General features: G+C 44.9%; 1 protein-coding gene across 5 annotated transcripts; it reads left to right on the plus strand.

Annotated features, from left to right (window-relative positions):
- Positions 1 to 19269: 19269 nt before the first annotated feature.
- Positions 19270 to 56565, plus strand: LOC146209818 (sulfotransferase ssu-1-like). 5 transcript variants are annotated; one of them, XM_084604194.1, is made up of 6 exons: positions 19270 to 19627; positions 24987 to 25739; positions 40804 to 40996; positions 47687 to 47836; positions 53492 to 53807; positions 55669 to 56565. In XM_084604194.1, exons 2-6 carry the CDS (start codon positions 25025 to 25027, stop codon positions 55966 to 55968), a joined length of 1674 nt encoding a protein of 557 aa, XP_084460320.1. In that variant the 5' UTR covers positions 19270 to 19627; positions 24987 to 25024; the 3' UTR covers positions 55969 to 56565. The 5 variants fall into 5 exon arrangements, with proteins under 5 accessions (XP_084460320.1, XP_084460352.1, XP_084460345.1 ...); XM_084604226.1 differs by lacking the exons at positions 19270 to 19627; positions 24987 to 25739 and adding an exon at positions 39492 to 39563; XM_084604219.1 differs by lacking the exons at positions 19270 to 19627; positions 24987 to 25739 and adding an exon at positions 39554 to 39567.
- The last annotated feature ends 15524 nt before the right edge of the window (positions 56566 to 72089 follow it).

The raw sequence follows: 72089 nt of genomic DNA on the forward strand, positions 1-72089 counted from the left end.
TATATGTATTATAATAATATATGTTTTCACCACCACCACCACCGGCTGCACCAGAGCCTTCAACCGCTCTCACATACGGGGAACTAATACAATACTTCAAATTAGGAAGAAAATGATATGCAGAATCACACAAAGGTCTCAGCAGACAGGAGGCAGTAGCCTGGAAGAAAATACAAGCTAGGACTTCCCCAGACCTAAAAAAGTACCACAAGACTGTCCCAAAACATTATAAAATTGCACAAGCACTGCATGCGGTGAAGTCTCAGACATTCTGCATATGATATGGAACTACAAACATTAATTAGGGAAATATAAAGCTCGAGCACTCTGCCAAGCGGAGTGGTAGGCAGAGCTGGCCCACATGGGTCTCTCTGAGCAGCGCAGCCTGGCTCACCAGGACCCGGGTGGCAGCCCAAGCTAATGGTATCCTGGACTAAGGAAATACGTACCTCACGCATTGCCGCTAACCAATTAAAGTTTACTCTCTCTCTCTCGAACGCTGCAAGATACACTATACGGATTCCGCGTGATATCACGTCATTCCGCTTGTCAGTCGTCCTGATGACGTCATAAAAAAATAAAAAATTACAATGGACTTTAGCGACTAAAGTAGTGAAAGGCGAAAGCCTGAGATATCTCGTCCTGCCTCCCTGCAATCTGCAATCCCACACTTGAACGCGCGCCAAGGAACGCCATGCGGCAGCAGCCGCAAACGCGGGATACACTTTGTCAATGACAGTATGAGCCATTAAAGGCTTTCGCTTTCTCGTAGGGTAGTGGTTGCTTTCTCGACTTGTTTCTTAAGCCTCTCCGTCCATTTGTCTGTGTTTTGGATTTCATCTCCTGATTCGCTGTTTTCCCCGACTTGCCTAAACTTGTCCCAATCGGTTATTTTGGGCTTTTTGAAGCGACGCGTTTTGACGCCCTTGCTGTGGGTGAGAGCCAGAACAAAGTGGTCGCTGCCGAAATTTTGAGCTGTGTTTTTGCAGATCGCGTCTCTCGTGTGTTTCCCAAGGTTAAGGTCCGGGGTGGTGTCAGCGCAGACACTGTTTTCCATACTGGACGGACAGCTAGCGTCTGTCAGCAGGGTGAGACCGAGCTCGTGTATGTCCTCCCACAGTTGCCTACCCTCGGGGTCGAGTCTTTTGTAGCCCCATTCTGATGGGCGGCATTGAAGTCTCCTACTATTATAAGAAAATTGTTTCCTGCCACTTTGATCGCTTTGCGGACGAGGGCGCGGAAACCTACTTTTCTTTGCTGCGGGGTGCTGTACAAGTTTAAGATGAACAGACTACGCTCTTCCTTGCTACCAGTTATAATTTCTATTAATACAGCTTCGATGCTACGCAATTTGACCTCGTGCTCGACTGCCACTATGTTCCTACTAGTGTGGAGATTCGAGATTGTTCACCCCGGTCACTGCGGAACGCGTGATATCCCGATAATTTGGATAGACCTTTTCCTGTTTCCTGGAGGGCTATAGCTAAAGTTTTTTCTTCGCTCTGCTCTAAGTGCTGTTGCAAGAGCGCTCGCTTCCACTGCCACACCAGAGAGTCTTCATTTTTACGGCGCCTGTCCATTTTGCTGCCTTTTGGTCACCGTCTTTTCTAATTTTGTTAGCCTCTCCGCGAAGGCGTTCTGCATCGCGGTGAATTACGTCTGCATTTGATTTACCGCAATCATTAATTCGGTGAGGAGGGTCTCGATTCTTTCAAATCTCACTTCATATTTAGCGTCCAGTCTCCTTTCTAATGCCAGCAGTGGCTCAGTCTCGTCCCCTTTACGTTTTTGCGGGGGTAGCCTGATTGCTTCCGTAATCATTTTCTCCTCCTCATTATCCCTCGGCTCAGGCGCGTGACTACGATCTTTGTAGGTGGGGCAGGGAGCGTCTGTTTCTGTACCAGTTTTTGGAGTACCAGTTGGCTCCTCGGTAAAGGAAGAGGGGACACTTTTCCATTATTAAGTTTTCAATCTCCATGGAGCGTGCTGAGCATGGTCTTGCGCCCTCGATTCTCTTTTTCTTGGTTTCCTACTCTCTCATCTGCCTCTTTAAAACCTGGGAACTGCTAACCGTGAAGCTATACCTTTTTTGTTTATTTCCGCTCTGACTGCATCTGCGTGCAGGTGGGCCCCACGATGTCTTTGGGTCCCGTTTAAAGCTCCCGGAGCTGCTGGCCGTGGAGGAGTCGGCCAAGGTCCTCGAACTGGAGGGCCTTCTTCCAGAGCTGGATCGGTCCATGGTACCGGAGCTTGAGCGGCGTCGCCTAGACTTGGCGGTGGTTCCTTCCTCCAGCCTTGGGAAGTCCCCCTCTTTGGCTGTGAATGGTGGCAGTCCTTGCTGTTTGATCGCGATCTCCTCCTTAGTAGCCGGTGGTCAAAAAGTGCCGCGGGTGCGGGATGTAAAACCCGAAAGAAGGAAATTCTCATTGTTTACCGTGAGTATGATGTAGCAGAAGTCCGCCATTGACAGATCGCTGTTTGTTTCCTATAAACCAATTATAGAACACCGGAGGACATTAATGTGTTCTAAAAGGGGTGCGCGATGTACTATCACGACCATTCTTACACCGTGTTCATGACTAGTCATTTCACCAGCCGATTCACGCACATACGAAGCTGACACCACCGGGTGTCCCATCCAGGCGTCTGCGCAGCGCCTTATTTGGCGTTTCCTTGAACGCCGCAACACACAGTCTACAGAAGCAGACGCAGCACAGCAGGCATCAGCGGGGTTTCAAATTGGTTTACAGGAAAGAAAAGGTGCAGTACCTTGCACAATTCTGCGCGGACACATGCACCAAACCGCAAGGAAGCAGAGGGAGTGAAGAGTGCCGGATCCTGGCCCTACGGGGCTGGGATAGTAGGCCAACGCCACTTGCGTCTGGGGCTTGCCTGCCACCGAATGTTTATCTGTTGTAGGTCGTCATTGCACCCGCCACCGCTTAGGTGGTGAACGACGGCTGTTGCGGTGCGCGTCTTTCTCTCCCTCTTCTTTTTCGGCTCTATTTTCTCTCTTCTGTCCGCACGAGGCAGCGTAGATGGCTCAGCTACAGAGCCAGTAGCAGGCCCGTGCATTTTCTTTTCCTTCTTCCTATAGCCACAACAACAAAGAACCAGAAGGAAAAAGAAGAATGTAGGACTGAAAGAAGAAAGAGAGAAATAAGTGCCGGTAGTCAAAGTTTTAAGATGTATAGACACGTACATTTTCTGTCTTGGTATATTGCATTAATCAATCCACGATGGTCTCAAACGGTGACACTGTGACCCAAAAAAGCCCCAGCACACGACAGTCTCCCCTGATGGGGCTGGTACAGGTGGGTCACCGCCGCTTGCGGCGAGGGCTAGCCTGGCACCGAATTTTTATCTGCTCTAGGCCGTCATTGCACACGCCACCGCTGGTGGTGGACGACTGCTGTTGTTGCGGCGCGCGTCTTTCTTTCCCTCTTCCTTTTCATTCTTATCTATTTTCTCTTCTGTCTGCTCGAGGCAGCGGAGGTTGTTGTTGTCCAAATAACTTATGGCACATACCCACAGAGGGGGATCGGCCAAGAATTGGGTAGCAAAGAATTTTTTTTTTAATATACTTGCATAAAAAAAATGATTTGAGGGTTAGAGCAAAGGAAACAAAACGGGAAATAAGTGAAATATAAAATGAAAAGTGGTAACACTCGCGGGAGATTGACAGTACAATTTTAGAACAAGTGATGTTTAAATATTTAGCAAGGCAAACGATTTGAGTCCAGTAAAAAATTTTGCATGGCGGTAAACACAGACCTGTGACTGTGCCCAAGGATTGTGGCGCCAAATGATAACAATGTCGGGCTGCTTAAACTAAGGCCAAGCTGTTGCAATGGCTTTTCCATCAACTGCTTTCTCAGCTTAGTAAAGCGGCGGCAAAACAATAAAAAGTGATCTAATGTTTCTTGTTCACCGCAAATTGTGCAGACGGGAGACAGTGTCAAACCAGACCTGTAAAGATAGAAATTTAAAGGTGGGATACGGCATCGCAGCCTTGTTAGTGAAATCTCAAGTTGCCGTGAAGGACATAATTTTCTATTCCAAGAATAATTTAGATGCAGGTAGTCATCAGATCTTAAAAGGTGTCCATTTTTCATATTTAATAGGACGTTTCTTCGAAACCTCGCTGCGGTGATGTACGCGGTCGCCGGAAGGATAGATAATACGGGGCCATTAAGAGACTCTTTTGCCAAATTGTCAGCATATTCATTTAAAGTCACATTGCTGTGGCCTGGAACCCATACCATATGTACAATTTTCAAATGTCTAGGGATCAGGGAGACAAAGGTTTTTACTATTGCAGAATCCACCGACGAAGAGAGAGATGAACACAAGGATAGAGAGTCGGAAATTACTGCCACTTTAGAAAAAGAGGAGTCTAATTTTCGTAAAGCGAGTACCACCGCCAGAAACTCTGCCTCAAAAATTGGGGTGAAGTCCGGAAGCCGGACAGAAAAAGACCAGTCTAAATGTGGACAATATATACCCACACCCGCCTTTTCATTACTTTGAGATGCGTCAGTAGCTACAACTAAACTAGCAGAAAGACTTCTTAAATGGTCTTCTAATAATCCGTTTAGAATAACGGATGATAAGTTTTTAGCATTATTCGGGAATATGTCATCAAAGACAATTTTAATAGATGAACCGATGGTTTGTATGGGTAGAATACTAGGAAGGGAAACATTTAAAGGGTCCAGCAAACTTTTGACCATAACAACCTGCGGGGTGTGAAATTTAGACCAATGGACACCGAAAAAGTAGGTCGGTTGACAGCAAAAAATAGACATAGATCGGTGAAACTCTGATTCATATATCCTTAAGTACGTCTGAACGGTTAGAATTTGTAATCTATATATCAAGGGTGGAATCCGGGCTTCAAGGTAGAGCACATTGTTGGCAACAAATTTTGGAAGTCCCAGACACAACCTAAGGGCTTCTCGCTCCAACAGAACTAGCGGTCGAATTTTATAAGTTGCTGATCCAGAAAACAAGACTGAACCAAACTCTAAAATTGGACGCACATACATAATATAAATCATTAAAAGGACATCTCTCCGCATTCCAGACCTGGGACGACTAATTCGGCGCAACATGCCCACGGCCCGAGCCCCTTTCGTAGCAATATGGTTAATGTGGGGCTGCCATGAAAGATTATCATCATAAGTGACCCCTAAATACTTTAATGATTTAACCTGTGGTATTATTTGCTGCTGATACATTACAGACAGACTTACAGAATCTTTTATGTTAAATACAAGGACTGCGCTTTTGTTGACATTTAATGTGAGACGCAAGCCACACAACCAATTCTCAATAGAGTTTAGGTACGTTTGCAAGTGGAGATAAAGGGATTGAATATCCGATGCAGTTGCAAAAAACGCAATATCATCCGCATATACGTAAGTGCGAACGTCATAATTAACTGGTATTGAGCTGAGTAGTATGTTGAAAAGGACTGGTGAAAGGACTGCTCCTTGCGGCACTCCCCTGGCTTGCTTATATGTGCCAGAATGGACGCCATTTAGTGCACAGTAAAACTCTCGGTTTTGGAGGAATTCAGATATCCAGGCTACTAAATAATGTGGAAACTGAAGAGATTTCAATTTTTGCAATAGAATGCTATGCTCAACGCTATCATAGGCATTGGCTATATCTAGCGTTATCAAGGCAGCGTACATTTTTTGGCGTCGCGCTAAAAGAATTCGACTTTCGAGATCAGCATGCGCATTCCAGATGGAACACTTTTTACGGAAACCAATTTGGCAAGGGCTGAGGATATTTTCTTTATTCATGAATTCCGAAACACGTATAAGTATGACTCTTTCAATTAATTTTACAATGTTTGATGTTAATGCAATTGGTCTAATATTATCAATGGACAAGGCACCGCCTTTATTCTTAAGTAAAGGAATTATTTTGGCAAGTTTCCATTCTGGGTGTATCCAAGCATGTTTGATGGAATAATTTACTAGCTCTAATAACGTCCGAGGTGACTCGTCAAAAAGAATTTTTAACATTTTTGAAGTTACTTTATCAGGACCGGGAGCAGCGGCTGGTAATCTCATAACTATAGGAGAAAGCTCAGAAACGGAAATTTGGGGATCATAATTAACTGGTTCCATTGGCATTACAGGTATCGAGCCCGAAGGAAGTGCAGACGAGAAACGCTTCTCCAGTCCTTTGGCAATTGTTTCAATTGTGTCTATTGCTTCATGTGGAGTCAAAATAAAGGAATGTAGATTTTGTGCTTGCGGAATCTTTTTCCGCGAGCGTAAAAAACCAAAAAGAGCAGTTCGATTGCCAGATTTAGAGAGGAAATAAAAATGCTTAGCATCATACTCGTCCTTCGCTTTTGCAACTGTACGTTTAAAAGTAGCTGCAATGAACTTGTAATCCTGCCAGTTTTTCGGGCACTGGTTGTGGAGAAGCTTTTTCCATGCCGCCTTTCTACGTCTGTAATCTCGGGAACAATCAGCATTCCACCAAGCAGCTGAAGTATTCCCCTTTGAGCTCCGTACCAAGATCTCAGACTTCTTACGGCAATCCTCAATCACCGAGCATAAGCGTTTTGATTTTTCTTCTTCATCCGTGTTAGTCAATGACTCAAGATTAGAGCGTAACGTTGACTGAAAGTTATTATAGTTGATAAATGACTTCAACTGAGAAGTCGCTGGAGTTACAGGGTGATTAACCTCAAACGCAATCGGTATGTGGTCACTAGAGGTGCCACAATCAAGTGTCGACCAATTATTAACGAAGAGACTGGGAGAGGTAAAAGTTAAATCTAACACAGATTGACTGTGTTTTCTTATAAATGTGGCCGAACCCGAATTTCTGCAGGAAAAGTTATTATTTGTTATCCAATCCCAAAGACGCTTGCCACAACTATCTGTCTTGTAGCCCCATGACACATGATGCGAATTAAAATCACCAGCCAGAAGAACTGAGTTTCGACAATTAACTAATAGCAGATCTAGAGGTTTTGTATCTTGTACACCGCTAGGGAAATAAGCATTCACTAAGGAAAACGGACAGTGCCCTGGAATTTCAAAGTCTAGGGCCAATAACTCACAATCTATAGAAGATAACTGGAAAGAAATCTTAGCCCTGTGACAGAATTTTGTACAGACAAATATAATTAAACCTCCTCCTTTTGATTGGCGATCTTGTCGGAATGAATGATAATTTTGTAAATAGAAATGCTTTTCGGCTGTTAGCCAAGTTTCTTGCAAAATAATTATGTGTGGATTATATTGAGAAGAAATGTAAACTAAATCTGTTGAAGCTGTTAGAATTGAACGACAGTTCCACTGGATAACTCTTAGTGCCCCTATGATTGTGAAATCTTGGCAGCCGCAACTGCCTGCCCCAAAATATTATCATTTGGCTTTAATGTATGCTGATGTTTCTTTGATTTTGGTTGGGACCGCGGAGAAGAATGATTGGATATGGGAGACCCACACCGTTTTAGAATTCTCACATCTGATTCTACCATCTCTGCGTCATCAATGTTTTCATCGTCATCTGGGAGAGCAGCCTTGTTAGGCGAAGCAACAGTAGTGCTTCCAAGCAGTTGAGAGCTTTCAGAGGGCATATTTGCTATGAAAGGGGCTGTTCCTGATTGCAGGGCTTGCGTTAGCTGAACTGCCAGAACGTTAGAAAAACACTCTGTGACAGTAGCAACTATTCGGTCGACCATTTTATTCATTGATGCTTCCACTGCAGTCATTATCGCCTTTGAGATTGATGCATCCAGAGGCACACCTGATCGGGCTGACACACCTGCATAACCGTGTAATCGGTCCTTAACTGCTATTACAGCGTCACGACGCGAACAGCGTTTTCTATCTATTACCTCTAAAATTTGCAGCTCCTGTTTTCGAGATGGACACTCCAAGGAGTTTGCAGCGTGGGCTCCACCGCAAAGGCAGCATTTGTCGTGTTGTTGTGAACATGATGACGAATGATGACCATCGCCACATTTGGAACACCGCACGGAGGACTTACAACCACGAGCACTGTGACCATATCGCCAGCAATTAGTGCACTGCAGTGGCTTAGAATCAAGAGGATCCACACGGAAGGTCAATGGCCATGCTTTTATCTCTGACGGGCATGAAGTTCCCGCAAATGTGGCAATCACCGACTCTGTTGGTACCCGCGTATTATTAACCTCCCGGCTGCAACGGTACACCGCTACCACACCAGCCGCCGAAAGAAGGTCGAGGGTCTCAGCTGGAGTTAAAGAAAAGTCTACTCCTCGGACTAATCCCTTTGTGCATGCAAGATGAGTAGGGATAAAGCTGCTCACCTGAAGTGATCCAAATGAATTGCATTTAAGCAGATCCTTCACGCAATTGAGGTCTGGAGATCGGCACAGTATCCCGCCACGCCCAAACTGCCTCACTTCTGTGATCGAGTCATACAGGGTAGAGGCTGCCTGGAGAGCAGCTCGAACAGTCCCAGGGTTATTCATTTTAATAAATCCGCCATCCTTGGGCACCAGCGCCACAGGAATGTTTGGAACGCCAGATCGTTGGAACGTTTCCAGAGGTAGATCGTGAGGAGTAATGAAAGCCGACCAGGGGGAGCGCCCCTGGCCGGGAGACTGCGTAGACATCACTTTACAGTTTCAATCTCTCTGCGAGCGTTATCAACACGGTGAAAAGCGCAAATGCGCAGGGGAAAACAGAAAAAAGAGGACTAGCCGCCCAATACTTAGCCGATTCACGCCTTCTGCTCGTAGCGGTGCCCTAATACTAAGTCTCTTTGCCAGCGAGAAGCTCTTCTTCTTCTGCTTCTTCTCCAATAGCCAATAGCAGGCCCGTGCATTTTCTTTTCCTCCTTTCTACAGCCACAACAACAACTGTTTCTGTTTCTCTGTTTCTCTGAATCTTTCCTCGCTAATAATAATAACACTCGATTCTCTGAACAAAATAATATGCTACTACCAAAAGTAAACACAAATTACGGAAAACAAACTACTTTTTTCTCCGCCATAAAACTTGGAATTCATTACCGCTAGCAGTTAAATCCGCCCGTTCGCAACCCACTTTCTACACTCTACTAAAAAACATCTCTTATCAAACAATTCAGCTTCATACCTTACCCAAGGTTACCTTAATCGCATTTTCTGTTCCCCACTCCGACACCAAACGGTCAAGGTGTTTGTCATTGTGAACATTCTTATCTGTCTCCGCTTCCGTTCATATTATCCTTGCATCCATCCATTGCCCATTCCATGTCTGATATTTTTTTGTATTTTTCATAATGTTCTTGCGCTTTGGCTGATGTATGCCTTTGATTGCTTTTTTTTCTTTTTCTTTTTTCTTGTTTGAAAAATTACGCCCGCTTACTACTGTGTAACTTATTAATTGCGGAAATTTTAATAGGTTTCAATTTGATTATATCTTTTTCTAGATCCTCTGCCACACTTGTGCATTTATACTCATGTATTCCTGATGGGAGGTCCCCCAGACAGTCTTACTTCGTGACCTCCTACTGTACAAACGTTTTTATGCACTTATAATTGACTTGTATTTCGTTTTAATAAACCTTCAAACCTTCAAACAACAGCCCCAGCACAGCTCAAGTAATTCTCAGGACAATTATCAGGACCAGTTGTAGGACTATAGTGCCTTGAATAGTAGGACTCAAAAGCGTCCGGCCCGGTGAGATGTCATGTGTCGTCACAGGTCTTTGCAGCCGTAGCCCTACAGGAAACTGGCAAAGGAGTAATTAAATTATCAGGATATCAAGCGTTTGCTAGTGTTCGGGGAGAAAAATCCCCGGTCACTACATTCGTCAAAATGAACGTAGCGGTGATCGAACATGAAATTAGTTCTCGTGACATTGAGGCGGTTTGCGTTGAAATCATCACGGGCAGGAAGAAAGAGCCCAGTATTTTCGTCCTAAACATATATAGCTCTCCTCAGCAGCGCAAAGTTAGGTTCAAGACATTATTTCGCAAAGCAACGAAGGCAGCCGGAGCTAACCCCCTACTAATTGTAGGAGAATGCAACGCCTGCCACCAAGATTGGGATATAATAGGCAAGATCCGAAGGGCAGGCAGTTATGGGAAGATTTTCACGAATTAAACCTCACCGTGAAGACAGACTCTGGCTGCACGACCAGGGTGGGAAACAGTGTGAGCAAAGACACAACCCCAGACTTAACATTCACCAAAAATATAGAGGAGCTTAGGTGGAAGAACACAGAGCTCAACTTTGGAAGCGATCATTACGTCCTCGAAATAACGCTTAAACGGGGAGTCAAAGAAAGACGAGAAAAGATCATCAGCGCAATCGAATGGGAGAAATTCATACAAATTAGGGAATCTGCAAACATGGACGAAAATATTGAAAATATCGACGATTGGGCAGAAACCCTCCTGCACCACGTTAAATCCGCTACCATTACCCTAGAGGGGAACGATGCACCGAAAACAGTCGACAGGAAACTCCTACACATGTGGGAAGCAAACAAAGGTATGGAAAGACGCCTCCGGTGTCAGAGATGGAACCGAAACCTAAGGCGAAAAATAGCCAGGCACAATAAGGAAATTGAGCATTATGCAATTAAACTCTGCCAGCAAAACTGGTGTAACAGGTGCGATGAAATGGAGGGCAACATGAGCCTTTCAAAGACGTGGAGCCTGCTACGATATCTTCTTGATCCCGACAGTTCGAAAACACAGTAAAACACCACAATAGCAAAGGCAAGATACGCGTTCGAGGGGACTGACGCGAAACTAATAACTAAACTCGTAGACACATATGTCGGCTATACAACATCCCTCCCTCTTAGGCAATACGCGGGCCCACCGAACGAGGCCCTCGACGCGCCCACCTCGGAAGGGGAAGTAAGAGCCGAAATCCTGAGCTTAAAAACGCGATCAGCTCCCGGCCCCAATGGAATAACAAATAAAATGCTACGAAACCTAGACGACGCTTCCATAACGGCACTCACGAACTACATGCAAGAAGTATGGAGTAGCGGTCGTCTTCCCCAGCAGTGGAAAACTGCAAAGGGTGTGCTAATTCCAAAACCTGGCAAGCCCCCGAAATTGGAAAACCTCAGACCTATTTCTCTAACCTCATGCATTGGAAAGCTTATAGAACGAGTAATCCAAACAAGGCTAACTAATTGCATGGAGAAAAACGACCGGTGGCCGCACGAGATGGTCGGGTTCCGACCGGGCCTGTGCACACAGGATGTAATGCTCCGATTACAACATGACATAATTGACTCGAAATCCAGAGACGCGAAGGTAATTCTAGCACTAGATCTAACAAAAGCATTTGACAACGTAAAACACCAGGCAATTTTCGCGGGACTACAGGAATTAGGAGTCGGCGAGAGGACATATAATTACGTATTGGACTTCCTGACAAACAGGACGTTAAAACTAAAGTTTCAGGACATAGAATCCCCCACTGTCCACCTGGGAAGTAAAGGAACTCCGCAAGGCTCGGTGCTTTCCCCCTTCCTTTTTAAAGTGGTGATGAGAGGCCTTCCTGCCGCTCTTAAAGTCATAAAAGACCTGAAGTTCAGTATTTACGCGGACGACGTTAATCTCTCGATGAACAATGGCAGCGATGGCAGTATAGAGGAACGCCTACAGGCGGCGGCGGACACCATTGTGTCCTACGCGGCCGAAAGGGGTTTTTCGTGATCTCCGCAAAAATCCGAACTTTTCATATATAATCCAAAATCAATGAGGTGCAAGGGCGACTTTAACGTTGAAATTAAGGTCGACGGCAAAACCGTACCAAGGTCCAGCAAATCAGAATCCTCGGACTTTTTATTCAGGAGGACGGGTATAATGACGGAACGATAAAAAAACTCACTACCTACGCGACGCAAGTAACAGGGATATTTAGGAGGATTGCATTCAAAGGCAGAGGCCTCAAAGAGAGAAGCCTCTTGAGACTGATGCAGGCGTACATAATAAGTCGAATATGCTATGCCACACCGTTCCTCAACATCAGGACCAATGAAAAAGATAAGATAGGCGCACTCATCAGGCGTTGCGTCAAGAGGGCGCTGGGTCTACCCATCTCCTCTTCTACGGTACGCCTAATAGAAATGGGAGTGCATAATAGCTGGACGAAACTTGCTGAAGCGGTGAGAATCGCCTAACATGAAATATTAAGTAGGTCGAGCACGGGTCGAGCCATCTTAGAATGGGTGGGTCGAAAAATAGATAGGGGCACAGCCGACAAGGTTGCCCTACCACCACAATGTCGCGAGAACATCATTTTCCGTCCTCTTCCCCGCAACATGCACCCAGAATACCACAAGGAGAGACGGGAGAAGAGAGCAGAAGCACTGGTTAAAAGTGCAAAAGAATTCAGAGTAAAAGAAGTTGCCTACGTAGAAGCTGCAAGCGGCCGATCAGGGGCGGCAGTCGCCGCGGTAGTCGAGGGTAGCGGCGCACCAGTCGTCTCCGCCACCATCCGAAGCAGAAACATAGACACGGCTGGAGGTCGCAATAGCGCTCGCTTGCGTCGGAACGAAGGCTAGATTGATCTTTAGCGACAGTAAAACTGCTCTCTGGAATATCGGAAAAGGCAGGGTCTCGCAAGAAGCCGCCCGAATTCTAAAAGCTGCAACTAAAATCGATCACAAAATCACCCTAATTTGGGTCCCAGCACACACGTCCGTCCCCGGCAACGAGGCGGCCCATGATTTAGCCCGAGATCTCTACTTCCGGGCAAACGCGGAGCCGCCCGACTTCCAGGCGATGGACGAACGTTTGCAAACTTATAAAGAAATAATCGAAAATTATAGATTAGGAAGACGTCTGATGCCGCCACCGGATCCTAGCTTAAATAATAAAGAGGCATAGCTTGGCGGCGATTACAAGTCGTAAATTTCCCGAACCCTGCCTGGTTGTTTCACACCCAGATAGATGAGAGAAAAAACGATAAATGTAAAGCCTGCGAAGCGAGGGGGACCCTCGACCATATACTTTGGGAATGCCTTAAGTGTCCGGGCGCTAGGGACAACATTAAAAGTAGAGAAGCCTGGGTAACCCTGCTGCGAAGCGACGTCCCCGCTGACCAGCAGAAAGCCGTCCGCATGGCGGCTGAGGCCGCGAATAACCAATGTATATTCGCCAGTCCTTAGTCGCGGAGGTTCCAGCCCCCGTTTCTCAGGCCTGCGTGCCAGGAGCGGGGAGTAGGGGGCCTCCTAAATCGGTGGAAATTAAAGTTTTAATCAATCAATCTTTGCTAACTTACAAGTGACGGTTGTTTGATGACGTCATGTTGTTTACCCATGAAGTTTTCGTCACAGTGATGTCGTTGACGATGGGTTTAAAAAAATTGGCTAGGGTTTAGCGGTGGTTACACCGGGTTGAATTACGTTAGCAATACTTAGGTCTCTCGTTTCACATGGGACGGTTATGTCAGAATCAGCCTGCCAGAACCATGGCATTCACGTTACCCTTATAGACCACTAAGACATGTTCATACGGCTTGGTTAAAGCTGTATTCGGCTCAGCTGTGGCTCAAGATCAAACGTGGCTCTTCCCGGGACTGCGGGACGGGCTGAAACCTGGCGCAGTATTGCTAGCGCAATAAAACGCAGTACTTGCCAGGGTTATTTTTAAAATCAAATTAAAATATATTCGCGGCAGCGTGCGAGTTTAGGATTGCTTAGGGAACATCTCTGCATAACCAGGAAAGCAATCATATTTGTGCTGACGCTTCGAAAGTAGGACTTCTGTAAATTGAGAATCACTTTGAGGAACCCACTACTAATAATAGCCGTATGGAAGACCTTGTGTGGGCCATTCATTTAGCGCTACAGGACTACTTCAGTTTAATATTAAACCAATAATGTTGGAGTTTGCACCTGCCGAGTTGCAACAAAAGACAGCCCATTCGAGTGGAGCCGAACTCAGAAATACCTTCCTGGAAATGAGTATACAGAGCGTCGCAGCTACTGCCGCGCATCCAGTCATAATGCGAGCTGAACTGCAATACAATCTTGCGCTGTGAACTGCATGTCGTTCTCTACATTAAGTGTAATCTATGCTCTAAAGCTTCCGCCTTCATAATCTGTTAACTATATCGAAATCATACAATATCCTTTAATTCTGTCGGCCCTTTGTGAGGCGGATGCTGACCTTCAGTTACAGGAAACATTCAGTGGCCACTAAGCCAGTGTTCCTCATTTATTTCATCGTGATCATAAAAGACTGCCCAAGAACTCTTATTTTGTTCCCATGTAAAGAAAACTTATAAAATACAAAAGAAACCACTTGACTTGCGCATTCGAGCACCGTGTCGTTCATATCATCAAGCGTAGTTTGAGCGAACAATATCAGCTGCGGTTGGGACAGGAGGGGCCAGAGCCAGCGGTAGATCGATATCATCACGTAGTTCTAAAAACTAGGAATGCTGCAAACGAAGACGCCTTTGCGGAAAAAAAAATTCATGGGCAGACGTTTGCCGACAGATAACTGTACGACTCCGACTGAGGCAGGGGCACCAGCCAGCGTCCTAGAAGGTTGGTGAAATATATAATAGTCGCCGCTGTAGGAACGATTCATTTTACTGCCGGGAGCTAAACATTGAGGTCATAGGAGATTACGACCTCGGCGCACCTGGCGGTACCAAGTGAAAAAGTTGCGTACGGCCGCGCTGAGCGTAAACTAGGAAACAAAACAAATATTCGCTCCAATACTCCCACTTCAAAGCAGCATCGCCCCAATTTTGTGCAGTATAAGAAAGGTGGCCAATGCCAAATACGTAGAATGAAAAAAAAAAAAACTGCCAGTGACCTAACGTTGTTATCCAAGTGAAAGCAGTGTTAAACATAGATAGACTGTAAGCAGATCAGTTAAGGGGAAATGAGGGTGCTGGTTGTAATACATGAAGGAAAGAAGCCAACAGTCGGCGAGGCCAAGGAAAGCGTTGGGGATGGTACTTTATGTTTTTTTTTAATGTTTACTTGGGTAATCACAGAGATTAGTAATGTAATCTGTTTAGGGGAAAGATAATTAAACACAAAGTAGAAGAAAAAACAATGTGCCGATGGTGGGGACCGAACCCACGACCTCCGAATAACGCGTCCGGTGCTCTTCCAACTGAGCTACATCGGCCGCTGTCCCCCCTGCTACTTTCTTGGGTATTTATGTTGTCTGTATACGAACCTTGAGAGTTCACCAGCGCCACCCTTCAGCTTCAGCCAAGGTGGTGGACGTGGAACGTCCTTTGTTACCGCCAGCGTCACGTGGAACGTGATCAACAGCGAGGGCGAAAGCTGTGCTAGAACCCTCTTACGCTACCTATGGCTTCAAGACTGCCAGAACCGAGACCCCCGTAAGCTACAAGCAGATCAATTAAGGGGAAATGAGGGTGGTGGTTGTAATACATGAGGGAAAGAAGCCAACAGTCGGCGAGGCCAAGGAAAGCGTTGGGGATGGTACTTTATGTTTTTTATGTTTTTCTTCTACTTTGTGTTTAATTATCTTTCCCCTAAACAGATTACATTACTAATCTCTGTGATTATCCAAGTAAACATTAAAAAAAAAAAACATAAAGTACCATCCCCAACGCTTTCCTTGGCCTCGCCGACTGTTGGCTTCTTTCCTTCATAGATAGACTGTGTTCAACGTTCCTCGCTTTGCTCCTTTATTGCTATGAAGACGAACTGATGCTCAGTGAGGAGGTTGGGTGCCGCCTGGGTACACATTGCGAGACGCCAGGGACCCCTTATTGAAGACCAAATCCATTGCTTTCCCCCCTGTGCCGTTTCCCACTCTCCTCCATGGCGCGGCTGCCTAGTAAGCGCGAACTTTCTGGTTTATATTCCTCTGCTCGACTGGACAGGGCGGACAGGGGCAGGAAACTTCCATGGATGCCCATTGTCCCCAATTAAGACGCTAGAGCCGATGCCTTTCATGGCGGCCAGAGGAAAGCCTATCGAAGCGTTGTAAAACAACTTCATCTTCGAGCGTTGTTCGAGAGATAGAGAGTAGAACTTTTTATGCAGACCAGCGGATGAGGGAGCTCCAGCCCTACGTCGCTTGGGATGGATGTCGGCCGCCACGCCTCAGACGCAGGCCGGCAGACATTGTTGGCTGGAGGCGTAACAGGCCAGCGGGACGGCGCTATAGCTGGTGCCCAGGGTCCGGGCAGGGCTGCAAGGTCTCCCAGAGCGGCGGCGTCAAATTTAGGCGCCTCCCGAAGAAGAAAGGGAGTGCCCAAAATGGTGTTTTCGAGGGTTCCTCTCGACTCACAGCTTTTACACAATTCGGATGTTTCCCCCGTGAGAATATGGGTGAACAGGAGCGGGTGTGGGAATGCCAGTCTGCAGTCGACGCCAGGCGACGGCCTGCTTGCAATTAAGGTTAGCGCTGGCGCAGCCGCCACTTGCCTACTCCGTCAATAGAGCTGTAGAATTTCGTTTTACGACGCTACGTTCCCCGCTCGAAACATCATCTCCGTACCGATGGTGCGGTGTAGAGGCTTCGAGGCAGGGTATGGGCTGATTCGTTTGCGGGAACGCCAGTGTTCGCCAGCGGCCACATCAGCGGTATAGTTCGCGAGATTGGAGATAGATTGGTGTAGTATTCTATTCTGCTGGGGACCAATCAACCCACGTTTGTAATTTTGTAAGGCACTATTGCAGTCGCAGACCATGAAAAGTGCCTTCGTCTGTGGCGCAGGCTAGAGCCACAGCCACTTCCTCAGCTATCTCCGGAGATCTAGTTTTTCAGGGCGACCGCGGTGAACGGTCTGCCCGACCTGCTCGTTACCACTGCAACCATAAAAGTGCTTATGCCTCCAGCAGCATCGACGAAGATTACTTCCTCCGGCGGCAAGCGGCTAAATTCTCTATTTAGCATTTCATCTTCTTCTCGATGCTCCTTATTTTGTTCGGGATGCGCGTTTTCTTGGCAATAGGAGTATCATCCGTGCCTTATCGCGTTACAGTCTTGTCTATTTCAAATTTGGGCTGAGCGCCTCCGCAAGCCTCAGTACCTAGTTTTTCTAGTATGCATCTGCCTGCGGAGGTTATGAGGAGCCGCTTTACCTGCGAGGTACACACCACTTCCGCCATCTCATGCCATGTGTCATGTATGCGCACCTGCAGGAGGCGCGTGGTGAAGGCACCGGTGCGGACAAAAGTAAACTGAGCACGTTATTTCCTTCAAACATTTTCATGCACTGCATAATTGAAACTGGCAGACATAATTGAAACTGCATAATTGAAACCGTTAGTAGACGCCAGTGCCCTTTCACATGAACAAATATTGTTTATTGTTATCTCCGATGTCGGAGAGATGATCTTAAGCTCAAGAGGAAAGCGTGCTCCGTTTAATGTCCGCAACTGTACATATAGGGCTGCTTTAACACTTGTGCGAATGAGGTCATCAATTTCTCTAATTCTGCTGTTTTCAGGCGCTAGCACGGAGTAGAATAGCTGATTCGACTAATGATAAAAACCTGGGTCATGCGCAGAAGATTAGTTTTCTTAAGTGAGCTGTCTTTGCTGTAAGCGAAGAAGTCGCACAGTAACGAGGCATACACGTTTGTACAGGTGTGTTGTACGGGGCGTCAAAAATACATTACTATACTTTTGCCTCAAATGTAATGTGAGCGAAAGGTTTGAATTGACGAGTAAACCAGCGAAGAGCGTTTCATGCCAAAGCATTATAGGTTATGCGGCAACAAAATTCGTCATCGTACTCACTAACGTCACTACTACGTGATAAGGCGCGGTGAGTTTAGACTTCACATAACCGTTACAGTGAAATAAAATTGAATAAAATGACATACGACGCTAATAGTGGGCACAGTATCCATGAAATGATATGTCTTTTTGAAAGATTGTCAATTCATGGAGTATAAACATGATATTTTGGAGGCATTTTCGGATTGGTTTGGCTTTGGGGTTTAGCATCCCATGGATATTAGGCTATATGAAACACGCCGTGATGGAGGGCTCCGGAAATTTCAACAACTTGATGTTCTTTAACGTGCGCTGACATCTCATAGCACACGGGCGCCTTACTTTTCTGCCTCCATCTAAAAGTGGCCACCGATACATCTTTCTTCTTGTTAACGCTGCGCAAGACCACGTCGTTTAGGACAAAATTTTTAATTGACTTTTTCTCAACAGTTTCTGTTCCAGAAGCCAGGGATGGCTGCGACGTCAAGTCTAGGTCGTGTGAAGGACGTCAAAACACTGATATAATTGGCGTTTATTCACACCTGATTCTTATTGTACAGACAGGCTGGCTTTAGCACTGTAGTGAATTAAAACTACCGAGGATTGTTTATAGAGCTGATATTAATTCTTCGCCTGTCATAGACGAATTTGATGAGACGATCATCACTCGACTGTTCAAAGCGAAACAGATGGGACAATAACTCTATTATATATTACGAGGTGCTCGCCTATGGGGCTGAAACGTGGAGGCTAACCAAGGGGATTCTACTTAAGTTGAGGACAACGCAGAGGGCTATGGAACGAAAAATGGTAGGGGTAACATTAAGAGATAGGAAGCGTGCAGAGTGGGTCAGAGAAATAACTCAAGTTACTAACATTCTAGTGGGAATCAAGAAGAAGAAATGGGCATGGGCAGGACATGTAGTGCGAAGAGAGAATAACAGATGGTCGCTTGAGGTAACAAACTGGATTCGAAGGGAAGGAAAGCGTAGCAGGGGGCGGCAGAAAATTAGGTGGGCGGATGAGGTTAAGAAGTTCACAGGGGTCAAGTGGATGCAGCTAGCACAGAACCGAGTTAATTGGAGAAATATGGGAGAGGCCTTCACCCTCCCCCGTTCCACGCTGTGTTAGGTGTACAGTAGTATCTTACGCATAATTGCAAAGGATAAGGGAGGAACCTAACAATGAGAGGTGTATGTTCCTTTGAAGCAACATTTCGCGCTACAGGCGGCATTTGAAATTACTGTCATCTAGATGCGAGACAGAAGTGCTGACAAATGTGCCACGCAACTCGGAACAAGCAGTATCATGTTATGCCATGTTCTGTGAATTGCGCAACATATCGCAGATACTGTCTCATCCGAAGTAGGTAGGTAGTATTAAGTACTATCAGTACCTCGCGTAGGCTATACGAACTCAGAATCGCTCAAATTGCTTCTTTCATAGCATTGCTAGTCCGGCCAGATCATTTTGAGACATCAGTTTCACTGCCAACGGCTATTTTTGACACTTTGTTTTCATTCTATATACGCTCTTCGAAGCCATGAATAATCACCTTTGGTACGACAGAAGAAGGCTGATTAGCCCATGCTGAAGATATTCCGATGTTGCAGGTGTGCACGAGCAGCATTCCCGAGCTAAGCACCTTCGGTGGTCCGCTTGACCTTGCCTTGTCGCTTCATTATCAAGCCGCCCCCGAGGTCACGCGCCGCGTACCGCGCCCGAACTGCAGAACGGGCCGATCATGCGCACTAGTGATGATATTCGCTCAACTGGCCCGTACCCACACTATTTAGCTGCGGAAGAACGGTGTGCATCGGTGTGTTGTTCGCTGTGCGATATCGCTGCGAGATTCTTTCGAGCAAACGACGGAAGAGGAAAGCCGTGACAGAGACACCTTTATTGGAAACCACGTCTGGTGAGTACTATAGTCTCTCCCGTTGTCTTATTTTACCTATACGAAATGCCATTTCAAATATCACCTGTGCGAGTACGTTCAGCGGCTGGAAAATTGGCGTACCAGCGGGAGCTGACTGTCAGCTGGTGGACGGAATCTTATCTTTCGCGAGCTCGATATTTCGGGAACTGGATTGAAACATATATTGCAGGTTATGAAAGTTTTATTGAGCTCTAAATGTCTCGACATAGGCGTGCTAGGCCTAAATGTATTTTGTATCTGATTATCTGAACGCAGTGTGACGCCGAAAATTCGGGCCGAAGTTCACCGCAATGCACTTTAACCCCGCTATTGCCTGCGACTGTGGACAGCACTGAATGGTGCCGGCCTATGACAATAAAGAGCAGGCGAATGGGCTGAAACCTGCGGAAGCACTAAAATTCGTACTCTGCTGAAATCTGGGCCATTTTCTGAGGACATGCGCTCGGCCATGATATCCGTTGCCTATACAAGCATGCAGCCGTGCCCAAGTTGTTGGGGTGCACGAGTAGGGTGCCCCAACACGTGCAGACCCCGTCTGAGGGGCAGTGTTTCATCGAAATGAAACACAAAGCACCCGTTTTTAAGTCTGACGATTCAAAACTAAAACAACGAAGAGACTATCCGAGGGCGGGGCACGTTAAACAATCCTAGATGGTCGAAATTAATCTGGAGCCCTATGCTACGACGCCCAACACAAGTGACTTGGATTTCTCACCCTGAACATTGTACACAATACCTTAGATGATCAGTAAACCATGCTCATAATCAATGACGCTTTGCAAACTTCTATCCATAGCGTGCTTTCTTCATCTACAAAAAGCATACTTCATTGGTTCAGTTGTATTCATATGTGCTCGTATCGGCCTTCGTGTTCTCTGGTGCGTTCAGGGCAGAACGAGAGAAATATGCCTACGCAGCATGAAAGATGCACTGAAATAGGGCAAAATCGCAAGCCGAGCCAACGTTTCAAGTGAAATGTGGATTTAATGGTTAGTTGGAACGTCTAGCGCTGGCAGTACTTTGGGCACAGCAGGATCGAATTACCAGCCGCAGGGCACAGCTTCAGCGCGAGCGAGATGGGCGCCGGAGACAAGCGATGGTGATGGTGATGCCGCAGCGTTTTCTGTTCTTTGTCTTCTTTACATTTCCCCCGCGTGAAGAAGTCGCCATCCTGGCGACTCAGGGAGAAGAGACGACCAGAGGGTTGTAATATGGCTTGAGGCGGCTAACGTGGACAACCTCGCGGCCGCGACGGCGGTGGTCGGAAGAAGGGGTGACTGGCTCGATGACGTAGTTCACAGGGGATGTGCGTTCCAAGACGCGATAAGGTCCGTGGTATTTGGTGTCTAGTTTGTTGGTGGCAGGAACGCATAGCCAAACGAAGCTGTCGGCCAGGAACGTGGGAGCAGGGGTATCGGTATCATGCTGATCTTTGCGATAGCCTTGAGTGTTGGAGATAAACGTGCGAGCTAGCTGACGGCATTCCTCGGCCTTCTGTGCAATATCTGACAAAGCACTGTACTCAGAGGCATCTGGATGGTATGACAAAATTGTGTCCAGAGTACAAGATGGTTCACGGCCATATAAGAGAAAGAAGGGCGAAAACCCAGTTGTTGCTTGGGTGGCAGTGTTGTACGCGAACGTTACGAATGGCAGTACCTGGTCCCAGTTGGAGCTTCCCGATTCAGATGTAACATACATTGCGAGCATGTCCCCAAGCGTACGGTTGAAGCGCTCCGTGAGGCCGTTTGTTTGTGGGTGGTACGCAGTTGTAGCCCGATGTATAGATTTACAAGACGACAGGAGCTCTTGGACTGCTTCGGAAAGAAACACACGACCTCTATCACTCAGTAGCTCGCGAGGGGCGCCGTGTTGAAGAATGAAGTGGTGCAGAAGAAAATGGGCTACCTCTCGGGCTGTCGCCGCGGGAAGTGCAGCAGTCTCGGCGTAACGGGTCAGGTGGTCGACGGTGACGATGACCCATCGATTACCAGCGGCACTGCATGATAGCGGACCATAAAGGTCAATTCCCACGCGATCAAACGGGCGAGCTGGACACGGTAAAGGCTGGAGAGGGCCAGCAGGGTGGCGAGAAATCTTGCGTTGTTGACAGGCGGTACATTGACTACCCCGCAACAGAACATTGACTACCCCAATAACGGAGCCGACTTCATTGCACCTGCCTCCGCCCGTCACCTGCACAGGTGCGCTTCGTCAACGGGACCCGGCTACCTTCAGTGGAAGTAGCGATGACGACGTAGACGATTGGCTGACCACTTACTAACGGGTCAGCCGTCACAATAACTGGGACGACAACCGTAAGCTCAACAATGTCATCTTTTACTTGAGCGACGTCGCTAATCTGTGGTTTCGAAACCACGAGTCGGACTTTGCCACCTGGGCGAATTTCAAGACGAAATTTTCTGATGTCTTTGGCTGCCCCGCCGTCCGAAAACTCCGCGCGGAACAGCGTCTTCGATCGCGACTACAGCTGCCCGGTGAAACGTTCACCAGTTATATTGAGGACGTTGTTGATTTGTGTCGCCGCGTTGACCCGACCATGACCGAGGCCGTTAAGATAAATCATGTCCTCACAGGAATTGATGCCGGCGCTTTCAACATGCTTATCGCCAAAGGCCCCAATACGGTCAAGGAAATCTACCTCTGTCAAAGCTACGACGAACTCCGCAAGGAGCGTGCTTTGATTCGCCAGCCTCATGCATCACTCGCTGGATCAGCCGCGGAGAGGGAGTCATCTAGCCTCTCTGAAGACATCACGGCTTTTGTACGTCAAGAGGTCGCGCGACAACTGTCCCTACAGCCATATGTTAAGGAGTCGTCAACAACTGGCCTTGTTCCGGAGCTTTGCCATGCAATCCAGCAGCATGTATCTGAAGTCCTCCCTAATCCTGTTCCTAAATCAGCTCCGGTCGCACCCTCAATGCTGTTACTCACGCCCACAGTTTCACCGTCCGGCGTTGCGCCACTGAGCTACGCTCCAGCATTCGCGCCGGCTCCTCCTCAAGTATTGCGTCGCACGTATGCCGAAGTCACTTCACGTCCACCGCCTGAGCAAGCATATGCCTATGCTTCGCCCCCCATGCGGTCCTCACCAACAGCTTTTGCTCCCCCCTTGCGTCAGACACCATCTCCATGGCGCACTGCAGACAACAGGCCAATTTGCTACCACTGCGGCATCCCTGGGCACACTAAACGCTACTGCAGGCGCCGAATAAATATGGCGTTTGCTGCGCGGCCTGCGCCACCTTATTTGGCCGCCCAGTTCCCAGTCCCATCGGGTCCTCCAAAAGCACCCCCTGATCCTCCGGACTTCCTCCCTCGTCGTTCGCCATCACCACGTCGCCGCTCCAATTCGCCAATGCGCCGACGACCCGTTACCCAGCACCTCCACCAAGTGAAATGTGGATTTAATGGTTGGTTGGAACGTCTAGCGCTGGCAGTACTTTGGGAACAGCAGGATCGAATTACCAGCCGCAGGGCACAGCTTTAGCGCGAGCGAGATGGGCGCCGGAGACAAGCGATGGTGATGGCGATGCCGCAGCGTTTTCTGTTCTTTGTCTTCTTTACACAAGCAGTTAATTTGTCTTTCTCTGGGGAGCGCGATCATCACTGGCGGGGGTCTAAATACGCTTGTCCTTGCAAAGAAGAAAATCCAGGATGGAGGAGGGAGGAAGATGTGGGGAGAGAAATAGGACAATGAGGGAATGAATGCTCTTTCGGTATGTGTTTCTAAGCTGGGAGCCGGCGATCGCATAGCCTGAAAAAAAAAAAAAAACGGCAGCTGCAGTAAAAACTACACTGTGGGTGGATGATGAGTGAGCACCTAAAGCAGGGTCGATGCTGACATGCCTTTCTTGTAATGGGACAGGCATTCCAAAGAGTCCTGATAAAGAACACAGCTGTTGAGGAATAGTTCTGTAACATTTTCTGCGAGAAGGTTAGAAGGACAAAGGAACAGAATAACAGATGAAGAAAACGACACCTGCCACGCCCATTACCCGAAGAAAATGGTCGAGGCCCGGGCTCTCGACCACAGAAACGCGGACAGGAATACGTCAAAGCAGTTGTAACCGTGACGCCCGTTCCATTTCTTTCGTGCTATTTGAACCCGTGTGTAGCTAACAAGAATTGCGATATGAGAAAATACGTCGGAACGCATGAAATAGCGTGAAGGTTTTTTTTTCACTGAATCACAATCACTTTTCACAAAATTCACAAAATCAGCAGTTTGAGTGTGTTGGTAATACATGATATCAATGTCAAAGCACGCACATAAATTTTTCCTGTTTTTTCTTCCCTATGTGTTGATGTGCGCGTTACTTCGATGTCAGCAAGGTGAAGTTGATAAGCTGCTCAGCTATTTGACGTCAGATTATTTAGAAGCAATAGCTACACGGCGCTCTTTCTGAAAAGCTTTGCGTCTTAGGAAGAGCACTTTCGGCTTTGAAAAAATCCAGGCCCGGATAAAGACTTGTCGAAACGTTGGCTTGACTAGCGAACTGGGGCTCCCCCCTCTACCTTTTTTTAATGCTCTTTTATAAACCCAACAAAAATGTTCAATCCGGGAAATCACCTGCCTTGGTAGAAAGTCACTTCACATTATTTTTGATAGATCACCATTATTGCCAGCAAGGCGTGCTTCTTCGTCAAAAGAACATTGAAATGTACTACGCGCGCAGTGAATACGTTTAACGCCTTCGAAAAGTCTCTCGGATTTCGCTAGCTGCAAGAGGCTGACACTCCGTGCGTTCGACTGTCCCGCGTGTATTTAAAATCTGGAACTCTGCTCGTGATCCATGCTGCAAGGCACCTCCCTGCTGGGGTAAGGAAGACCTCAGCTGCGACTAAAAAGCTTTCTGGCAGGTATTCCTGAACCGTACCTCTTTAGGACTTCGAGACTATTTCAGTTCCTCGTCACTAATGACCTCAACATTAATAAAAAAAATTGCAAGAAAATGAAAACACCAAAATTTCTCCCCCATAGGTAAAGGAAAATTACATTTGAACTGCTGGAAGTGTAGCTACTAATCCATACGACCGGACAGAAGTGTCAGCTCACCATCAGGTACAGAACCTTTTAACGGGCTGTTGGTATCACTATTCGCATACATCAGTAAAGAAGGCCGAGAGTTCAAACATACTTAGACCCAATTTGTAGTAATATTCCTGGCGAAACAACTTGCTGCGTCTATTTTGTGAGCTAAATGCCATAAAATAGTGAATCGTTTGCGGTGCCATTGGCACTAGCGGCAGAGAGGAAGTTATGTACAATAGCCTAGAGTGTGATTGTAATTGCTTCCTGAAATTTTTATTGCAGCAACGTCTTTTGTTTCTTGACCTTCATGAAGAGATGCAATGGCCGAAGACTTGGATACCACACATTACAGCTATTACATCGACGAGGACGACAGCATCACGATCAACGAAGAAAAGCTTCTGGCATCGGACCTGCTCTTCGTTCGGCGTTATCGCACAAGTCTTAGTGTTAGCTCAGCGACAGCGTCAACGTCGGAAGATAACAGCTCAAACTGCTCAGCTGGCAGTTCGTTATTTGGTCCTTTAGCCACGTCCACACCGTACCCATCACGTAGTGAAATGAAAATGTGTGCGAACACATACCAGGATACCATGCAGCACTCGCCGTTTCTCCCTGTAACCCGCGAACCAAAGGCGTGCGGTTATTTTGGCTCCCAGCACTGCAGTCGCATGTCTGAACATATACAAGAACGGAAAAAGAGGCAACTACAGTTCATACCTAGCAAGACTGCAGATAACTCTGAGCCAGGGCACACATCTGATATCGTTCAGCATTGTGATTATGGAGAGGAGTCATCGCATTGTTCGTCGCCTTGTTCACTACGTTTCCCGAATCTGGAAAAATCTGATGACGACTTCGTGGAGAACACTTGCAGCGAAACGTTGTGGTGCAGCGTGAGTGATCCTTCCTGGCCGTCCAGCGCTCAGGAGAGCTATCACACCGCAGAATTGACCATGACTACCAGCTGCAGTGATACCATGTTGGAAACATCGACCCCAATCAAGGTGTCTTTTGGCTGTCACTCGAGAGCAAGTAAGCCACAGTAACTAAACTGCCTTTCGTATTGGTGCTTAAAGGGATACAGTCTAAAGTCGTGTCAAAGAGTGCTTTTGGTACTATGTGTTTGTGATGTTCAAACAAAAACGTGGCATTGATGTATTTAATCTGTCTTTGGCCAGTTAATATTTTTGAGCAGCATTGCGGCAGTTGGAACGTCGTTCTTATGTGCAACAATACTCTGGCTCGTGTTTTAGAAGTCCTTCACTTACAGAGCACACGGTAAATATCTTAGTTTATTCATTTACAAATTTTACCCCTTTACCGAACACTATTAGTGAACATGAGCATTCATTATTACTAATTACGCCATTTTTAGCAAGCGTGTTCAGTGGTTATCACAACTAAATATTGTAACAAATACATGTATTTGACTAAGGGCTGGTCGTCGTGGCAGCCTGGCATTAGCAGTTAGTATCGTATCCCAGCGCGTACGCATGGATATCCCTTCGCTGGTGGATTTGATAATAAATGATGTTTATCACATTTTTCACTGAGCATATTGTTCTCTACACTGTTTCGCCACTGCTCACACTTATTCCGCAATAGTGCAATTAGCTTGCTGCGCCGAAAAGGGGCGACTGAGATCAGACCCTGAGAAGAAGTCAATAAAGGCTTCAAAGAAGGGAGCAGGATTTCAGCCCTCGCCGGCCCGGACAAGTACGTTTCGCTAGCCTCTGCTTCATAACCTCACTGCGATAGCGAAACGTCCTGCGTTTTAATCAGCGATTCTCTCGGCCTGTGCTCTGGATATTGCATTCATCAACGTCCAGCGTTCTGTCTTGCAGGCTGCCAACCCCTAAAGGGCAGCTTATACGCTGTACTTTTGTAGTTATGCTCTTTACCTTCAACGCCGCAAATAGCGGTTGTCTGTACCTAATAAAGCCTATGTGTAGTTCTCCATATATACCCGTACGCACATGAATGTGAGTGTGCGCGATCGTACGCTATAGTAGACATGCAGCTGTCCATATAGAATGCACTCTTGTGAAGCAGCAGCTATCACCATAAAAATTAGCCGAGGCATTCGCTAATTGTTTTATAGCAAGAACTCCAATAACTTTACTAGGCGTTTCAAAGCAGGCTCACAATGTGCCATCAACGCTGCCGGCTTCGACCACCTGGACTGATAACAAAGCGTGTGGTACGTTGTTGTTGTTGTTGCTGTAGGAAGAAGGAAAAGAGGTGGCTCTGTAGCTGAGCCACCTCCGCTGCCTCGTGCGGACAGAAGAGAAAGAAAAGGAAGAGGGAAAGAAAGACGCGCGCCGCAGCAACAGCCGTCGTCCACCACCGAAGCGGTGGCGGGTGCAATGACGACCTACAACAGATAAAAATTCGGTGGCAGGCTAGCCGCCGCCGCAAGCGGCGGTGACCTACCTGCCCCAGCCCCCTCAGGAGAAAACTATTGACTCTGCTCCGCACTCTTGAGAGAAACCCTTTGAGAACCGGGCTGCAGATTAAGTGAGAAGAGGCGCCGTCGCAGTGGTGAGTTGGTGATCTGAGAGACTGCATCGTGCATCGTGCTGCGGCACATGCACACACCAACAGATACGTCGGCCGAATTCTTGGCACTCTGTATCTGACCTCACTCTAGCGTTTTTTCGTATGTGGATTATTGCGATTCCTCGTGCAAAGACTGTAGCCTCCTAATTTGTCGTGCAAGTACATGGATAGTCGTGCCGGATTCTCTACACCACGAAACGCCAGTCACAACTTCAGACATACGCCAGTTCAAAAAAAAAAAAAGTTGCAAAACTTTCTGTTGTAATATCAGCAAAACTGCGCTGCTTTTGACAGTGAACTGGTCGTTATGTCTGAACATTCGATAGCGGGAACATATTTTATTTATAACCCTGAGAACCGTAAGTTAAAGGTGCGAAAACACACACGGACTTAAGAAAGGTAGCGGGACGGAGCGCTACTCAAAAACTGCTTTATTAAAGGAAAAACACACTAATATACTCTAGCCGTCATACACACAAGAAACAGCGTCATTATTTGAGGTTGATAACGTACCGCGCGGGTGAAGTAGTTATCGGTCTTGTACTGAGATATCGCCGTATCACTGACACACGTGCTTGCTTTCTTTTCAATAAAAGTGCCTCATGTACCTTCCTAGCTGTTGTGTCTTTACTCTTGGCAGAATCCGCCGCCAGAAAACCATAGCTCACAAAAGCGCGACGAACAATAAAGACCTTATATGTTTCGGTACATTTGACCCTTCTTTATTCCGTTCAATGTTTCTTTCGTGCTCCCTGATTGGCTAAATAACACAATGCCCAGTTTGTCGAACATTTTAACGGCCAACATATATCTACCTTGAATCACGATGGTATACCCTGTGTGTACGATGACTACATATTAGTGTGTTTTTCCGTCAATAAAGCAGTTGTGAGAGGCGCTCCGTTCGGTTATTTTCCCTGTATCCGCGTGTGTTTTTGCGCCTACAGCTTACGATGAACTGTCACCAACTAGCCCAACAAGACGTTCTTTCTAACCCAGAGAAGTACAACAAAATTATGAGTTACAGAAAAATACTCGATTAAAGACTAAACAGCTAAAAAACAGTGCAACTGCAACCCCGCCGGGGTGGCGCAGTGGTTACAGCGCTCAACTACTGTTGCCAAGGACGCGGGATCGAATCCCGGCCTCGGCGGCCACTTTTCAATGGAGGTGAAAAGCAAGGCGCCCGTTTGCTGTACGATGTCAGTGTACTTTAAAGAACCCCAGGTGGTCGAAATTTCCGGAGTCCACTACGGCGCCTCTCATAGCCTGAGTCGCTTTGGGACGTTATTGTTGTTGTGTGGCTGTAGGAAGAAGGAAAAGAAAAGGCGCGGGCCTGCTAGTGGCTCTGTAGCTGAGCCACCTCCGTTTTTTTATGATTGATTTATAGGAAGGGAAAGGCGCGGTAATTATCTCACTTGTTTTCTGTGGACACCTCAACCGCGCCGTAAGGGAAGGGAGAAAGGTGGGTGTGAAAGTGGAAAGAGAGAAAGAGGAGCCGTAGTGGAAGGCTACGGAGTAATTTCGACCACCTGGGGATCTTTAACGTGCGCTGACATCGAACTGCACACGGACGCCTCTTCGTTTCGCCTCCATCGAAACGCAGCCGCCGAGGTCGGGTTCGAACCCGGGTACTCCGGCACAGTAGTCGGGCGTCTTACCACTGCACCACCCGGCGGGGGAGCCACCTCCGCTGCCTCTAGCTGATAGAAGAGAATATGAAAAGAAAAGGGAAAGGGAAAGAAAGACAAGCGCCACAACTGTTGGTGTGTGCATGACCTCTTGACCTCGTCCTTCGTCACTGGTCGAACGGCTGACTTCTCTACCGCCAATCTTATTACGGTCTTGACTACTTTGGCTGCTGTAAAGACCTGTATAGAACTCCTCGGCTACTTTAACTATCTCATCCATATTCGAGATGACATTGCCCGCCTTGTCCTTTATCGCATACATCCGGTTTTTGCCTATGCCCAACCTCTTCTTTACCGCTTTAAGGCTTCCCTCGCTCTTTACAGCATGCTCAATTTTCTCCATGTTATACTTCCTTATATCGGCCACCTTGCGCTTATTGATTAGCTTTGATATCTCGGCCAATTCTGTGTGGTCTGTTGGATTGGAAGCTTTCATGCTCTGGCGTTTCTTGATGAAATCTTTCGTCTCTTTAGACAGCTTACCGGTATCCTCTCTAACTATCCTACCGCCTACTTCTACAGCGCACTCAGTAATGCTATCTCTGAAATTATTGTTCTAGCTTCTATGGTAATGTCGCCATCCTCGGTTAGAACTGAATATCTATTCTGTAGCGAGATCCTGAACTTGTCTGCCCTCCCCCTCACCGCTAATTTGTTGATCGGTTTCTTTCTTACTAATCTGTTGCTTTCCTTCTTCAGATTTAGGCTTATTCGGGACCTTACCATCCTGTGGTCACTGCATCGCACTTTCCCGATTACCTCTACATCTTGCATAATGGGGGGGGGGGGGGGGGGGGTTGAGCACAGTATGAAGTCAACTTCATTTTCAGTCTCCCCATTAGGTCTTTTCCATGTCCATTTCCGGTTCTTCCGTTTGCTGAAGAAGGTATTCATGATTCTAAAGTTACTGCGCTCTGATAATTCAACTAGTAACTCCCCCTGCTATTCCTAAAATCAATTCCATAGTCACCTACTGGCTGGTCTCCTGTCTGCTTTTTTCCTACCTTAGCATTGAAATCGCTCATTAGTACAGTATACGGCGTCTTTACTTTTCACATTGCCGATTCTACGTCGTCGTAGAAGCTTTCAACTGCCTGGTCATCATAACTACATGTGGGTGCATAGGCCTGTACAACCTTCAGTTTATAGCGCATATTAAACCTAATTACGGTGCCTGCCACGCTCTCATTTATGCTATGGAATTCATCTATATTGCCCGCTCTACTTATTGACAAGGAAACCTACTCCTAGTTCTCGTTCAGAAGAGCGGGTTGGCGGGCTAGTTGGTTCTGCGCTCGTGAACTGTTGTATGTGTTACTTCCTGTACCCTGTCTAAGTTGTTGCGCATTTCTCTTATATACTAGTTCTCGTCTCTCCTGTAAGCCTCGATAACACAGTACATGCCCATCCTTCAGTACAGTATATGCCTCATTCGGCCTCCTAACCTCACTAAGCCCTATGACATCCCATTTCACACCCTCTAGTTCCTGTAACAGCACTGCTAAACTAGCTTCACTGCTAGGGTCCTAGCGTTAAACGTTGCCAGGGTCAGTTTCTAATGGCGGCCTGTCCAGCGGATCCAGAAGTTCTTAGCACACTTGCTGCGTCACAGGTCTGACCGCCGCCGTGGTCAGTTGTTCCGTAACCGCTGGTGACTGAGGGCCAGAGTTTTATGGAACTATTCATGACAGGGTGCGGCCATTTACTGCACCAGGGGGGCCAACTCCTGTTCTGGGGAGGAAGTGCGTTTCCGGAGGTGTTCACCGGCATAAGGTCGCACCCCAAACCTGTTTATGCAATTCCATCGACACGCGGATTTTTTTTTATCCGGTGGAGAATTGCGTGGCACCGGGATTTGAACCCCGGTCCTCTTGCATGCGAGGCGGATCTTCTACCGCTACGCCGCCGCAGCACCTTCTGCACAACCGCTGGTCCTCATAGCTGGTGGCAAATGAGTGGCGTCATATCATTGACGTCAGCCTAATTGAATGACAACTGTTTTTTTAGTCTATTTCTATATTTGTTCTGTGGAGGAAGCGCCAAATAGAAGGCGCCGCACGGACACAGGGATAGAACGGCAGTCGGGATCAGCTTCGTATATGCGCGAATTTTCTGGAGACGTCACCACTAGTCATGATGTCATGACCGGATGTGACGTCACGGTCGATGACGTCACCATGTGACGGCTATGGAGGTCTCGAAACGTCTAACCATTACTATTGCTTAGTGATAGTTCACCTTGACTTGCAGTTCCTGAGTACTAGTTGATGTCTGAATAGTGTAAGTTAAACACCCCTTAACTAGTAAGTGATGGTTAGTGATAGTTACGATGCCCTCCAAATGCATGGGTTCCTATTTGCATCTGCAATTCCGGCAGAGCTTGGCGACGGGGCTGCGCAGCTGGCCTTCGCTGTGACGTCACTCGGTCGCAGCATACCGCATACGGCATACGGCATACGCGAAGCTCGGATCTGGCCCTCGTAGGGAAGCTTTTCGCTTCAATATTCTGGTGTCCTTTTGGCACAATTCTGCAGTTTATTGCTGGTGTAGAAAGGACACGAATCGTTCGGCTGATATAGCGGAAATTGTCCGCGATACAGCGGATGCCTTGTGCCAAAGAAACACGCGCCCTTTGTGGCTCCAGCTTTAACCACCGACTGCTTTCGCCGGAAATGCGAGCGCAGCCATGCAAGGTCGGCGAGTCACTACTCGACGTAGCGGGCAGCTGCTCTCTGCGGCATCTACCAGCGCGTAGCCGGCGGCTCTGCTTTGTTTCTGTACTGGATTTCTCCTCTCGCGTGGAGCTAATTCGCTTAGCTGCCTCCGCGGCCTTCTGGGTTCGAATGACAATTTCACTCGGGCTGTGCAACGGCAACTCACTATGCGCAACAATTAATTATTTCATTATTGATTTATAAATACTGCAGTCCCACACCAGACTTAGAAGGGGAGGGGAAAGATTATGATGCATAGTTTTATAGGTGACAAGGAGGCTATATAATAAGTACACAAAGTTCAATACAAAGCAGCAAACTGAGTTAAAATGAATCATGGCAAACAGAAACAATGTACTGCTTATAGAAACGGCCGCAGACCGAGGAGTGAGAAAAATTATTTCCAAGCAATTATTTCGATTTAAATAACGAGCTATTGTTAGGGCGGATCTTTGCATTGTCCTGTAGAAAAAGTAATGTATAATGCCTGATTTATAATTACCTTTGACTACAATAAGCTAAATTTCCTGTTTCTTTCAGTTAGGGCGGAAAGTTTAACCTTTTCTTAACGTGATGTCATTTACGTGCGCCCAAAGCTGTTAGAAATAAAACGCACTGCCATGTACGGGAAAATTCAATCTTATATGTTTTTGTAAGATTGGCTACCAGAAAATAGAGGCGCATTCTATGGTTGGGTTATCATGGTTTTATAATCAAGCAATCGAACAACGGCTGTTGACAGTGTTAGGTGTTAGTGACAAGGCCGTAGGCAGGAAAGAGGGGACAGACGTCATAGCACTGACATCAACTCTTAATTGGGCTTATTTGCTCCAGCAAAACAATTGAGCGACGAGGCGGCGGTGATAGCAGCAATATGTCGTTGGTCGTCGAACAAGGAATACCCGTCGCACCCTTCAACGCTTAATTTAAAAGCGGCGAAAAACTATCTATATAAAACAGCAAATAGTGTCTGGCATGACCTGGAACATTGTAGAAACACACGCGAGGGGCCGAAATCTTCTATATACATCTCGGCGCATCTTGCGCGACAAAGAAAATGATAAAATGTGCGTCTCGCGACAATGAGCAAAAACAAATAATATTTTGAATTGAGTATGTATGCACATTCATTTCCAATCTAAAAGCTACCTTATTTTTCCGGCCAATGAGAAGGGAGTCTTGAAGCATACCAAGATCCCATCTGTGTACATAGTCACAAGAAAGCATTCGGGTGCTAGGAGACTTAGCTAGTAACCCTGATGACAATAAGGTAGCCTAGTTTTACCACTTTGTGTTTTACGGCCAGGAGTTAACCGAAGTGCGCCTGTTTCAGCACAAATCGTATGAAAACACCTTTACTGTGCTCAAGAGCGACCGTGACCAACACGTGAAGCTTTACGTCATTAATGCTGCACTCCACTTACAAAGCCGTCACTGGAACCTCTGTGCTGCTGCGTAGATTAGGTAGGCGTCTATTTCTATGTGTATGTTGAGGTAACAGGGTTTGCTACATCCGATATGCCGGCCTCAGGTCGGGGGTTCCTGCTTTCACTTACTTGATCATTGCTTATGAATCCAGTGGTTTTCCTGGAGCGCCGAGCAGCAAATGTCTTTCGACGCGTTACGACGCCGGCTCCAGTCCCCCCCGATCATGACACATTTCGACGACGATGCCGACACGGAGCTACACACGGATGCGAGCAAGGCGCCTTGGTGCCGTTATAGTTCAGCACCAAGACGGGGTCGGCAAAGTAATTGCCTACGGCAGCCGTGAGCTTTCCCGTGCTAAGTAGAACTATTCAATCACCGAAAAAGAATGTTTGTCGGTAGTATGGGCCGCTGCCATGTTCCGCCCGTACCTTTATGGCCAACTGTTTCGAGTGATCACTGACCATCAGTCGTTGTGTTGGCTGAAAAACTTAAGGAACCCGTGCGGTCGCTTAGCATGTTGGGCATTGCGCCTGCAGGAGTTGGATTTCGACGTTATTTATGAGTCCGGCCGAATGCACACCGATGCTCATAGCCTATCCCGCGCTCCTATCTACCCTCCTCCGTCAGACGCCACCGACGACGATAGCTCCCTCGGAGCAGTCACTACGTCCGACCTCGTTTCCAGACAGCGTACCGATGCCGAGCTGCGACTGATCATCGACCAACTTGAAGGTGGGCACCCTACAATACCCCTCCGCAACGGGGTGCTTTATAAGAATTCTACATTGAGTGCAAAAACATACCTTCTATTCATACCGGCTGATCTAAGGCACGAAATCCTCCTGGCCTGCCAAGACGAACCAACTTCCGGTCATCTTGGCTTAATACGCACCCTGAACCGAGTCCGGCTGAACTATTACTGGCCACATCTTACTCCGAGCGTTACACATTGCGTACAGACTTGTCTACAATGCCAGCGGCAAAAACAACCCGCGCTGAAGCCATCCGGCATGTTCCAATCTATTAAGCCACCCCTCACACCATTCGAGCAAGTGGACATGGACCTTTTTGGCCCATTTCCTTTATTCTTGGAAGGACACAAGTGGATCGTAGTCGCCACAGACTACCTGAAACACTACGCTGAAACGAAGGCCCTTGCCCGAGGTACTGCTGGCAAAGTTGCTCACTTCTATATGAATGACATTGTGCTTAGACACGGTGTACAGTCGAGCATCATTACTGACCGAGGCAAGGCGTTTACAGCTCGTCTACTGCCGGACACCCTATTAGCCATACCAATCATCCCACGACAACTGCTTATCACCCTCAAACAAATGGCCTAACGAAACGACTCAACAAAACGTTGGCGGACATGATTTCAATGTATGTCGACGTTGAACATAAAATGTGGGACGAGATCCTGCCGTATGTCACCTTCGCCTACAATACGGCGCTGCAGGAAACCACGCAGTTTACACCGTTGCGCCTCGTCTATGACAGGGAGGCCCGTACAATTTTGGACGCAATGCTCCCATGCGGCGATGAAGCGGTCGAACCCGATGCCGCGCATTTTGCTGAACAGGCTGAACAAGCCCGCAAACTGGCCCGCTTGGACATCAAGGAGCAGCATGCTACCGACGCTCGACACTATAACCTTCGGCACAGGCAAGTCCACTTCGAACCAGGGGACCAAGTGTGGGTGTGGACCCCCGTGCGCAACAAATGCTTGTGTGAAAAACTACTACACCGTTATTTCGGGCCCTATAAAGTCCTGCGCCGCTTAAACAGCGTTAACTACGAAGTTGTTCCAAATGAGCAATAACAAAGTCGAACGTTGAGCTAGTTGGTCACACATCCCTTGGAAGAAGGCAGCAGAGCAGGTAACAACACAAAGCATAAGAAGCACACACAAACACAAGGACAACGCTGCACTAATAACTATATTGACAAGAAACCGCACATCTTCTCCCTTCACTTCACGTCTGCAGCCAACTTCTTCCTTGTCTTTAACATCCTGCCGGTTTGCGTAGAAATTCTAATTCATTCTACAACAAGACCACTGAAGGCATACTGACACATTGGTCTCCCAAGTTAGCAAGGGAAATTTATGAATCATTTGCAATCTGTGACTTGGGAGACCAATGTGTCAGTATGCCTTCAGTGGTTTTGTTGAAGAATGAATTAGAATTTCTGCGCAAACCGGCAGGATATTAAAGACAAGGAAGAAGTTGGCTGCAGACGTGAAGTGAAGGGAGAAGACGTGCGGTTTCTTGTCAATATAGTTGTCAGTGCAGCATTGCCCTCGTGTTTGTGTGTGCTTCTTATGCATTATGCAGCAAAAACAAGCCCTACACGCTCGCACAACATACATAGTCGTGATAAATTCCAAATGTAACTTCTTTTTTCATTGTAAATGTTCTCGAAATGGTTCCTGTATACCCCTACTGCTATAGTTGACCGCAAAAATACCCATTACATTCAATAGCACACAACCTTGAAGTCATTATACTATACCTACACTCCTTGATATCGTTGAGTCACGCATAAGCAAAATGCTTAAGAGCTTATACGACTCAGTTCTAAGGTACGGAGTTACGGTAAGTTGGTCTTCCTCCGCTTGCAAATTAAATTAATGATCATTATTTTAGGAAGAAATTTTTTTAGGTGCTCCTACGCTACACAATTTCATAGAAGCTCCGTTCACAAGCATGCATGTTTAAGGAGGAATGTTTTATGCCGATAAGTCAAAATTATTATTGGTATTGTTATTACCAACTTTGGCTTCGTACAAGCAAAAAAAGAGCTTGCAGTGAAGCGGCTGACCATAACAACCTGACGCACGGCGTCTTGAAAACTTGCTGATACCGAAAGAAGAAGGCATTCTGTTGCTACGAGTGGCCCTTGATAATGCTGCTCATGAAGAAATGTGCGTTCTGTCATCGCGGATTTTACAGCGAGTTGTTATCAGCAGATCGCCTGTTTCAGCGTAATCCATAAGGAAGCTCTCTGACGGTATAAAAAGCAGTCACGACCAACACTTGGAACCGTACGCCATTAGTTTTACACCCCACTTCAACGGCCATCATTGAAGCTTTGCGCATAGCTGCACAGATATGCAAGAGCTGCCGTGCCTAGGGGCACTTTGAGGTAATTGGGTTTACAACACCCACGCTGTTGGCCTCGGTATGGGAGTTTTCACTTTCACTTCCTCACACACTGCTCTCAGCTGCAGCAATGTCTCAGCTCTTGTTGTCCGTCGTGTCATTATCTCTGTGGTTGATGTTGGCCATTGCTTTCAAGCTAAGCATCCATCATCAGCTTGTCCGCTAGCCCAACTAATAATCAAACCAGCGAAATTTGAAAAAAAAAAATCATTTCGGCGAAAGAAGTAGCGATGACTTACCTCAATTCTCAATAATAATAATACTGCTTCGACTACACCAAGCAGATGGAAGATGTCTATTTATGTAGGGCAGGAATATTTACAACAGGGGATTTTACAACAGCGTGTAACATGTTGTTTTCATAATTGTTGCGGTCAAACTCGGCAGTGAAAAGAATACATTCCGGGAAATGTGCGTCGTTGTTGTTTTCATTTAATTGTGTTTTGTGTGTACGGTATAGCGTTTTTATACGGTTATATTTTTGCTTTTCGGAAGAGCGTCCTTCTTTCTGCACTCTACTTAGACTTCTTATTTTGAAAGTTGTTTAATTTTATCCAGAGAAGCTTATTACATATCGTGTTTCATGAGTGGATTATATTTTGTTCTCTTACACTCTGATAGACCTACATATTGTCTCGACTACACACTACTCCGCTTATTCTCAGTTCCCCTCTTTTTTCCCGCGTTTTGTTCTAGGCCTACTGCAATAAATACTATCTGTGATGTGCTGAGATGGCGCCAACTTCCCCTTGTACAATACCCACAAGTATGAAGTTACTCCCATCTACCATAACGCAGACATCCGTTACAGAGGAAGACCTCCATGAAGGGAAACAAATATCAATTGAGCTCGATAGCTACTATAAAAAGAAACAAACATTTTGCTACAAGAGTACTAACAGAAATTTAGCCATTTTTTATTTTCATGTGATTACTATAATCAACTTATTGAGTATTTTTGCGGATTATTATAAGAAATTTGTTTCATTGCAAGTACACCATAGCAGGCGTGCCTTGTTGCGTGTTTATACTTTTTGTCTGTCTTATGTAAGCCAAATGTCATAACATCGTTCAAAGAGGTGGTATCAGAAATGATTTTAAAGTTTACGAAGTGACAACAGCAAGTAAATATACGCAGCGGTATTCTGAAAACATGTTTTCTGTTCTTGCCTGTTTCTGCACCTTTTAGCTAAGCTGTTACCCCTGCTTCCCAAGAAAAAACAACCATAGAAATAATGTAAGATACTCAGTTGTAATGTTCAAGTAAAACCAGTAACTTATCTCTGTCGTGTATATAGTATTTGCTCTTTACGAAAATGAAGTTGAAGACAGATTAAGATCTCGCGTGCTGACTTTCTGCAGAGTGAATTCTTACATTTAGATTTGAGAGAGTTTGCACTAGGTGAAACGACAGACCAGGAGTGTTGCCAGGGATATTGCAGACGAAAAGAACTGCATTCCGGCGCCGACTCAGCCCCTACTTCGAACCTCTTGCCGCAGTGGGTGGCAAAGCAGAGAAGACAAAGTATATGTTGTATGAAGCAAACAGCGTGATTAGGTTTCAGACCGTCATTGTAGTCATTATGTAGTTCCGACCATTGAAAACCAGATCAGATCGAATATATTTCGTACTTTTAAAAAAATTACACGGATAGACTGAGACACGCCTAAGTGCAAAACTGCGAAAACATGTCGAGTTCCATGCTTAGTTTATTAACGAGTTCTACGTTTTGTGACTTACTACTGTTGGGGAGTTTCTGTTTCATTTGGTCTAATTTAGATGAAGTCGAACTTCGGGGTTTTAGGGGCCAACGTTTGAAGGTTACCTGAGCAAATTTTAAAGTCGCCATTGAATGTCGGATACTCAAATTAGTTTAGGCGACAATTTTGGTCTAATTCGGACCAAATCAGTTTTCGGTGGTCCCATGGGGCGAAATTTTGGGGCTGCTGATATCAATTTGCAAGTACCCACAGAGTGAGCTAAGCTCTGGTTAGACGCCACTATCGGTCAAATTCGAACAAATTAAAATTTCAACGATTAAGAAAATCACCATTTTTAGAGTGTACCAGATATTCTTGGAGCTCACGAGTGAGTTGGTCGTACTGGAATCATGTTAACATCGGTTCTGGTCCAATTCTCATGAGGTCAAAGTTTTTTTGGGAAATTAGAGTACGACCCATTGAGATTTGGAGGTCACCATAAAGTGGGCCGTACTTGATTTTGATATGATACCAAATTTGTTCAACATACGTGGTTATTCCTGTGCATATGTTCCTATGACACTTCTTTGGACGCTGGCCACAGCTCCCGGCCCAAGCTTCATTCGTTCAGGTAATAATTTAACCATTCATTTCAACGTTTCACTAAAAATTCATTATTTACACTTTTTACACGCGTCCTTAATCAAGTGAAATGGTTAGTACCGGTCGAATTGATGACTGATTGTTCGTGCGAACAATGGTCTGTCTACATCATCTGATGACATGTTCTGGCCACGGAACTTATAGCCAAGAAATTATTTCGCATTAAAAACCAGTCAGTCATTTAAGCATTTCACCGACTGAGGTAGTTATACTATATACATATGTCCTTAATAAAATCTGTTATTGATTGCTGCAAGCGTCAATAACCCTCTTTTAACATCGCTGTGCCGCCGAATACTAGCAAAGGGAGGTGAGAATTTCGGTGAAAAATGCTTCCCATTATAATTAAAATGTTAACCAGTCATTAAAACGTTTAGGTGACTTAACTATTTATGTTATTTACATATGTCATTAATCCACTGTTTTAATAATAAAACAATGGAAATGATGATTGGTAGCTCGTGCGGACTGGTCCTGTCCACACTGTGATGAAACGCTCTACACACGCCACTAATGAGCTGTGAAATTGTTCGCATTAAAAACTTGCCAGTCTTTTAAAAGTTTCACAAGCTGAATTATTTACAGTATTTACACGTGTCTTTATTCAACTGCTATATTAATTACACATGCTATTGATAATTGACAGTTGGCGCGGACACACTCTGTTCACAACCTCTCTTTGTCGCAACAAGACGCGGAAAGCTGGAACCAGAATCTTGCGCATATAAGTGCCTCAGTGAAAATTACATTTACACCGAGGGCAACTACGATAAACATGGACGAAGTCCACACCAATTCATAGTAACCTCCCCCCCTCCCCCCCCCCCCCCCCCCCCCCCCCTTTCCCTTTGGAGTAATCGGCGTCACAGCAACGCTAAAATACGCGCTATCTACGCTTGTCCTGCTACTCCGACCGAGGCAGAACTCCCTGTCGTAAGTGCGTGTTATCGCTGTCTTCATTTTCCGGCCCTCCATACATGTGGAATGAATGCGCTCCTTTGACTGTTTCCCAGCTGCACTTGCCACGTGCAGCTCTTGTCTTCTCTCGCCTTCACCGCGGAGCAAAAAGCTGCGTCAACGCTTACTTTCCTTCTTCGTCTTGTCGTCCAGCCTGTACGACATAATCTGACTCCGCATCCTGGAATATCGTGCTCCACTCAAGTTAGTAGCATACTGAAAACTAGGGAGTTCCCCATACAAGATATCCGGCTTGCAGCAGAGGCGAACAGTTCGTAGTAGAGAGCAGTTGGGTGGGATCTCTTGCAATGTGGATTTTTTGTTTTGGTTTTGCAGCGGCAACTGACGCACGCTCTTCGCTTGGGAATGCACTAGCGCATACCATCTGTACGGTTCGACATGCCCTCTTCAATCATTTTATTGTAAACATTTCAGACGGGCGCTTTGAATCGGTTTCTCTCCGATTCCGACATGTTAGTTTTCGATGCTTCCGATATTTTGTGTTTACTGGTTTATTGTCAGATGTTATACAGAACGATACCAATCGAATGGCGCAAAACGTACCTAAGTTAGATTGACCAAGCAGTCGGCTTACGTTTTTCAGAGCAACTTCCGGACCCTAGTGTAAGCGGCAGAAACCCTTTCATCTGCTGCTGTCGTCTTCACACGGCTAGGTCTCGCAAACTAGGGTTTTCTCGTACTCAATGGCAATCTAAAACAGTTATGTCATGAAGAAGAATGTCATCCACCGTAAGAAAAAATTAGTTTTAATATCCGAATTTTACATATTGGTGCATTGTGAAAATGATCTGAAATTTGCAGCCGACCACAACACAAAATATTGCTTCTCCGGCTTTTGATAGCTACGCTATCTTGCTATTATACACAGGGCATGGAATACGATACAGACGGAGGTGCAGCGCTTGATTAGAGTGAGAATGCAAAGAAAATCATATTGTGAAGTTAGTGCCCAGGATAAGAACCAAATGAAGTAAAATTAAGGCAGAGGTTTATCTGTACAGCGAGCTTACGAAGCCTTGTCTGCTATTGTACTGCTGAGTACCCGTTTAAAATGTCGATCGTTTTGTGGCATATGTTGTTTTTTTTCCCACATTTCGAAATCAATTTTTTTGTGTTTCCAGTAGCTGTAAGCCTAATGTGTCCGTATCGCGCTATGAATCCAAACTTGCGATACCATGCCCGATACACTCTGCAGGTGAAGCGATGAGGCCAAAGCAAGTACCGGTGTACCACATCATTGACAGTCTGAAGTATTCCACGGGCTACACGGCCGAGAATGTGCGGCAGGCTCTCTCGTACATGCCTCGAGGCGGCGATATCGTCATGGTCTCCTACGTCAAAGTCGGCAACAACTGGCTGGAACAGATCATACAGCTCATCCTGCACAGGTAATGATATACCATGCATAGAATCTGATTTTCCGAGAAAGGCAGTGTTTTCCGATGCTGTTATATTCGTTAGTAGTGCCGGGACAAAAGCTTTTTCTTTTCGTTCGACAATCTCATCAACTGAGACATGAACTTGCCTGAAAAAATAGCACGAACAAAAGCAATGACAACAAGAAGGGTAAACACAGCGCCGAATAGCAAATGATAGTTTTCGTCTTCCCCGATCAGAAGAATAATAAAAACAATGCACGCACAAAACGAAAGAAAAAAAGGAAGAAAAAAAGTGACGTACAAAAAGAAGGAACACTAGGAAAGAAGAGAAGAAATGAGGAAAAAGGAAGAACAAACAGACAGAACGAAAAAAATTAGGAAAAAGAAAATAAGGAGATTAACAACAACCGCACTCGGTACAATCAGCAAGGATGACCAGTCGCCCAAAAGTGACTGTTTTCGAAGCAGTAAAACTGAAGCGGTACAGACACACGCATTTCCCTATATAAATATTTTTGACCATCGATAATCTCCAAAACAGAACTGCACGAAGGAAACGGGACAAGAAGGCACGAATACACACACATAAAGCGCAGTGTTCGTGCCTTCTTGTCCCGTTTCCTTCGTGCAGTTCTGTTTCGTTATAACCATGAACCCAGTAGCCCAACATCACGTCTTACTCGATAATCTCCCTCGTGATTTTGTTCTCCTTTTGTGAGATCTGAAATGTTTTATGGTAAATCGACACACACACACAATCTTTTTCTTTGCGCCTAATCACAATCCGCGCAGTCAATACAAGGGTGTCCAGGCAATACTTTTAGAATTTTATAACAATGTTCTTTTATTCTTTCTTAACGCAGCAGCGTCCTACCTTTTTCGCAACCTTTTTCCTACCTTTTTTGCAGCACTACCTTTTTCGCAAGAAACGAAGTGGTGCGGATGGCGTGTTGTACAATTCACAATTTCGCCTCTGTACTCTTTCACAGCTCGGTACAAGCTATCGAGACGATCAGACGCAGAAAACGCCCCATTGGAACCAACTTCTTTCCCAACATTTTTGCACTTCAGAATCTCGTGTAAATAGGAAATTACAGCCACAACTTAGGGTTCTTTCATCAGGTCTTGATGTTCTTCATATGCTCTTCTACAAGGCAGACTCCGCCACAGAAGTAACAAGATCGATAGGGAACCCGGTGGAAAACACCCTTTTTTTGCATGTTGTAGAAAGCTAGAATTGAATCTGCAAAAGTATGATGTTCTGAGAGAGCGTATCGAACAGGAATATATAGAGCTCCTCCATGTTTACAAGTAAACAAGGCGACCGAGGTGGCCCTGTAGTCCTCTGCGATCCCACGGTAGGCAAAATGCACGGGAACAGCCCTGTCGCCAAGCTTGTCAAGAGTGTGTTAATTGCGACGTGAGGGCTCTTTCTGGCAGAAAAAAATAACCATCTGCTCAGGAGCGTTGCATTATTCCGGCAAAAGTTGAGTCGGGTCCCCTTATAAAGCTAGAGGCAAGACGCAAAGAAAAAGAGCAAACCGCCAGCCTTTCCTACTCAAAACTTGCTCTTTCTCTCGCTTAATCGAGTCGACACGCATTCTGTCAAGCGCATGTAAACAAGAATGTGTGAGTGTTTTGGGAGCCTCAGCGGTGAGAACAAAAACGACACATGGAAGAACTTCACGTCCACGGCGTGCAGCGTCCGGTATCGCACGCCGTACAAGACGGAGAGTGGGTTTAAGGCCCACAAGCGAGGCGTTGCTGCCCACCGGGATAAATGCGCAGCGTCATTATCTATTTTCTGTTTTCGCACAAAAAATTGAGCACTGAACGCATCTAGAATTAGAAAGCTTTGGATGCTTACATCTACTTTCAGTCTAGGAAGGAAACTGTGATTTTTGTCGCACGTAAGCAGCTCGCGCAAACGAACGTGCGAAGTATTCTGTTCAAAACATCATTGCTCCTTCTGATGATTCTTCGCACCGAGCGACAAATGATTGTCGTTGTAAAGCACAAAGACCGTCGCCTTGGCACCGCACCGATTTGCTTATCCATGCGATATTTGCTGAAATCACCGCGCTGCTCGCCGTTGTATCTGCTGGGTTCTTCGGAGGCTGTCAGCGTTAACGTTCGCAAAAGACCAGCTGCAAAACCTACGAGCCAACTTCTCTTGATGCAGAAATTCATGCACGATGGCGGCAGAACCTGAGTCAGGAACAAAAATTAGGTTCAGCGCATGTATCTACTGCAGTCAATGCAGATGCAGTCCCCTTCGCGCAGTCCCTTGTGCGAGAACAGGTGTTCGGACATTCTTGACGCAGGAATGAAAGAGGAAGCACTGCCACCCTGGGGGACAAAGAAAGAAGCTTGGGGATAAAGTAATAGTGGGGCGGCAATACGCACACACAGGGTCTGCTGAGATGAATAGGCGAGGGCTGCGGCAATTACTCTGCCCTCAGGCGATGTGCCAGTAGTGCTTCTCCCGACTATTACCCCTCAGTAAGCCTATGCCGCAATTGTGCAGGAATGTCTGCTCTACATGGAAATTGACTTGTATGTTTTGCAACTGGTCTATTTAATCCCTGATATTACCTCTTTTAGCTCGCATTGCAATTATAAGTTTCAGCGCTTGCGTTCGTTCCGTACCAGCTTAGGCGACCCAGTGCAGTGCCGCCACCATGGAAGCGTTTCAATGTAGGATAAAATCAGAATGAAACAGTGTTTCATGTAATACGTAGTTAGTGTAGTGATGCTCAGAGAGGTCTGAGTAATGTGTACATATGCCGCTCGGCAATAATCAACCCTACAGCTCGCATTCACAATTAACTGCTATGAATAGTACTAAAACCACTCGGTATAAAAAGAATGCAGCTCCGGTCGAGAATATGAGCGGTTGTAGATCCTCAGTGGTGATCTTCATCACGAAATAGATTGAAATCATTCGTGGTGAACATGGCGAAGGTTAGCCATGCATGGCGAGGAGTTCAACGACGATCGCTCGAGCAGCAGCTTGCTATGAACACGTAGAATTATCCAAGTAAAAATAAAATGTGTTTGAGGAATTGTTTAGATAGGTAAGCACATCTACGCATGTTCCAACAAAGAAAAAATATACTAACCGGCTTGTCTATATATGTTTGAGCGTTCGCCCCGCGTCAAAACAGTACCAAGACCCCGTTCCGTGTCGTAATTTAGGTGGAACCTGAGTTATTCGCAACCTTTGAGCAAGCCGGCCGCTCTGGCGGAGGAAGTGTTTGCCGCATATTCGATGAGCTGCCGTCGGTATCCAGCCTTCGCGCTTCACCGCGGCGGACCGCTGTTTCCGGCTGGCTTTCGTCGGCAAGAAATTTGTGCAAGCTTACTAACCTTTCCTTCCTACGCCTTCCAAGACATGTCACGGCTACGCAACTACAAGACATGGCGCTTTATTTCTTCCGACAGCAGTAAACCACCTCTCAATCACTGTAGGCAAAAGTGATTGAAATGTTTTTCCTACCAAGCGAAAGCCACTGTCGACGACAGCGCCACCACATTTTCGTGACGTAGTATGAGTGAGGGAGCTCTATAACATCTCTTTTCACAACTTTAGAATGCAATGGACTTTTTCTTTGTTACACTGAATAGTTTATTCACACATGTGTGCTATACACCCACAGAGATCATAAGACACGGGAAGTTGTTGAAGCTTTCCATAAAGCAAAGGATCAACAGAATTGCGTCAGCAAATCGACTGTTTTCCTTTGCGATTGGAAGGTGGCGTTTCTCGGGAGTGCTTGAGGGTGTTATGCGCATATCTGGGCGGGTTATTAACTGTTGTGTTTTAATGGTTTCTGTGCTTTTTATTTCTTTGCTTTCCCCTTTTACATGGCGGGTTTAGAGAATGAACGTCGAGTTGCGAGTCAGCGCTCGTCCTGTGTCCCTTCCCTCTCTTGTCACTTGTTGTTCGAGCTGTTAACATCCTGAATGTCAGGATTTCTTTCTTTTTCTCTTTCTTTCTTTTTGCTAATTTTATTTCGTTTTGGTCATGTGTTTATGATAATGTTTCAGATTGAGAAAAGAAAACTGTCGGTGGGTAGTCAGCGCTGTGTTTGTCGCTCTCCTTGCCTAGTGCGTCCTTGTTTGTGTTGTTCTTCAAAACATGTTTCATCAACAAGCCCGCAGATATGTTCTGATAAGAAATGAAACTTGTCAGTTGTGCTTCTTTCCAATTAAAAAAATAGGGTGCACTCTAAGCATGTTTAAACTTGCGGCGTTTATTGTTTTCAGGTGTTATAATACCATTCACGAATAGCAAACGCTTTGGGGGATTTGTTTTCCTAATATTGCATCTCTTCCTCGTTTAAGGCTTCACATGCACTTCACACATGGGATAAGGACTTTCCTAAGAGTAAGTCAGTATTTTAATGTAATTAAAGTAGTGTCTGGTTTTCTCTCAGCCACAGCCATTTAATTCTTGGACTTTGCCACACTCATTTTGCATGATTTTACTTCAGCGCTTCCAGCACTGGACACCTCGCATCATCACTTGAAGTCGTTTAGGTGCTCATATAATCAACGTGTAAATGTAATTTATTATTTCCATGCTAAGTGCCATGTGTTGTTGTATTCGCTTTCCTAGGCATTCACGACTGAAGTATTGTAAAGTAAACGCATTCTTCACTGATGTCTAATCCTAACCGCTACGGGGTATGTAAATATTTATGTGTTAATTCACCCCTTGGTGCGACCGGATCTTGTTCTTTCCTCTTGGTGTTTTTTTTTAAGTACGCACATGGCGCCACACGAAGGATGCTTGTGAAAGTGATGTGCTGCGACAGCCGAGGTGCAAGCGTTCTGTGCCAGAATTTTCAATTGAAACGTCTGTCGACACGGAGTCATTTCACGTTACCTCGTGCTCTATACGGTAGGACTAGATGTTTGGCGTAACAGTCACACGAACGCCGCTATGTTGTACTTACGAGCTTATTATTGAAATAGATTGAGTGCAAGGTGTTTTGTTCATTTGCATGACTGCTGAGGAAGGGGTAAACTATAGCTCTTTTTAAGGATAAATTGTCGGTCTCAACGCGAATGCTTCAACTTTTCAGTCTATACGCCCATTCAGAGATTGCAATAATGCGCATACATGATGTTAAAAGCCCGATTAGTAGAAAACATGATTTGCTTCCTCCGCCAGAGGTTATCTAATGCGCACGGAATCCTAAAGAACATTTCCGCATTTCTCCTGTATGAGAATTGCTACCTACGTATCTTGGATCGGACCCGCACTCTTGTAATTTGTAGCAGAATGTCTGTAATCGCTATACGCGCGATGTTCAGGACTGTAAAGACTCGAATGTAACTACTGCATTTTAATAGCTTTTTCAGTGGACATTTAGCTGTGAAATTCGATAATTGCTAGCGAAAACACCATTGACTATCCTTCTGCGCACCAAAAAAAAAAAAAAAAAAACAGCGTACCACACGACCCACAAAACAGGAGGGAGGACTTAAATGTCATAACTTGTTATAAACGCACGCACGCGCGCACACATACGCACTTACACGCATGCACGCACCCACACATGCACGCACACACAAACAAAACGCCGCTTAGGTGAGCTCACCACTCCGTAAGTGACTGACCACTCTTGCGAATCGCCTCTGCGTCTACGCGGCCGGCGCATGTACTAGGAGGCGCCTAACTTTGGACGGCGAAACATGTGACAGCATAATTCTCGGTATACTGTCGGAAAGCTACTAATGCAGATTTAACAGTTAGGCGTCATCTGTTTCCACGTGATATGGTATTCTTGTGCTGTTCAAAGATTATAAAGAGGGGCTATGTCATTAAATTTGCGTAAGTGATGCCGAAAGTTTCCGCTTTTGGCAAGGCAATGAAATCAATGCCCGAAAGCACCCGCAATCACTATTGCTGATACCGAGCTTCAGTTTCATGTTTGAACTTAGTACCAGCGTGAATAGAAGATGACACACAAGAGATACACGGTACAATTTCGGCGATTGTCCCGCTTATCTCATCTTCGTCGTCTTCTATTTACGCTGGCGCCAAGTTTAATCATGAATAATTCAATCGCCCAACTTTCTGCTCTACTTCGAGCTGGAGTTATGGCAACCTTTCCTTATCTCCGAATGCTGTTCCCTAACTCACAGACTCTCCCACCTCACTAAATTGCCCCGGTATCTGCTATCTGAAGCACCTAAACTGGGGCGGCGGAAATAAAAGGATAGTGAGGAAGAGGTAGAGGAAATCAAAAAGGTGAGCGATAGAGAGAAAGAAAAGGGTAGGTAAAAATAAAAGAAATATGTACACTAAGATACAGTATACAGTAGATTGCTTGAGGCCCATCCGCAAATGTCTTAGGTCACTGAGCACTCGGCACATCGGGCGAGCCTCCGGGATAGCTCAGCGTCCATGCAATTGTTCACTAAATTCTGGAAAAAAATATTTTTAAGCTCTTTTTACCTTCTTCTAACATTATTTTTTGTTGGAGGTAGCGCTCACACCTGGTGTACTTAATTCCGACAACAATCGTTTCGACAGCACTGCAAGGAACTATTAATCGTCTTGATTCCTCAGCCTATTGAGAAGCTTTTGCAGGGCCAAAGATGTGTGTAAAGCTTCGTTACGGCAGCGTAGTGTCAAGTGTAGACACTTGACACTGCAACGAATTGTGTCTGTGGTGGTTAACGCAGAGGAGAGAGTGCCATGGGCACGGCCGATTACCACATGCGCACGCCGTACCCGGAGATGATTGGTACCACCTACCTCGAGCGAATGCCGCCGCCGCGATTTATGAAGACGCACTTCGACTACTCCAGGCAACCCATCAACCCGAAAGCGAGGTGAGTGATCTAAGGGCACACCTATAAAGACGTTGAAGTACACACTGAAATCAGGAAGCTACATAAGCGCTCTTTTTACACACATCACCACGATATGTCTCTGATTTTTTGACCCAATCATCGCTCTGTATACCTTCACACGTGCTCAGTTTTCCGAAGTATTTATTTAGATTTCTCAATACTGAAAACCACATACGGCCACTGCGAAAAGAGCACAGATCCAAATTAAAAAGGAACCAGAACACCAGAAATATATATATGCATATAGTTGTAATCACCAATCCATGGTTTGCATTGGTTTGGTTTTTAGGTTTGACGTCCTAAAGGGTATAGTATCAATCAATCAATCAATCAATCAATCAATCAATCAATCATTTAATCAATCAATCAATCAATCAATAAATCAAAGTATCTTTATTTCGCAACTTTACAAGGCGAAGAAGGTGGCCGGAGAAAAAGCTGCGTCCTTGCATTATAAACAAAAGAAATATAAAAATTAAAATGCTCATAACACACTTTTCATAAAAATTATTAAAATTAAAAGTTAGCTCCTACAATATTATTGAAAGTGACAAACATTTTTATATGCTGCGCTCTACATAAGGTGCAACAGTAACGAATACTGAAATTAATAATATTGTTACGAAGCGGCAAGCCGATGAAGACAGGAGACAGAACATGACCGATGACGATGGTAGATGACGTTTAATGAATGTTCGCGGGCCTAGCGCGAGCGCTCCTGCCCGCGCCACTGCCCGCTTCTTCTTCCTTGTCGTCCGTAACATGACCCGGGGCCACCGAGCGATCGTCCCGATCGTGGACGAGGAAGTTTAGCGATGTTAATGATTTTATGGCGTGATGGGCGTGTCTGTATGTTTGAAGATGAAGAGGAAGAAGGAAGAATAGAACGGCTTGCCGGTACGATGTCTGATGCGTGTGTGATCCGCTTCCCTTGGAGCTGTCAACCATCCGTCACCAGAGTCCATGGGACCGATGGCTCCAGGTCACGTCGAGCAGCTTGGGCGGGGGTTGCGTGTTCGTGTCCATCGGTTCCTTCGGATCATTCGGGTCTTTCGGGTCCTTCGTCTCGGTTCTGATTCGTATGTCTGTTCTCCTTGTCTTCAGGTCCGGGCAGGGGGCTGGGCGGTGGTAGTTGTTCAGGTCTGGGCTTGAAGGGCTGGGGCGAAGCTGCTCGGCGATGTCCCTGGGCCCTCGGTGATGGTCCCGGCTTGAAGATGGCTTCGATGCTCCAAGGCGAGGATGGGGATGTCGTACGCCGCACCTCCAACCAAATGTTACGAAGCGGCAAGCCGATGAAGACAGGAGACAGAACATGACCGATGACGATGGTAGATGACGTTTAATGAATGTTCGTGGGCCTAGCGCGAGCGCTCCTGCCCGCGCCACTGCCCGCGCCACTGCCCGCTTCTTCTTCCTTGTCGTCCGTAGCAATATAAAACACATAAAATGCGTACAAAAATAAAAATAAGCTCAAAAATACAAGTTAAAACGACCGAAAAGAAAAATAGCGTGGCAGCGCGTGACAGGGTGTGGTAAGGCTATGGTAGACGCCGTAGTGGAGGGCTGCAGAAGTTTTGACCATCTGGGCTTCTTCAAGGGTACTGTCATCGCACAACACACTGGCAATTTTGCTTTGGCCTCCGTCGAAAACCGGCCGCCGTGACCATGATTCGATACCATTGAAAATCATTGTAGGAAATGTTCACAATTTTCAATTCTTCTAAAGTATGGACACGGATACGACAATAGCTTGCAACTGTTTTCACAATATGATAAAAGATAACAAATATAGTCTAATCATTTCGAAAATGGAGGCGGAAAGAAACAATAAAATACAATAACAGCTTTACTTGTATCAGCCAGAATTTCCCGGATATTTCTGCAGAACCGATTGGCGGTAAGTAAAAAGAAACTCTGTAGCAGCTGTTGTCTGATACTCTAAAGCTACTTAGCACTTTGCTGGCAAAAAGCATGCAGGCTCTAAATGGAAATAGCTAGAGAACGTTGTCAGGGATTGGTCATTTCGTGTGAGCAGGGATTTCCTATTACTTTCGCTTGAGACTAAATGCAGAATGTAAGCCATTAGTTCTGCGAATACCTGCCAAGGCACAACCATTTACTCAATGGGAGCAGTGTATGAGTGGAAGGTAATTGCAGTTCTAAAAAGCAATGTTTAGAAGTAAAACTACGCCGTGTTAGTGATGCAACCATTTGCTTGCATCGCTACCACGACGTAGAAGTAAATGCCATCTGTGCAGTCATATTTTGCATTTTGCCGGTGGCAGTTAGTCCTCAAGCACCCAGCCCTAGCCTCGAAAACTACACCACTACCTTTGGAAATGTCAAAAAAAGTTTCCCTTTCAATTTTATTTTTCGCCGTCCTATAAAGCTGTATCGTCGACTTGTTCAGCATTTTCTTTTGACATCGGAAATTTTCGGAGGATTAACATTTGTTTTTCAAGGTAGTTTTTTTTATCGTTTTCTTCCCCATTACATTTGAATTCATTTACAAGTCATCAAAATTCTTCTCTTTCATATCATATCAGTACTGCACCGGTACAGGTACCTGAATATATTTGCCACCCAGCTCTCCTCTTTAATTCGCCTCAAGTGTTCTTCATAGGGCACTTTACTTTTCGCCTCCCGCGCTTAGAATGTCGACTATCACATACCACCTTGTACAGCCTTATGTGGCCCCAAAGCAAGTCTGCCGATTTTCCTTGCTTTATTTCAAGCTCCGAAGTTGTGGAAGGTCCCAAGCCCAGCACAGCGTTTGCAAACGTCGAAGGTTGCATGATACCATTGCGCCGTTCCAGATTCCTCAAATAACTTCATATTTGTTATATCCTCAGAGCCCGCTATTTTTCATAACTGTTGCTTTTATTACAATTTCCTCTCTGTGATCCCGAATGCAGTATGTGTCATCGTTTATAGAAATACCAAGGTACCTGTATGCTTCAGCTTTAGGTAACTTTAAGTTTTGTAGCGTGATTGTGCCGGGCTAAGCAAAAAAACCATCACTCCTGATTTTTCGGCGCTAAATGTTAATCGCAGAACATCTGCCTCTTTTAAACAACTATCTGCCAGGTCTTGGAGGCCTTTCTGACTATCAGCTAGAAAACAATATCATCTGCATGTATCAATTCCTGTATGCAGCTAATTTTCAATTCGCACCTATTCCGCCATGAATCCGTTGAACTTTCATTCCATCTCTCTGATGTAGATCAGGAACAGAAGTAGTGATAACGGACACCCCTGCCTAAGTTCCCTTTTAACCGCAACCCTTTGTGCACCAACCAAGGCCGGCCACTTCGCAGGTACACTATTCTCCTTGAAAATCTCTTTCAATAAACTTATAGTTTCCTTGCTTATACCCTCTTTTTTCCAGAATTCGCCACATCAGAGCGTGGTTTAAGTTATCGTAAGCCCCTTTGATACCTAAAAGCGCCATTCACAGTGGTAGTCCTTCCATTGCCGCGACTTCAATGCCTGCGAACAAATTACCGTCATGTCAAGTCTTGTCTGCAGCCGTTCTGCAGTTCTGCTAGTACCTCCTCCTCCGCAGTCCACCCTTGTAATATATCTTTGATGGCCTGCATTGTTTTTCTGTACAATACCGATGTCACCGTTAACGGCTGATAAGGCTTTATGCGATCTTTTTCACCTTTTGCATTTTGTGTGGAAGGCTCATTCTGCCTTTTCACCAGCTTGCTGGGATATCTTTATTCTTCAGTACGCCACATAGATCAGAATACAGGGTAGTTTTTGTTTCTTTACCAATCACCGAAATTGGTTTCATAGGCATTTCATCCAAACCTGAAGCTGTATATAGATGCACCTTCTCCTCTCATTCACAGTCCAGATTTTCGATATCGATGTTAAAAACTTCCTCTTTTGTAATGTCACAATCTTTAAAATCAGTCACAATCTAGCTGTTCGCAAACGAATTGCTTGGCCTCTTCATTTTCCAGTACATTATCGTCCTCGTCCTTTATATGGTGGTGCGCCTCTTCTGAATTCTCGCCAACTGCCTTCAGATGGATCCAGAACTCTTTAGGTGCCTGCTTATTTTTGTAACGAGGGCAACATTGGTCAAAGTCTCGCCCTTTCGCCGCGCCTGTCCGTCAGCGTGGGAGACGGTAGCTGACAGCTGACAAGGCCGAGTACTAACTAGACGCAGGCCTTCCTGATATTACATTTGACAGGAGCTTCCAGCTCGAGCCTCTCCTTTCATATGAAAGAGTGTTATCACAATCATCCTGCTAAAACCTTTGCATTCACGTTACGCCTAGGCCCCGCAGGCACGTTCATACGGCTGGCTCAGTTAAAGCGGGACTTTATATGTTGGCTGGTAGCTTACGCTATCGTCGCGAAGGTGGGAGGGAAAACAGTGAGAAAGTGGTGCCGTAGTGGAGGGCTTCGGACCACCACGTGATAGAAGCTTTCGCCTCATCGCACTTTAGAGGTCAAAAGTGCCCTTATGGCATAAATAATGCTGGAACCACAGAGTACTACACTATGTGGAAAAGCATCCCGAAATATGGTCTGCCACCCAGCTCCACAGCCATACGAGAACCTCCCTTTCCCAAATCATTTCATTGTTAATAAATGTTTTCTCCTCCTCCTCCTTTACTTTCAGGCCGAACCTATGCGTAGCCATACAGGTAGCTTTCGCGTCACTCCAGGTTGAACCACAGCCACAGCAAATTTAGTTTTTCAAATATCTACCACTCATGGCCCATGGTTGTAGTATTAATTTTCTCTTGTACCAGAAATGGGCATAGTTCTTTTGTTTTCCTTATTCGTCTCATTTCTTCTGAAGTTCAGTCAAGGGTCTTTTTTTTTATTTTCGATGTTCCCTGGAAGCTGCTGGGCAGCTTCTAATTGCCGTTTTAAGTCTACGTCCCACGAAAATTTTGGTTCCTTTTTGCTTCTCCACTGGTTTCTATTTAGCTCTAAATATAGTTTTGTCTGAATTACTTCTACCACTAAATTATACGTCCATGAACGTACAGTCCTGTGCTGTACAAATTATACGTCCATGAACGTACAGTTGTGTTGTACCGTTCTATGCTTATTCTTTTTATCGAACCCCTTATAATGCCAGAAATATATGATCTTATCTCCTTTTTTGTAGTTTAATGCATATTGCGTTCACAATGGGCTGCACTGCGAGCTTTCAATAAATCTTGTTTAGCTTGTAAGGGGAGGAGGGAGATAGTCAAGCTGGCTTTCCAGCTTTTCTCCCAACCTTCCTTCACGAGTTTTAATAAAAAAATAAGGGCATTATTATTATTATCATTTTTATTATCTGCGCCTTTTTATGTGCTCTTCTACCTCTTTTAAAATGGCCACCAAATCTTGGTTGTTCATATACCGAGATCCACACTAGCTTCCACGTTACATCGAAAATAGAAAAAAATAATAATTGATGATGAATCTAGACTACTTCTCGATGCCTGCAAAACGCTGAATTCAACTAGTGTTGCTTTTAGCCTCACTGTGACACTCTTCAATTTCTAGTGGACAGAATGAACAAGCAAAAATATAGGAACAAGAATTTAATTATTTGCAGTTCGAGCGATCGTTGCTTTATGTTATCGCATTTCATTTCCCTGCCTGAAATGCACACAGGTATCTGTACCTAGCCCGTAACCCTCTGGATGTGTGCGTCTCGTTCTTCCACTTCACCCGCTCCATCGAGGCGTACAAGTTTCAGGAGGGAAACTTTGACGACTTCTTCGATTTGTTCGTGACCGGTGAGACAGACTGGGGCGACTACCTGGACCACCTGGCGTCGTGGTACGAACACCGGCACGACGACAACGTGCTCTTCCTCACCTACGAGCAGCTGAAGAGGGATTTTCGGGCCACCGTGCTGCGCGTTGCCCGGTTTCTTGGCAGCGAGTACGAAGACATGCTCCTGAACGATCCAGGAGTCTACGAAAAGGTACAGGACTCTATGGCTTGCAACACTGGGATAGCGATAATTGCTTAGCACACCGTCACGTTCCGACAAAATCGCGCTTCCGTAATAACTTGGATCCCACCGTCCAGTTCGAAATGCCGAGGCTATTTGGGAGGTTATATATTTTCTTAACCTGCACAACATTGAAATTCGCGCTGAACGCTTAAGTGTTGGTGCATTATCACGGTCTACGACCAGGAAGAGTCAGAGGCTGACATCTGATTAGTGCAAACCGCAAAGTGAATGTTTAGTGCACCTAACCAGTAAGTCCAGGTACGTCAGTTTTGTGGAAACGGCGTGCAACAATCTCTTGACAAAGCGACTGCAGAGGCTTGATACTTGAAGAACCCGTTAGCAACTGCCAAGAAATTAGGCTGCAAGATTCAAGCAAAGCTGAATGTGTTCTCAATTTCAGGCGGCGCAAGATCGCAACAAAAGCTTTATTTTAAGCTCAGGAGATTATAAAACGTTATGGGCATATTTGGAGGCTGTTGAAGGTTTCATATAGATAAAATTTATAAACTCTTATCGTATTAGGTAATTCAACGGGGCGGAAAACGCCAACAGAAAAAATATTGATATACCATTTGAATTTCCACCATTGATATGATTTTATATCCTTGCAGTGCCAAGAAAGTGCCAATTTAGTGCTGTGTTCTCAGTCACAATGTATAGCAATAACAGCGAAACAAATAAAGCAATAACCATGTACGTGCTACGTTTCCTGTATACTGCGCATGAGATTTCAGTTAATTCTTGAATCGTAATTGCAGCGAAGACGAACACCGAGAGACGCAATACATACGGCCGAGCGCCGCTAAGCTTTAAAAATCGCCATGATTTAGGAATGTGACTAAACAGGCCCAAACAGTTGTTTTACTAAGGTATAATTCTACAGCACGCCATCATTTATGTACAGTCCAAGCCTTCCCTTAAGCCAGAAGCGTTAATCAGAGTGTTGTGTTATTCTCCAATATGTGAATCTGATTTTCCGCTGCAATTATGAATCAAGAATCTGACCACCTAGCACAAAACATGTTTTGCTCAAGTTCTGTGATATTCTGGCGCTGCGCTCAACCCATTCTCGCTAACAGCTGTTGCACGAGCACCGCGGATGCGGAGCAGGTCACATAACTTCGCAGGGCAGCGAAAAAAAAATAAGAGCCAGGTAAGAGCAGAAAACTAAGTATGCGCTTAGTGTGACAGTTCTAGAGTCTTGTCACGTGCGTAAAAATAGGCGTAATATTTTGCTCCAAAGGAGTACCAACATATCGACACGCAAAACCCGGCAGCACATTTATCCCCTTCGTCAGAGCAGATTGATGATCTGCATATGTGGAGAGCATTCAACGCGCGAAGTGTCCCCGTGAATAAAAGCCGAGCTTCAACACTCGATGTCGCACCAGCTGGCTTATCGTAAAGCAGCGTCGACTATGGATGGCACTCGAATGATTAGTTGCAGCGTCTATGTGGAAAGCAGTGTTTGAGCATGTAACGCAACTTTGACGCAGCTAGAGCACAAAGCCTTTACTTCTTTTCCAACCTTTGTTGTCGAGATGACGTTTTCGCTATCAAGAACGTGAGAAACTAAAAATAACCCTTTTCCATTGTCACACCTTAGCTAAAGCTCGTGTTGCTGTTCAGAATGGGGAGGTGCTACGTAGTTAGTAACGGAAGCAGGGGTCGGCGTCGAGATACCCTCTAGAATATATTTTACTAGCCGGCACATGTTTTACAGTAATGTAAAGTATTATTCCGTGCTTCGTTTTGTAGGCTTGAAGTGGCTTCGAAATGTATTGTGCGTAATCTAATCTTCGGCCCTGTTCTATCTTTCATTACGCAGCTGGTGCAGAAGAGCAGCATACCATTCATGAGGAAGTTGCTGGAAGTGAACGAAGAGATCAAGTCTGAAATGGCTGTCACCGAGAACGGTGCCGTGAACGACGCCATGAGCAGACTCCTCTGCGATGACAACGGCGAAGTGCGCAAAGTGACGCTGGTGCGGAAAGGTGTCATCGGTGACTGGAAGAGCCTGTTTACAGCCGACCATCTCAGGCGTATGCGCGAGAGGATTGCAGAGAAGGACGCAACTCCCATCATAGCAGACCTCTGGAGAACGGAGGATTTGGGAGGCGTGGTCTGAACCGTGCTTGTTAGCGCTGCCTTCCACAACTCTCTTGCTAGAGCACGGAATGTAGTGTGTAGTAAAAAAGTAAAAAAGAGCTTGCGAACGATACCGTTTCACGCGACTATTATCGGTGCTTGGAGGGGTTTCCGGCACTGTTGAACAGTTGGCGAGCTCAGCTCTCAAAACCTTTATATGATATGACTCGTTATACTGTAAAATCATGGAGAAATAAATAAGACACAAATAAACTTTAATAAACTGCCTTCTGATATAGGCATGTATGATGTGGGACAGTTAGTCATGCTTGAACGTAGGATGAAAACCATAAGTCCGCACCCGTCTTGTCCAATTCTTCCCCGAGCTTCGCCCTTTCCTCGGTTTCTGTACGAAGTTCTGATTTAGATTTGTAGTGGAGATATATCAATAATGGTAACCATGGGATATAAAATGTTTGTGTTTAACCAACCCATATGCAATCATCGATTATGAGAAACCATTCGACTCAATCGAAACCTCAGCGGTGAGGCATTGCAAATCCTGTATAATGTGTCGTATGTGAAGCACTAAAAGATTTGAATTATTCCGGCCAACCTCTCTGCCTTTTCCTTTCAATAAATCCATCTATCTATAAGTAGTGTTTGCAGAGCAAGCATAGTCTTCAATAAAACATGTATTAAAAGTTCATCAGGAAAAAGCTTAGGGAAGGATACACGATCTCTCCAGCACTCTTCAATCATCGCTTCATTACAAGAACTATTTAGCGCTAATGAGCGTTTAGGGGTTATGGTGAAATGAGAGCACCTGTACTCACTGTACTTAAGTGTACTCAAATGGGGCTGAAACGTGGAAGCTAAAGAAAAGGATTTTACTTAAGTTGAGGCCCAAGCAGATAGCTGTGGAAGATAAAATTGTGGATGAAATGCCAGATGAACATTGATAGATCGTAAATGAGAACTATAACAACGTATTATTGGCTGCTGAGAGCTTCGATATTTATTCGTCTGAAGACACTCTGAAGAAGAATTGCTTGTTCTGTTTTTCTAAGATAATTTCTTAGAATGTTTTTTTGTTATTTGTGGGATGTCTAGTTTTCCTGCCGTGAGTTCAGCAACAGTCCCTGAGTAGCCTTTAAACATGGACGACAAACTTGCATGGTGCCCTTCGAGCTAAGAAATATGACCGAGACACCTGGGCATGGGTACACGGTGCTTCGCAAAAGGGGCTGCCGGGATCGTAATACAGTTCTGAGTCTCGACTGCTGCATAAAAACAATACTAACAGCAACGAATAGAAATCACATTTATCCTTTATGTGCCCGATGCAATTCACCTGGCCATTCGAAAAACCTCGCAATGATATCGCTGCATTCACTGTCACAGGTGAAGTCTTGGCCGGGGCAAAGACAGCTGTAGTGGCGTTGCTCGTTGAATACTTTCTAGCGGGATTCTCTTTTATTTGTTATGTTCTTTAGAGTGCTCCACTTAAAGGCCTCGTATGCATAAGCAGCAGGCACGCGCTACCGGAGTTAGCAACATAAGAAGTGCAAACAAAGAGAGCTCATTCTCCCATTCGTCTCATTCCTAGCGTATCTGAATTTTTAGCCCTTGACATTTGGGCCTAGCTTGGCGGGTAGCGTAGTTATGTTTTCAACGCTAAAATTGACTCTTCGCAGACTAATAGTTTTCTCAGATACCGAAATGGTGAAGAATATCTTTGAACATACCTTTCACTAATATTGCAACTCAAGGCAGTTAGCAGTATTATATTATATGCTTTAATACATATATGTGTTACAATTTCCTGCATGCACTGTAATGTCTAGGTGTAGCTTTCCTCGTCGTCTTCGCGACGCATCAGGACTGTGCGATTTTTACGCTTTATTATGCTTAGATACAAGTCCATTACTTGCTTATGCGGACGTCACATAACGCGTTATTTTATCCTCGCTCGAGGTCTCAAATGTGAGCAGAATAGAAATTTGATGTTTATTTGTCATCATCCACTGCAGGGCTTAGGCCTCTCCCATATTCCTCCAGTTAACCCGGTCCTGTGGAAGCTGTATCGATGACTCATGCAAGAATTTTAAACTCATCCGCCCAACTAACCTCCTAATCTTCTGGTTTATTTTCTACGCAATATCTAACCTTGCTCCACCCTTTGCTACACTTTGCTTCCCTTAGAACCCAATTTGTTGCTCTTAGCGACCATCGGCGGCTCTTTCTTCGTACTGTATGCCCTGGCTATGCCCTGACCCTGGCCTGAGCAAGTCCATTTTTTCTTGAATTCAACTAGAAAGTAATTAACTTGAGTTATTTCCTTGATCCTGCAGCCCGCGTTGTCTCTTGTATCTTAACGTTACAACTATTATTTTCCGTTGAATAGCTTTCTGCGTTGTCCTCAAATAAAGTAGAACCCATTTTGTAATATCTCCTTTGCCCACAGGTAGCGCCAGTGCGACACAATATTCTTTACTTTCCTCTGGAGGGACACTGAACAGGTGCTAGCCATAATATGGTTGTCATGAATCGCAGATTACTGAGGTATTTTTCATAAGCTCTTGACAGCAGCTGACTGCATTTTAGGCCTCTAAATACTTCCTCTAAGTAATCTGTCAGTACCTCTGGAGAGGTATTTTCTTCTTGCCAGAGACTTGTCATTATGGGAACTCATTTTTTTTTAAGGATGACTATTTTCGCATTGCAGCCACTTAGATATTTTTGTGATATCTCCTCTAAGCGAAGTTTAACTGAGCCCAAAACCCGCGAAACTGAATCGCTTATGGGACTGGTTGACGATAGTGGCGAAATGTCAATACGCCCATATTTTCTGAGGTATGACTGCGCGATAAAGTCTCGGAGGGTGACTTATCTGGTCACCTTCCATTTTCTTCAGAGCATTGTTTTTCACTCTGATTTCTGCCATGGCGTACGCGGCTTCAGCATTCTTAATGCTAGCTTAATTCTGAAGATTGTTTCTTCAACATTGTACACCTTCGTTCCCTCTTGAAAGGCAATATCTAGAAAGATATGTGCAGGGGAGATTGAACGACTAATTTTAAGAAAATATTATAAGCTCGAACAATGGCAAGGTTAGTAAAATATTCCTTTTAGTTTTTAACACGTTAATCAAGCTTACCCGAGGCAGAAGCCCAGCCCTTGTCGAGAATAGAAAGCTCGGTGGACAGAAAAGTATCTGGCTTTACGCATATGTAAGTTGCACGGCGAAGCCACTTAGAAGAATATTTACTGTGAATGTCATCGATCCGTAGGCCCCGTCGGGGTGGCTCAGTGATTAGGACCCGACTACTGTGCCCAAGGACGCGAAATTGAATCACGGCCTCTGCGGTCTCTTTTCAATGGAGGTAAAACGGAGAGGCGCTCGTATGCTGTGCGATTTCAGTGGAACTTAAAGAAACCCCGACCGGTCGAAATTATTAGCCTTCACTGCGTCATCTCTCATAGCCGGAGTCGCTTCAGGACCTTAGACCTGATAAACCAAACCAAATTTCGACTCTTAACCTACGGGAGAATGAATTAGACTCGGCCCATACTGCTTTTAAATGCCGGCATTGCGCATTGTAGAAAATCATCAAAATAGGACAGAACGTTAAATTGTAATGCTCATAGGCCGTATTTGGAGATTCTGAGAATAAAGGTCCACGTGACCTTTGGCTCATCAATGGAGCTCACTTTCACGAACCACTGGTCATGGTAAATCGAAAATTCGCTCTTGAAACATTTCTTCGGTTTATGTCGTGCATTCGCAGAACAGTACCAAGTGTAATTATTCGATTTATTGGCATAATTTTTTATTTTATTGCAAAAGCAATACTACGCCAGGTCTAAGCCGTGTCCGGATCCTTGTCCGGGTCCGTATTCGAGTCCGAGTCCGTGTACGTGTACGTGTACATGTCCGTGTCTGTGGTCCCCTGGCAGCAGCGGCCAACTTAGGTCTCTCGTTTCACATGGGACGGTTATGTCAAAATCAGCCTGCCAGGACGTTACCCCTATAGGCCACTAAGGCACGTTCATACGGTTTGGTTAAAGCGGGTCTTTATATGTGGGCTGGAGAAGAAGAAAAAGAAGAGGAAGAACGCTCGGTCACCCGCTGCTAATGCTTTCGCCCCATATTCGGTTCAGCAGAGTTAAATCCTTCTATTTTTTTAATTTACAATCAACACAAGTCGAAAAAGCGCATAATAAAAATCTTGAGCGATCATTATATGTCGCTGCGAGCTAAGCGAAAGCCAACCCAGGGTGCCGTCATCCAGAAATGTGCGCCCATGGTGCAGGTGTCATCAAGCCGGTTTCAGCAACTGTCGTGTTTACCTTCGGTGCGATTGCAAAGTGACGCCCGAAGAAGGTATTACGGAAATCTTACGGAAATGTATTACGGCATAAAAAAGCCAGGTTTTCTCAAAACAGGAAGTCAGTGTAGGAAAGATGCGCTGCCATCAAGCACGAGGACGTGTATGGGAAACAGTTATCTTTGCATAACTATTGTATGTTCAGTGCTGAAAGGCTATATGTATGTCGCATATTAGTGGTAATATATCCTCTAGACGGGAGTAGTTTATGTGTATTCTCCAAATAAATATATTTTGTTGCAGTGCGACAAATGCTCCTACAAATTTCCATGAAATAATCTAAATAAACTCTAAGCACAAAAAAAAAGTTTCAAGCGTTATGTATCATAACATAGTAAGAGTGAAACAATTTCATTTATTTACGTTATAGTGTTGAAATATACATAGAATGTTCCACCTTGCCATGTTGTTTTAGAAAAGTGAAGCCTTCAATGTATGAAACTCTAGCGATGAGGTTTGCAAGCGTTGATAGGGTTTAATTCCAAATATGATTACACGGAGCCAGTTTATTGACCACTTTGGTGTGGAAAGATTCAAAGCCCAAGCCTATGCTTCCAGCAAATGGGGCTACATTTGCGGAGAATAGTGGAGAATGTTCGAGAATGGAAAGAAGAAAAGCGATAAGGCTAGAACTTCCTTCCGGGAGATGCGCAATGTATGCATGTTTCAGAAACGAGAGGCAATAAGAAAAATTGGTAAAGAACCGCTGACTAAAATGAAACTACTTAAACGACTTAATCGAACGAAAGTCTAAAAGAAATTTACGTCGTGGAACGACGGAGGCAGTCTGCAATTTGGGAAGGCATGCAAGCTAAAATCAGAAAAAAATACTTAAAACCGAAGAAATGATATACGCAGGTGTTACGCTAATGGATTGAAGAAATGTGAACAAATTATTTTTTTCATTGAACGTGTGCTAGACCACTGGTCTAAAAAGAACAAACTGCAGCTAGAAGAAATATCAGCTTGCATACCACCTAGACATTCTCATAAGGCCAACGTGATAAGAAAAAAATATTTTGTTTAAGGTAAATAGAATATGGCTCCATAATACAATGTTTTGGGCGAGTTGGTTACATACATTCATTATTACAGCGCAAAGACGGCACAGAACAAGAGGAGGACACAACAGCGCTGTTGTGTCCTCCTCTTGTTCTGTGACGTCTTTGCGCTGTAATAATGAAAGGAAGAATATGGCTACCAATTCATCACCATCATCATCAGCAACAGCAGCAGTGCGTAGAGCTGGGCGAAGTGGTAGGCTATATCGTGATGAATCGCTTTCCGGAGGGTGTAACGGAGATTTATGACGCTGAATATATTATTCGTTAACAAAATATTTATCTATATTTGTAGATCCAGGAAGCTTTATAGCAAATGAGATTGCTATTTGAACAAGGCAAAGGGGAAACAATGGAGTGCTTTGAAAGAATATCAAGTTTTGGTCAATGAAAGGAACAAATGTGCTCGACAGCTGGCTTAACTAACCACAATCCCGCCGCAGACCGTTGCCCCGCAGCAGAGTCCTAACTAACTGACATCGACGCAGTGGTAGAGAAAGTGAGACGCTTCAAACAGCGGTAACCTCATGGCTTTAAGTTTCGTTACCACTGCCATCACATCAATAGGCTACTTTTAGGGAATTTGTGTGCACCCTGAAAATGTCAGCCAGCTCTATTCTCAAGTTCCACAATTTTTGTAGAGTTACTCACTTTAAGAAAGAAGATTTTTTCGGTTTTTTTTTTCTTGAAGCTTAAGAAAGGTGGGTTTAGTTTCTTCACGAGAAGCATCTCTACATCCGTCTTTCCGATGCCGTAATGTCGAACGTACGAAGTTCTATGACTGTCCTAGCAGAAAGGCATGGATGAACGATCTTGGACATTATATCTAACAAGTTCGGGCTGCGGTGTATATTCAGGACAAACTAGAAATAATCTTTAGAGCAGCGGCGGTTTCTAGGCTAAGGCAAGAGCAAACAGGCTATTACGTTCTCTGATGTTAGCCCATGTTACACTGCCTCTATCTGCTCGAATTATTCCGAAGCCTTCAAATGCGGCGGTTAGTGCAGTGTACATTGAGGTTCGGAACTGCCTTGTGCCGACTGCCTAGTTCATTACGCCAACATTTTCCATCGTCTGTTTGAATGCGTGTCAGCTGTACAATTAACACACTAACCTAACAATACCATACGCCATAGAGTGTTGTTTTGTGTTACACGAGGACATGTAGCCGCGCTAATTAAGCTGCTAAAAATGGTACCGATAAAGCGTGTTCACTGTCTGTGCTTGTACCACACTGAAACGTTGTACTTGAATGTCACCTATAACTTTTTTCTCTCAACTTCAAAACACAGTCGGGTATGCAATTCAGTTGACCGTCATGTGCACATGCGATCATTTTGGGCTAGGACTTCCTATCGCTTCATGGCGCGGTCATAGATTATTCCCGGGCTTAAATTGCGCTCTCTACGCTGCCCAATCTCGGGCCGGACGCTGAGCTTTCCCATACCTCTGTTTCTGCCAAAGTTCTCGTTGCCGAAAGTACTGAAGTTCCTGCGGGCTGATTAGTGATTTTGTCTCTCTCCTGTGACTCTGTTCGAGATGAAAGGGTCATCTTTACACCCTCTGATAGTTTCCTATGCCGCGACTGTCTACCTCACCCTTATGCCCAGCTCATCATATCCACCGGCCTCACCTCATTATGAGTCTTAAAACCGTCTTCAAGCCCAATTGGTTTGCGCCGCGGCGAATGCATGTGTATCGTGGAGCTCTTAAGTTCTGTTTTCAACACCGACGGCGCCGGAGGATCATCTCCGTTCGACATGAACGGACTAATCCCCCTACGTCTGCGCCCGCGACGTTGCCCCAGATCTCTTTCTTCGAAAGAGGGGGGGGGGGGAACCCCTTTCTCCCTGGCACTCATTCTATGCAGCTTACTCCTTTGCGTTTTAACTGTGTTTGTAAATTGCTAAGTGTACCAAGTTTAATAATGAAGCATTTAGATCCAACAGCACAGGACAGGTTTTGCATACCACCGTGTGCCGTCTTTTTGGCTGAAACGTGAACGCGATAACGAATATTGCGCAATCGGCCAGGAAGCATAAAATCTATCTTTATATCCTCACAGAATAACAGCGGGCATATTTTGAGAGTAGTGTAAGCAAACGCGCAGTTCAACCATGTGTGACCTGCAGTAGTGACGTAAAAACAGCGCTTCAAGCAGAACACTTTGGAGCCAGTATGGCAAGAGCATGACAACATCAGTGCCTGTCATGCGCTTAGTATGTTACAGGCATTGAAAACAAGATGTTACATTTTCGGTGACACAACAGTGCCCACGGTATCCGCGGTGTGAATGAGGTGCGATGGCGTTGACAATGTTTGTCACGTTTGAATATACTGTCACGTGGTGGTGACAAGGTCGATGATACAAAGGAAGAGTCGGTGATCGCACTGAAGAAACGTTTTATTGCCCTGACGTGCGCCCGCAAAAGAACTATAGCAACTCGGCGGCGTCGACAGCAATAAACGTGCTCGTCGATCGTCGAACAAAGAATGCCCGTCGCACTCGTCGACGCTGAATTTAAAGGCTGCTCAGAACAAGCTAGATAACGTCGCAACTACTACAAGCACGACCTGGAACAATGGAGAAAGACACATGAGTGGCCGGAATCTTCGAGACAGATCTCGGTGCATCTTGCGCTGAAACGAAACTGATAAAGGTGCGTCCGGCGACATCGAGCATTAACAAACAAAGAATACAGAACTGATACGCGATCCAGAATCAGAGTGATAAGGCTGCATGCCACGGGCTGTTTAAAAAACAACAAATACAGTTTTGAATGTTTCGCGGGAATACTTTCTGTAAGGCCAGTCATGCGCCATTCACTGCTCCCCCCCCCCCCATTAGGAAAACAAAAGCGCTATCCCCACTCTCCGTTGGAAACACACCAAACTCCTAGAATAATTATTTGCTTTCGTTTAGTTTGGTATTTGGGGCCTAAAGCCCCAAAGCGAATCAGCCTACGAGAGACGCCATAGTAATAAAGCTCCGGAAATGTTGACCACCTGGGGTACTTCTGGCGTGCTCTGATATCGCAGAACACACGGACGGCTCACTTTTCGCTTCCATCGAAAAGTGGCCGCCGCGGCCGGGATTTGATACTGCAACCTTAAGTATTTTCTTTTATTGTTCACGTGTCATTCGATCCAAGGCAGCTCAAGGTACAGCTAAAAAGGGAAAATGTCTACTGCGTGAATTTCAATCCCATTGAACGGAATGACGGAATGGAATCGAATGGAATATAGGAGCGTCCCCTTTGAAACGGGGTGGTAGCAGTAGCTATCATGCTCATTTTTCTCTCTATATCTTAATTATTGATTTAGATTGGTTAACTAAACCATCACTCTATTTATTAAATTTTGTTTAAATTACTATTATGTCACTTCTCTGCTTTTAAGCCACCAATCTTCCAGTCGTTTTTTGCTAGTTTCCACCGTCGGTTTATTCACCCGGCCACTGTTATCTCTAAACCCCAGAGCTTCAGGAACAGTGATTGCGCGTGCACCAACTTTCGGATGGATACCATTACATTCGAGTATAATATGGTCAATTGTTTCACTGGAGTTTCCCCACAAAGCACATGCGTCATCTCCATTGTTAAATTTCTTTTTGTAGCTGCGTGTTGTAAGGCACCCTGATCTACCTTCAAAAAGTAGGGCACTGTCTCTTGAGTTATCAAAGAAATATTCCTTCCTGATCTGCATTTTCCACTTTGTCCCTACGTGGATGGATGGATGGATGTATGGATGGAATGTAGGAGCATCCCCTTTGAAACAGGGTGGTAGCTTAGCTATCATGCTCATTTTTCTCCATATATCTTAATTATTGATTTATAATGGTTACCTAAACCATCATTCTATTTATTAAATTTTTGATCCTACATTACTAACATTATGTCACTTCTCTGCTTTGAAGCCACCAATCTTCCAGTCGTTTTTTGCTAGTTTCCACCGCCGGTTTAATCACCCAGCCACTGGTATCTCTAAACCCTAGAGCTTCAGGAACAGTGATTGCGTCTGCATCAACTTTCGGATGGATACCATTACATTCGAGTATAATATGGTCAATTGTTTCACTGGAGTTTCCACATATAGCACATGCGTCATCTCCATTGGTAAATTTCTTTTTATAGCTGCGTGTTCTAAGGCACCCTGATCTAGCTTCAAAAAGTAGGGCACTGCCTCTTGAGTTATCAAAGAAATCTCCCTTCCTGATCTGTATTTTCCACTTACGGTATAATTCCACACTCTGTTTCTTTTCCACCGAGTTTATCCAATTTTCACCTGGTGTGTTTTTCACCTGTTGCTTAATGCTCTTTATTTCTCCGTCCTTGTGACTAGCATACTTGCTAGTTAGTTTCCTAGTTCTTTTTCTCCATTTTGAGTCCACGCTTTTTAAGTACAGGTATTTAAGTACTTTAGCTGCCCATCTGTTACTGTCCAATTTCCTCAGGCGTTCCTCATATAATATTGTACTCTGAGCTTCCCGTACTTCGAATGATGTCCAGCCCATATCTTCCTGTACCGCCTCATTTGTAGTTTTGCCGTGGGCGCCTAGTGCTAATCGTCCAACGGATCTCTGATTTATTTCTAATGTCGACTGTACCTCTGAGTTTAGGCACAAAACCGCTTTTCCGAAAGTAAGTCCGGGCACCATAATTCCTTTCCAAATACCCCTCAAAACCTCATACCTATTGTATCCCCACAATGCCTTATGCTTCATTATCGCGGCATTCCTTCTCCCTTTGGCCTTAAGTGATTGCTTATGCTTTCCAATGTATGCCAATCCTTCGTTTACCCATACCCCCAGATATTTATATTCAGCTACTCTAGGTATTTCATGGCCTTGTATTTTAAGACCCTGATCAGATGAGCCGTTGAAAATGATCAGCCCCGACTTAACTGCGCTGAAACTGAAGCCTAGTGCGTCCCCTTCGTCTCCGCAATACTTAACTAGAGTTTGCAATTCTTCCAGACTCTCAGCTAGCAGCACAATATCGTCTGCATACATCCAACCGGGGAGGCGCTGCTCTACCGCCTTTCCACCTAATCTATATGACAGGTTAAAACCTAGGTTACTGTCTTGTATCCTCCGTTCCAGGTTTATCATATAAAGCATGAACAGCACCGGTGATATAGGACAGCCTTGTCTTCATCCTTTGAATACTTTCACATCCTCCGTACTTCTTATCCCTTCCCACGTAATTTCTACTTTGTTATCGCGGTATATTTCCTGTAGGAACTCTATTATATCATAACCGATACATTCTTCTTTTAACATGTTTCACAGGAGTTCCCTGCTTACGTTGTCGTACGCCCCGTTTATGTCCAGGAAGGCCAAATACAAAGGTCTATTTTCCACTCTAGACGCAGACCAGCTAGCAGCGCAAATAGCGGCTGACTGCTGCCCTTCTGTGAGCTCAGACCTGAAATGGCACAGAAGTGCATTTCACCAATGACTACACGAGAAACATTTGTTTTGCAATGAAAAGGGAACATTTTTCAATTTTTGACTCGACTTAGTCGAGACACATAATGCAACAAGAAATTTTCAATTTTGCCAACTGGTTTTCTGAAGCTATCCCACATTCAGTGAGGGCATGACGTTCTAGTCGAATTAGCATATAAATTATCCGCACCAACTTCCTAAGTGTAATCAGCTACAAAATTTTGGCCTGACAATCTATTTCTGTGACGGTGTGGTATATTGGTACTTTGGTCTGGATGATACGACATCGTTACGGCTGTCTGGACACTAAAGTTTGTATGAGGTCAAAAAGAACACTTCTTCGTTTCGTTCGGAATCGACGCTCAAGCATTCATGCCATAAAAAAAAAAACTCGTGTTCATTTTAATAACGAAGTGATTGAGCTAAAGACCGCCGACCTTCTTGGATCAGTCGTAAAACCGATAGTTAGAGTATCCTGCAGAAAAAAAAAGACTCTCATGATAATAACTTCAGCAGAAATTCTTCGAGTGTTTTTGAGGCTTGTAGTAGAGCCAAATGTATCCAGGAGCCGAGTTTTGGAAGTGAAGTTCCGAGTTTTCGTCTAGTTCCAGCTATCCGAACTGCATCTTTTATAAAGGTTAACTTATGGTGTGTAATTAAAAGTATTGATTAGTGTTACACCATCGGTGTTTAAAAAGTAATGGGTAGTTACTCCCTTATTAAAAGTATCACAATGTCACACAAAATTTCATGGAAGCAAAACTAACGAGAAGCAGCCCTGAAGACGAAAAATAATTTTGTGTCGTTGTTTTTGAATTAAGGTAATGTGTTCGCGTCTCTCGTCAAAATATTATTTTTATGTCAATTGCTATCAAATCTTGCGAAACCCAGCAAGACGGTAATGAGTGGTGATGAGAAGCGCACGCTTCAGCCGCGTGGAACTTGAGGTCTAATATTGATGTCTAATGAAACTAATATTTCGAGTGCCCTTTGAAACAAACCTCAATAAATATTATTCTATCTGTTATCCCAAAGCAGCCCACATGAATATATTTACATTTGTTTCGCTGCGTTTGATTATTATTGACTTCAGTTTTTTCAGTAACACGTACTCGGTGAGCCTCATTATTTATTTCGTTATTTTTTGCTTAACTGCACTCATGTATGCTTTGAGGCCTCCTGTTTAGTAGTGAGGTGCTAACCCCATGCTGTTATAGCTCCTTATTTATAACTATTCTTTAAAATTGCACCCAGATTTCGTGTTGGCCTTCATTGCAGTTGTCGTGGACGTCGATCATCGTGCATGTAAATAAATGGGTATGGATAGCTGAGCAGGTAGAAAGGGTGTTACAATAATTTTAGACTTGATAAAGGCCGCTAATTCAAACACAATGCATTAGTTAATTTTTTTTTTTTTGGCGAAGCAGGTTTATGATAATATCCATTATCGGGAAAAATGTAAAATGGCTTCTCACAGGGTGAAATTTAGGACACTTTGTCTAGCAGCTGCTCGAAATTGGCGCTGTCGGTCCTCAGGGGCCTCTGTACACATTTGTGTAAAGGTAAAGTGTCCCTCGAGACAAGGTTTAATATTCGAACACCAAAAAAAAAAATATTATGGTAAGTTTTGGTCAGCATAAATGAATAAATTGCGTTTATTAAAACACTGAATAAATCATTTTCTGCTCGCATTTCCGGACGTGCGCAATGGCGTGAAAAATGTGCATTCAGGCGGTTCCTTCGCCCAAGTTGCAAGGGCGTAGTTTGCCCTCTCGTCGAGCGCCTGGGGTGTTAGCCGTCTTTCTTCTGGTGTAGGCAGCCGTGCCTTTAACTCCTTGTAAGCGCCCAAAGTTAACTTGCTTTGGAATGAATTTTGTGATTCTGATAATTAATTTTAACACCTCTTCAAGTAGCATATATATATTTATTTACAGTCTGCAAGTTTTGCGTAACGTGATGCAAAAATATAAATGAGCCGAACGTCGCGACGCTGTGCGGTTCCTGGTTGCAGTGGCACTGATGATAACGCTAGGAATTTAGCTTTGTATCGAGCACCTAGGGACCGTGCCCTCAAGAAAGCGTGGCTACAGTGTATTGGACTTTCAGAGCATGTGAAACGGATCATATACGTATGTGAACGGCACTTTTCTGATGAGGCTTTTAATTCCAATCCGAGTTTGAAACGAAAACTTAGTGTCAGCGTTAAGACGACGCTGGAGAAGAATGCCATGCCAACTCTCTTTCTGCCAACTGTGAACGTGAGTAGAAAAACTCCAGTTTTTTATTAGGCTGGCGAGTTCACTGTTCAAGTTCAATGACTCTCTTTGTTGTTATTAGGATCGCACTCCTCTTCGCTTAAAGTGAAAACATAAAAGGAATATCAGTGATTAACTTTATCATATGAATTGTATAGATTAGGAAACTTATGCAAAAAGAACCCACGTGACTCTGCTCTTAGGCAACTGTGCTGCATAGCTAGAAATATGCCCACCGCTATTTTATAGCTTAAGAAAAAAAAAAAACAGTTCTTTACAGCATAACTATCGCATTGCCGGCGGAATGTGCAAAAAACGTGGTATATTTTGAATGACTTGCTGGGCAGTCCCAGTCAACAATCTTTCGAATAAAAGCTTCTTATAGCATTTTAAAATGAATCGCCTCTAGATATCGTGAACTGATTTAATTTTTCTTTTACCGCTTCCATAAGTAAGCTGAAAAAGCATGATCCTACCACCTCACCTGCGGTATATCGGGTTTTCATTTTCGAAAACTACTTTCCTTCCGGCAACTGATACAAGTTAACTAAGCACTATTACTGCTACGCTTTCTGTCCACAGATATATGGGTTATAGAATGGCAAAGTTCTTTTGCGAGATCTGCAAAATAACTTTATAAAAAAAATACTGCTCTCTTTTTTTATTGGTGTGCGTTGAAATAGCGGAAATTCCTGCAGTGCCAAGGAAGGGCGCCGGGGTGGACAAAAATAATTACAGACCTATAGAATTATTGCCTTATTGGACATTGAAATTTTCAATTATAAATTATTGAAAATTATTTATAATAATACAGAAGCGTTTCGCCGAAATTATGCAGCAATCCAACCTCTCAGTATGGCTTTCAGCGTGAGTAAAGTGCAATAAATCTCCCGGACGGCTGTTTCGACCACATAAATGAAATTGCAGATCAGAAGGAAGTTTCTGTCGGGGCTTTTTCGAGGCTGGCTAAAGCATTTGGAGTTGTTGGCTAACCCGTTCTCATATATAACTTAGATAAGGTTGGATTTAGAGGATCATATCAATGTTTCAAGAACTATTTTGTCCAAGTCCAGGTTGGTGTCCTACAGAGATCTATTCTTGGCCCTTTTTTATTCAGTATTTACTCTAATGACCTCAAAAACGTTGCACTAAATTCGAAGCAGACAAAACCGCATTAGTTGTGTCCCATCGATGCTTTGAACATATAACCGATTTGCTACAACATTGTTCTTGAACACAATGATTTGCTTCGAGCAAAATATATTTCAGTAAAAGCAGAATTGTAATGTTTTGTTTTAGAAACCCGCACAAAATGTAACCTATATTGAAACGATTTTATGCGTGAATTTGGCTGTAATGAATGTCATTGCAAGCCTTTGCCATTGTCATCTTCTTTGGAGCATCTTGACCATTATTTAGATCAACATATGTCATGGTTTACGCATATGGAGCATGTTGGCAATCATCGTCGAATTGCAACCTAAGGTCACCTGCCCGATCAGGCACCTTATAATGATATTCAGAACTTTGGGTGAATCTGTATGGAGCAACAGTACGAAATTCTTCCCGTAGATGAATTGCTGGACCGAATCGCAAATAGTATTATGGAGGGAGCAGGCCTAGAAAACTTGGATGAAAGTTTTAAACTATTAAAGCAAGAAATCTGCCCTCTATCAGATGATTTTGCTTTCGTAGCTATCACAAGAAACTTCAGATAACATAAACTTGGGCGAGATGGTGCACAGCTGTTGTTAAGGGAAACAAGCGCTCAAAAGACGCACACTTTTTTCGAATATATTCAAATTTCCTGTGGATAAACCTCGAGTGCTTAGCAGAAAAGAGCTGATTAAGCTACAGCAACTATGGAAATGGTGTCATGCCTAATATGCTTGCTAATACTTTAATAGGCTGCTTAATGAAATCGTACAATCGACATCTGTTGATAATGTTAAACGAGCAGATACAAAATGGTTCTTTAGCCAAACTACACAGCTTACAAATGTGAATGTGTTTGCCCATGTATTGTATTGTTTTTTATGATTGATGCAGCTGCAGTTTATTATTGTTGTTATTTTATTGTATATTTATATTATTAGTAGAGTTTACTAGACTTTGTTTCTAGCTCTCCCGCAATTGTGTGGGCACGAAAATATACTAACTATAAATGCATATATATATATATATATATATATATATATATATATATATATATATATATATATATATATATATGTCTGTGTGTGAGTGTGTGTGTGTGTGTGTGTGCGCGTGCGTGCGTGCGTGCGTGCGAGTCTGTGAGTATGCACCCAAGTAGCACACAATATGTGGCTCCCCTGGGGTCCGTACGGGCAAGTTAGAGTCGGGGCAATCACAAGGATACCTACGAAGGCCCGCTTAGGAATCAAGCAGGCAAGCTCAAATTGGGCTTGTCCCTGTTTGTCCCTTTTGGGCATCATATAGACCTGGCAAGGGTTAACGGATTACATATTTTCACATCTGGCCCTCAAGGGTCCCTCTTGCGAATTTTTAGGGCCGATGAAAAGCAAATTTTACCTTTATGTAGAAGAGAATGGGCTAACAGAAATGTGGCTGCCCACAAATAAACCCAATATGTCTTCCATTGGCAGAGGAGGGTCTAACACGGCAGCGGAGGGATCCTTGAGGAGTGCTCGAGGGAAGTCAGACGGAACTGTGGGCTTTATGCATAAAACTTTTGGGCTGGCCAAAATGGAGCTGCCCACCAAAAACCTACATAGTTTGCTCCTGGCTTGTGGAGTTCATTCACGCTTCAGCCCACACCGGTCTCTTGCGGGGCACATTGGGGCAGATTTGATGTTAATAAGGGCCTTAAGTAAATAGAAGATGGGAATTGGACAAAAAGCCGAACAGGTCTCGCATGGGTCGCGGGACCAATTATGAAAAGCGGGTATGTCCCCAAGCTGTCCACACGGGCATTTTTTGGGCTTCATGCGGGCATATATGCAACATATATTCGTATTCTATGC

Source organism: Amblyomma maculatum, chromosome 1, assembly GCF_055883805.1.
Source record: "Amblyomma maculatum isolate TAMU_Amacu chromosome 1, ASM5588380v1, whole genome shotgun sequence".
Classification (NCBI taxonomy): Eukaryota; Metazoa; Arthropoda; class Arachnida; order Ixodida; family Ixodidae; genus Amblyomma; species Amblyomma maculatum.

Excerpts from the sequence above, each read along its gene's own strand:
- LOC146209818 (XM_084604194.1), top strand. The coding sequence starts at position 25,025 with ATGGCCGAAGACTTGGATACCACACATTACAGCTATTACATCGACGAG. Across the intron at positions 25,740-40,803 it reads TGGCTGTCACTCGAGAGCAA|GTGAAGCGATGAGGCCAAAG; the intron begins GTAAGCCACAGT and ends TACACTCTGCAG. Across the intron at positions 47,837-53,491 it reads CCCATCAACCCGAAAGCGAG|GTATCTGTACCTAGCCCGTA; the intron begins GTGAGTGATCTA and ends AAATGCACACAG.